We start from the raw sequence: 54,102 nt of genomic DNA on the forward strand, positions 1-54,102 counted from the left end.
CTTTATCAATATGGGGTATTGTGTGTAGATGGGTGAGACAAAAAAATATTTAATCAATATTGAAATCAGGCTGTAACAAGATCAACACAAGCTTTTGATACAGTTAATCATTCTATCTTATTGAGTAAGTTGTCTGTGTTAGGCCTTGGCCTGTTTGTGGTTTCAGATTTATCTTAGTGACAGAACCCAAGCTATTATGATAGAAGGGGTTAAATCCAAATTTATTCAAGTACAGTGGCTTGCAAAAGTATTCTCCTCGCTTGGAATTTTTCCCCTTTTGTTGTCTTACAACCTGGAATTAAAATAGATTTTTTGAGGGGGTTTGTAATCATTTGATTTACACAACACGCCTTCCACTTTGAAGATGCTAAATATGTTTTTTGTGAAACATCCAAGAAATAAGACAAAAAAACAGAAGTTCAGCATGCATAACTATTCAACCCCCAAAGTCAATACATTGTAGAGACAACTTTTGCAGCAATTACAGCTGCAGGTCTCTTGGAGTATGTCTCTATAAGCTTGGTACATCTAACCACTGGGATTTTTGAACATCAAGGCAAACCTGGAAGTTGGATGGATTCTCCTGGTGTACAGCAATCTTTAAATCATACCACAGATTCTCAATTGGATTGAGGCCTGGGCTTTGACTAGGCCATTCCAAAACATTTAAATGTTTCTCCTTAAACCACTCGAGTGTTGCTTTAGCAGTATGCTTGGGGTCATTGTCCTGCTGGAAGGTGAACCTCCATCCCAGTCTCAAATCTCTGGAAGACTGAAACAGGTTGCCCTAAAGAATTTCCCTGTATTTAGCGCCATCCATCATTTTTTCAATTCTGACCAGATTCCCAGTCCCTGCCGATGGAAAACACCACCATGCTTCACTGTGGGGATGGTGTTCTTGGGGTGATGAGAGGTGTTGGGGTTTGCACCATACACTGTGTTTTCCTTAATGGCCAAAAAGCTCAATTTTAGTCTCATCTGACCAGAGTACTTTCTTCCATATGTTTGAAAAGTCTCCCACATACCTTTTGGCGAACACCAAACGTGTTTGCTTATTTATTATTTTTTCCCCCAGCTCCAATACTTCAATCTCCTCTGTGGATCTTTGCAGCTCCTTCAGGGTTATCTATGGTCTCTTTGTCACGCCTTGGTCATTGTATCTTGTGTTTTTGTTATATGTTTGGGTAGGCCAGGGTGTGACATGGGTTTATGTTGTATTTCGTATTGGGGTTTGTATTAATTAGGAGTGTGTATTAGTAGGGGTGTGTCTAGTTAGGCTTGGCTGCCTGAGGCGATTCCTAATTGGAGTCAGCTGATTCTAGTTGTCTTGGATTGGGAACCGTATTTAGGTAGCCTGAGTGCGCGTTGTATTTCGTGGGTGATTGTACCTGTCTTTGTGTTAGTCACCAGATAGGCTGTAATTTGTTTCACTTGTTTGTTGTTTTTGTATTTTCATTATTTTCATGTACCACTTTAGCTTCATTAAAAGGCATGAGTAACCTACACGCTGCATTTCATTCTGTCTCTCTTCTAACAACAGACGAAGATCATTACAGAATCACCCACCACGATTCACAGACCGAGCAGCGTATGGACGGCAGAAGTATGGATTATACTACGAGGGAAGAAATCGACAGGTGGGCGGCAGACCCAGGGCGTGTGCAGGAGCCCGCCTGGGATTCCCTACAGCAATGCGAAGAGGGCTACAGGCGAATCGAATCAACGAAAAAGACACGCCGGAAAAACGGAGAGGCGCTGGTTTAAACAGGCAGCGACAGCTGGAGCAGCAAAGGGTGGATGAATTATTTGGAGAATGGACATGGGAAGACGTATTGGATGGTAAAGGTTGTTACACTTGGGAGGAGATATTGGCCGGAAGAGATCGCCTCCCATGGGAACAGGTGGAGGCACTAAGGAGAGCAGAGGCAGCGGGAGATAGGAGCCGACGATACGAGGTAACACGGTTGGCAAGGAAACCGGAAAAACAGCCCAAAAAAATTATTGGGGGGGAGCTAGAAGGGAGAATAGTTATGCCAGGTAGGAGTCCTGCGCATACTCCCTGTGCTCACAGTTGGGCTAGAGAGACCGGGCAGGCACCGTGTTATGCTATGGAGCGCACGGTGTTTTCAGTGCGGGAGCATAGCCCGGTGAGGCACATACCAGCTCTTCCTATTGGCCGGGCTAGAGTGGGCATCGAGCCAGGGAAGCTTGGGAAGGCTCGGTGCTCTAGAGCTCCAGTGCGCCTGCACGGTCCGGTCTATCCAGAGCCACCTCTACACACCAGTCCTCCGGTAGCAGCTCCCCGCACCAGGCTTCCTGTGCGTGTCCTCGTGCCAGTACCACCAGTTCCAGCACCACGCACCAGGCCTCCAGTGCGCCTCGCCTGTTTAGCGCAGCCAGAGTTTTTCTCCTCTCCTGCGCTGCCGGAGTCTCCTGTCTGTTCAGCGCCACCAGTGCTCCCAGTCGGCCCAGCGCGTCCAGTGCGCATCGCCTGTTCAGCACAGCCAGTGCTTTTCTCCCCTCCTGTGCTATCGGAGTCTCCAGCCTGTTCAGCTCAGCCAGAGCCTTTCTCCTCTCCTGTGCTGCCGGAGTCTCCTGTTGGCCCAGTGTCACCAGTCTGCCAGGATCCACCAGAAGTGCCAGTCTGCCAGGATCCACCAGAAGTGCCAGTCTGCCAGGATCCGCCAGAAGTGCCAGTCTGCCAAGATCTTCTAGATCGGCCAGACAACCTTAATCATCCAGGTCCACCAGCCAGCCAGGATTTACCGGAGCCTACTACCTGCCTGAGCTTCCTCTCAGTACTGAGCTTCCTCTCAGTACTAGGCTCCCTCTCAGTACTAGGCTCCCTCTCTGTACTGAGCTCCCTCTCAGTACCGGGCTTCCCCTCAGTACCGGGCTTCCCCTCAGTACCGGGCTTCCCCTCAGTACCGGGCTTCCCCTCAGTACCGGGCTGCTTCGGTCCCGGGCTGCCCCTCTGTCCCGAGTTGCCCCTCTATCCCGAGTTGCCCCTCTATCCCGAGTTGCCCCTCTGTCCCGAGCTGCCCCTCTGTCCCGAGCTGCCCCTCTGTCCCGAGCTGCCCCTCTGTCCCGAGCTGCCCCTCGGTCCCGAGCTGCCCCTCGGTCCCGAGCTGCCCCTCAGTTATGTGGGGATCAGGACTATTAGGCCATGGTCGGCGGAGAAGGTGGAATATCCTAGGACGCGAAGGGGAGGAACTAGGACATTAATGGAGTGGGGTCCACGTCCCGAGCCTGAACCGCCACCATGGACAGACGCCCACCCGGACCCTCCCTATGCTCTTGAGGTGCGTCCCGGAGTCCGCACCTTAGGGGGGGGGGTTCTGTCACGCCTTGGTCATTGTATCTTGTGTTTTTGTTATATGTTTGGGTAGGCCAGGGTGTGACATGGGTTTATGTTGTATTTCGTATTGGGGTTTGTATTAATTAGGAGTGTGTATTAGTAGGGGTGTGTCTAGTTAGGCTTGGCTGCCTGAGGCGATTCCTAATTGGAGTCAGCTGATTCTAGTTGTCTCGGATTGGGAACCGTATTTAGGTAGCCTGAGTGCTCGTTGTATTTCGTGGGTGATTGTACCTGTCTTTGTGTTAGTCACCAGATAGGCTGTAATTTGTTTCACTTGTTTGTTGTTTTTGTATTTTCATTATTTTCATGTACCACTTTAGCTTCATTAAAAGGCATGAGTAACCTACACGCTGCATTTCGGTCTGTCTCTCTTCTAACAACAGACGAAGATCATTACACTCTTTGATTTAATGCCCTCCTTGCCTGGTCTGTGAGTTTTGGTGGACGGCCCTCTCATGGCAGGTTTGTTGTGGTGCCATATTCTTTCTATTTTTTAATAATGATTTAATGGTGCTCTGTGGGATGTTCAAATTTTAGGATGTTTTTTTATAACCCAACCCTTATCTGTACTTCCTCCACAACTTTGTCCCTGACCTGTTTGGAGAGCTCCTTGTTCTTCATGGTGCCACTTGCTTGATGGTGCCCCTTGCTTAGTGGTGTTGAAGACTCTGGGGCCTTTTAGAACAGGTGTATATATACTGAGATCAGGTGACAGATCACGTGACACTTAGATTGCACACAGGTGGACTTTATTTAACTAATTATGTGACTTCTGAAGTTAATTGGTTGCACCAGATCTTATAAAGGGGGTGAATACATTTGCCCATACCACTTTACCGTTTTTTTTGTCTGTTTTTTTTAAACAAGTAATGTTTTTTATTTCACTTCACAAAGTTGGACTATTTTGTATATGTTCATTACATGAAATCCAAATAAAAATCAATTTAAATTACAGGTTGTAATTGAACAAAATAGGAAAAACACCAAGGGGGATGAATACTTTTGCCAGGCACTCTACTTAAAAGGGTACCCTAGGGTTCGATTTTGAGATCATTGTTGTTCACGTTGTATTTAAATGACATTACAAATACGGTTAACATCTGTAACAATTATATAATACCTCACAATCAAATGCAGACTGTATTATCTCCAAAGAGAATTATCTTCGGTTATTGTCACAGCCATGTATATCTCCCCTCAAACCGATACCAAGACGGCCCTCAAGGAACTTCACTGGGCTTTATGCAAACTGGAAACCATATATTCACACTGCTATGCTATATCTTGGCCAGGTCGCAGTTGTAAATGAGAACTTGTTCTCAACTAGCCTACCTGGTTAAATAAAGGTGAAATAAAAAATAAAAAAATATTATAGTATTCAACTTATATGACTTGTTAAGCACATTTTTTACTCCTAAACTTATGTAGGTGTGCCATACAAAGGTGCTGAATACTTACTGACTCAAGACATTTCAGCTTTTCATTTTAAATTAATTTGTAAAAATGTCAAAAAACATAATTCCACGTTGACATTATGGGTTATTGTAGGTCAGTGACCAAGAATCTCAGTCTGTAACACAAAATATGGAAAAAGTCAAGAGGTGTGAATACTTTCTGGAAGACATTTACTAAATTAAAATTACTTGGAACTGAATTGCAGGTGTTTTAACGGTCCAACAATTAAAAAATATATAAATAATATTAGGTTTTTTTGCTCAGAACTTGGAGAATCAAATAAAATAGGCCTGCAGGCCACCAGTTGGCCCTCTATGTTCTATTTATTTTTCACACCCCGTTTTTCTCCCCAATTTCGTGGTATCCAATTAGTAGTTACAGTCTTGTCTCATCACTGCAACTCCCGTATGGACTCAGGAGAGGTGAAGGTCAAGAGCCGTGCGTCCTCTGAAACACAACCCAACCAAGCCACACTTCTTCTTGACACAATGCCCACTTAACACGGAAGCCAGCCGCACCAATGTGTCGGAGGAAATACTGTGCACCTGGCAACCACCAATTTAGATTACTTACATACAGGTGCATATGCTAATAATTGTGCATTCTGTAGGTTTAGATAGATTAGAAAACTGTTTTTAAATGACACCAAATGGAAAATTGCATTTGGCGCTCTGGCTTACATTAAAGGGATAAAAACAGACATAAAACATACACTTTAAGCACATTGAGCATTCACGTCTTATTTGGGATAAAATACTTTTTTAGGACATTCTTCCAAGCAAGTGGCACTTTTAGTCTCTCACCAGATGGAAGCATTTGGAATGTGTGGGGGGGTTGAGTTGTTGTTGGATACCTGGAGTGCTTTCCTTGTGAGGTGTTGTTTGTACAGTTCATGAAGTGGTGTTGGCCTGATTTACAAAATCGTGTATTTGTAAAATTGTGTCTTAAACTAGGCCTATTTCGTTGTATTGCCTACGAGTTTATGGGATACAACTAATAGACTATACCCACTAGATGTCACTGAATGGAAAGGAAACATTCTGGGTGTATTTTTATGGCGAGCTCTCAGTGTCCAGACAGCGCCAGGGGCCGTTCCCACCTTGTCAGTTAAGCTGCCGCTGCTAGTGGGCAGGGCCGTTCAGCGGCTGGGGTTTCTTTACGCTTTCATTATTTCTAGACCTCATTTTTTATTTCTATACAAGTGAACTATGTTCATATTCAGAACGCTGTTCGGTAAGATTTAATTTGATTTGTGTTAGTGTAAGGGACTTTAAAGATAATTGCGGCTCTGGGTGTTTAAGAGCAAATTCACAAGGGAATATCAGCGCAATGATGGAGGTAGAATTGTCAAGTGCACATCGAAGTCAACAGGTAAGAGAAGGGGCTGAATACCATGCTTCATATGCGGCCTAACAAATGTGTTTCGACCCAAGAGACACGCTTAGACTATAGAAATTGTGTCATAAGCCATTGTTGTTATCCTGTGGTAGGCTACTTAAAATGTTGCAGTATAGGCAACAGTATAGTAGACAGAAGGGGAGGCTAAGAAACTGCATCATAAAGTTGACTAGGCAACCTGGATTAGGCTATTTTGTGTTATATGGAACAAATTAAATGTAGCATAAATAAAGCCTATTGAATAAATGTGGATTGAAATGATTTTAATAGGCATAGAATCTCACTTTTTCCAACATTTGCTTGTTGTGAACCGTTTCTCATAAATCTGTAGAAAAAATCTGCAAAGTCATTGGACAGCCTCATACTTAAGTTCTTTACCACAGCTGTAGCCTATAACACAGTTTCAACCTGTTTCATAAAGATTCAAATCCACGTTTAAGGTTGAATTTCGAAAGCAGGACGTCTTTGAATTGGTCAGAAAAAAACAACATTTTATACATCTGATTCTTCCCCAAAAATGCCATCCAGTTTATTGTTTGTCGAAAGCCCCCTCCGGGACTGTGGTGGTACCCTGTAGCGTGTGATCTCTGTATCGATGGCATATCATCAGTGGCCACCTTCGCTCAGTCCACTAGGTCCACAATTGTAGGCAGTCTCATAGAGGAATGTTTGTTTGTAAAAGCTTATGTTTTGAAGTTCTTTGAATGAAATATATTAAAGGAAGAGATTGGCAGAGATAAATGTATCTTGATACAACTACAATATACTCCAAAGATGTATCAAGCAAAAATATTTTTGCAAAGCATTGTATTCAGATAAACATTCTCAGTAAATGTAACAGACATTTTACTTGCTATAACTGTGATATATGGTTGAATGCACTGACTTTTAAGTTGCTGCTAAAATGGCCACAATTAAATGTGCTAAAGAACCTGCAAAGCACAGTGGGTATTGTTATAATAAGGGGTGGAGCTCATAAGACTAGTGGCCAGTTTGCTTTGCATGTGTTCATTTTGATGTTTACATGTTGGTAGCAGACAATCTTAATACAGCATAGTGCTATTAGATTTCCTATACCAAAGCAGCACATTTGGGGTGATACAGGGCCACAAAATTGTGAACTGCTATAAAAAATACAATTTACAGCTCTTGAATGTATCTTGTTACAAAATACATTGGTTTGTAGTTCAGGCCAGCGAAATACAAATGACAAAATACTCAAAGTAATTGAAATACATGCAACAGAAATACTGCCAATCTCTGATTATAGGCCTACTGCACTTTATCAAGCTGAGTTCTATGATATAGTTGGACCTTGTAGGTGGATGAACAGCTCTCTTGTTATGATGGAATTGGTTGTTGTAAACACATCAATGAAGAGCCACAGTAGTAAATATTACCCTCTTCATTTAAAGGGTGATATAACCTAGGATACTGATGGTGTGAATACAAAGCATATTGTATTATTTTCTATTCTACTTTATTCTATTCTACCAAAGTCTTTGATGACTGCTCATGCCATGGGGTGGGGGTTATTAAAGGGGTATCTGCAGCATTCTCCCAACCACTGTTTAGGTAAAAAGGTTAAGGATGGAGCTGGAGACATCTAACCACTCTCAAATGTATAGACAGGAATGACCATCCATTATAATTTTAACCATGTTGTGAGGCTATACGGTGTTTGTTTACATTTATTTTATTTACAAACATTGGAGTAAAATAAGCTTATATTTTGGATTCTAATTGGGTACGACAGTTGAACAGTTGAACTAAGCTCATGTCATGAGGCATAAATTCTTCAATAATCATTGGGTACAAAAAGTTGATGTAAACCTTTTTAATGTCCTGAGTGTATAGATGGTTTGGGCAATAAGGTCAACAGGTCAACACCATTCTGTTTTTTCAAAGTAAGCCTACTAGTAGACCAGCCAACCTATAAAAAGTGCTTGAAAAAAAGATTAAAGGTTGTCATTCATCCTAGATCAAACAATAATGGATGGGGTTACTATATACATCTGGCGTTACTATACACAAAGTAAGACCAGATGTCACTTTACATTTAGATTAAGGCCATCTTCAAGATATTCAAGTTAAAATTAGGTGAAAATTGTAATACACTGAGCAAAAATATAAATGCAACATGCAACAACTTCAAAGATGTTACTGAATTACAGCTCATTTAAGGGAATCAGTCAATTGGAATGAATGAATTAGGCCCTAATCTATGGATTTCACATGACTGGGAATACGTACACTAATGTTCGAAAGTTTGGACTCACTTAGAAATGTCCTTGTTTTGAAATAGAAATGCAAATTTTTTGTCTATTAAAATAACATCAAATTGATCAGAAATACTGTGTAGACATTGTTAATGTTGTAAATGGCTAGAAAGAGAAAGAGGAGTGGGAAGCAAGGATACTGCTACCATTAAGATGGCACCTAAATAAACCATTTATCGGATCATCAAAAACTTCAAGGAGAGCGGTTCAGGTCGCACAGTACTACATAGAGCAATGCCTAAATGGAACTCTATTCCACATCAAGTAACTGATGCAAGCAGCAAAATAGGATTTTAACAACACAAATATTGGCACAGACACATGCATACACATACACACACACGATAACATACACACTATACATACACATGGATTAAGTCATGTAGATACAATGCCTTGCAAAAGTATGAAACCCCCTTGACGTTTTTCCTATTTTGCTGCATTTGATTTGGATTTCATTTATTGGACATACACAACATAGTCCAAATTGGTGAAGTATGCTTAGGATCATTGTCCTGCTGGAAGGTAAACCTCCATCCCAGTCTCAAATCTCTGGAAGACTGAAACAGGTTGCCCTCAAGAATTTCCCTGTATTTAGCGCCATCCGTCATTCCTTCAATTCTGATGATAAACATCGGTGTTCTCGGTGTGATGAGAGGTGTTGGATTTAAGCCAGATATAGCATTTTCCTTGATGGCCAAAAAGCTCAATTTTAGTCTCATCTGACCAGAGTACCTTCTTCCATATGTTTGAAAAGTCTCCCACATGCCTTTTGGAGAACACCTTGCGTGTTTGCTTATTTTTTCCTTTAAGCAATGGCTTTTTTTCTGGCAACTTTTCCATAAAGCCAAGCTCTTTGGAGTGTATGGCATAAAGTGGTCCTATGAACAGACACTCCAATCTCCACTGTGGAGCTTTGCAGCTCCTTCAGGGTTATCTTTGGTATTTTTGTTGCCTCTCTGATTAATGCCCTCCTTGCCTGGTCTGTGAGTTTTGGTAGGCGGCCCTCTCTTGGCAGGTTTGTTGTGGTGCCATATTCTTTACATTTTTTATTAATGGATTTAATGGTGCTCCGTGGGATGGTCGAAGTTTCTGATATTTTTTAAACCCAACATTGATCTGTACTTCTCCACAACTTTCTCCCTGAACAGTTTGGAGAGCTCATTGGTCTTCACGGTGCAGCTTGCTTGATGGTGCCCCTTGCAGACTCTGGGGCCTTTCAGAACAGGTGTATATTTACTGAGATCATGTGACAGATCATGTGACACTTTGATTTCACACAGGTGGACTTTATTTAACAAATTATGTGACGTCTGGAGGTAATTGGTTGCACCAGATCTTATTTTTGGGCTTCATAGCAAAGGGGGTGAATACATACAGTGGGGCAAAAAAGTATTTAGTCAGCCACCAATTGTGCAAGTTCTCCCACTTAAAAAGATGAGAGAGGCCTGTAATTTTCATCATAGTTACACTTCAACTATGACAGAAAAATGAGAAGAAATAAAATCCAGAAAATCAAATTTTTAATGAATTTATTTGCAAATGATGGTGGAAAATAAGTATTTGGTCACCTACAAACAAGCAAGATTTCTGGCTCTTACAGACCTGTAACTTCTTCTTTAAGAGGCTCCTCTGTCCTCCACTCGTTACCTGTATTAATGGCATCTGTTTGAACTTGTTATCAGTATAAAAGACACCTGTCCACAACCTCAAACAGTCACACTCCAAACTCCACTATGGCCAAGACCAAAGAGCTGTCAAAGGACACCAGAAACAAAATTGTGGATCTGCACCAGGCTGGGAAGACTGAATCTGCATAGGTAAGCATCTTGGTTTGAAGAAATCAACTGTGGGAGCAATTATTAGGAAATGAAAGACATACAAGACCACTGTTAATCTCCCTCGATCTGGGGCTCCACGCAAGATCTCTCCCCGTGGGGTCAAAATGATCACAAGAACGGTGAGCAAAAATCCCAGAACCACATGGGGGGACCTAGTGAATGACCTGTAGAGAGCTGGGACCAAAGTAACAAAGCCTACCATCAGCAAGGGCATTGAAGATGAAACGTGGCTGGGTCTTTCAGCATGACAATGATCCCAAACACACCGCCCGGGCAACGAAGGAGTGGCTTCATAAGAAGCATTTCAAGGTCCTGGAGTAGCCTAGCCAGTCTCCAGATCTCAACCACATAGAAAATCTTTGGAGGGAGTTGAAAGTATGTGTTGCCCAGCAACAGCCCCGTTCTTTGAGCTTGGCCTATAAGAAAGCATGAATTGGAACCTGGCGAAGAATAGAGCCCATCTGGCCTGTCTTGGGTTTAGCCTCTTCGCTGCCCTGATGTACTCCAGGTTGCGGTGGTCCATCCACACCAGGAAATGGTGTTTGGACCCCTCCAACCAGTGCCTTCACACCTTCAGAGTCTTCTTCACTGCCAAGAATTCCCGGTCCCGACATCGTAGTTCCTCTGAGCGGGGCTCAGCTGCTTGGAGTAGAAGGCGCAGGGCCACAGCTTCGGAGGGGTTCCTGTGCACTGGGACAGCACTGCCCACGACTCCCACTTTGAAGGTATCCACCTCAACGATGAAAGGAAGTGAGGGGTCGGGATGTGCCAGCACGGGAGCAGTGATGAAGCGTGCCTTCAGTGTCTCGAACGCCTTTCTCCACCACCCCACGAAACCGTGGGAGACCTCCTGTCAGCAGGGAGGTAATAGGAAGGAATGCATAATACAGTGGTCAGTGCTCTATCTAAAAGATTCCCGGGAGCTCCGGAATCAATCAGAGAAAACAAGAGTGAGGGCTAGCGTATTCAGGGAATGTAATGGGTAAACATATTGGTTGAGTTGACAGAAAAGGAAATAGGAAATATTGCATCCTACCTGGGTTGGTAGGATGCAAGTATGCATGGCTTGTCACCTCCTCACCTTTTTGTGGATAGAGGGCAGGTCGGGGAGAAATGACCCCTTTCCTCACAATAGGAGCAGAGGCCCAGATTCCTCCTTCTCCCACACTCTGCTTCAGGCAAACGTGCAGAGCCCACCTCCATCAGATCTGGCCACAGAGCAGGTGTAGCCATAGGCTCCGGATCACGCAGATGTCTTCTTCGGTACCGCAGGAGGGTGTCCAAACAAATCTCCATGCTGATGATCCGTGCCTCCTCCTGCAGTCCGCTGCAGAACACGGTGACCATAGCCAACTCGTTCCATCTCGTTCCACCCGTTTCTCAGACCGTGGTCCCCCAGTCCAGGGCCAGTCTGGTCAGTGCCGAGAAGACGGTGGCATTCCTGTCTCTCCCGGAGCGAGGTACAGGTCGCATTGCAGAAGGAATCCCTTGCATTCCGCAGGTGCGCCGTCAAAGCCCTCTGGGAGGGACAGGGGTATTCCGCGGGTCGGCTCAGATGGGACAGAGGCAGGTTGTGGTGTGGGGGCCGGTGACGGAAGCAGTGCTGGAGACTGGAGGGACTGGACACTCCCCTCCAAGTGCAGGATGGTTGCCAGCACACTGTCCATGGTGCTGCCAAGTATGGAGAGACAGTTCTCGTGATGCTGGACTGTCCCTACGATGGGTGCCAGCTTGGCCTTTCCCGCATTTTCCATCGGTGGTCGTTTATTCTATTCTGTTGTCTAATGATTGGAGAGAGGTGCAAATACGTAATAGCGGGTTTTATTTTCTCCACCCAAACAAAGAGCAGTGTAAGAGGTGTAAACTAGCGATGCACCGATATAACATTTTTGGCCAATACCGATATCTGCCTTTTGGGGGGGGGGGGGGGTGGCATCCAGCCGTGATTGGAAATCCCATAGGGTGGCACACAATTAGCCCAGCATCGTCCGAGTTTGACAATGGTAGGCTGTCCATATAAATAAAAATTTGTTCTTAACTGACTTGCCAAGATAAATAAAGGTTACACACACACACACACTGACCAAAAAGTATTTTGTTGGCATTTACGTGTGTCCTCATTACCAGTAAAACATAATCTTAACCTATTTCGGCGTTTCATTCCTAACCAGGATTTCTATGGAACGCTGTTTGGGTCTTTGCCTGTCATAATAAGGACATGAATATGACTGCATGTCACAAAATAATTGAAAGCGTTCGTACATTTCTTTTACATAGTTACAGTATTACACATTGATTACACTCAATCGTATTTCATATGTAACAACGATTCATCGATACGTATGCTATGATGCTGGTAAAGTTTCACGCACCTACAGTGCTGGTCATGAAAAAAACTAGCTAGCTCATGGATGCAAACAATGTTCTTCCCCAAAAACATGGCAAAACGACAATCTGTGTCAGTAGCTGAAGTCGGAAGAGTCATTAAAACTCGTTTTTCAACCACTCCACAAATTTCTTGTTAACAAACTATTGTTTTGGCAAGTTGGTTAGGACATCTACTTTGTGCATGACACAAGTAATTTTTCCAACAATTGTTTACAGAGATTATTTCACTTATACTTCACTGTATCACAATTCCAGTGGGTCAGAAGTTAATATACACTAATTTTACTGTGCATTTAAACAGCTTGGAAAATTCCAGAAAATGTGTTGGCTTAGAAGCTTCTGATAGGCTAATTGACATAATTTGAGTCAATTGGAGGGTACCTGTGGATGTATTTCAAGGCCTAACCTACAAACTCAGTGCCTCTTTGCTTGACAACATGGGAAATCAAAAGAAATCAGCCAAGACCTCAGAAAAAACAATTGTAGACCTGCACAAGTCTGGTTCATCCTTGGGAGCAATTTCCAAACGCCTGAAGGTACCACGTTCATCTGCACAAACAATAGTACACAATTATAAACACCATGGGACCACGCAGTCGTCATACCACTCAGGGAGGAGATGCATTCTGTCTCCGAGAGATGAACGTACTTTGGTGCCAAAAGTGCAAATCAATCCCAGAACAACAGCAAAGGACCTTGTGAAAATGCTGGAGGAACAGGTACAAAGGTATCTATATCCACAGTAAAATTAGTCCTATATCGACATAACCTGAAAGTGTTATGCAGGTGAATGAGGACCCAAAAGCGACTTGGCGAAAACAGAGTCTTTAATCCAGTTTAAGGAAATAGCAATACTCCTAGACAAATCGGAGCGGTAAATAAAGCATAAAAACAATTTCACTCGTAATCACGAGAACTGACTGGAGACTCGATAATAAACTGCAGGTTGCCTCGGGAAGGCACTTGACCGTAGCAGACTCAGACACCTGCTCACCACGCAGCATCTGAGGGAAACACGACACGACAGGGCGATACAAAGACACAGCACGGTGAACAATATACAAGGATCCGACAGGACAGGAACGGAAAACAAGGGGAGAAATAGGGACTCTAATCAGGGGAAAAGATAGGGAACAGGTGTGGGAAGACTAAATGATTGATTAGGGGAATAGGAACAGCTGGGAGCAGGAACGGAACGATAGAGAGAAGAGAGAGAGGAAGGGAGAGAGAAAAAGGGGATCGAACCTAAAAAGACCAGCAGGGGGAAAACGAACAGAGGGAAAAGCAAAATGACAAGACAATATAAGACAAAACATGACAGAAAGGCCACTCAGCAAGGAAGAAGCCACTGCTCCAAAACCGCCATAAAAAAGCAGACCACAGTTTGCAACTGCTCATGGGGACAAAGATCGTACTTTTTGGAAAAATGCCCTCTGGGCTGATGAAACAAAAATATAACTGTTTGGCCATAATGACCATCATAATGACCATGCAGTCCCCACTGAACAGTTGATGTTGAGATGTGTCTGATACTTGAACTCTGTGAAGTATTTATTTGGGCTGCAATTTCTGAGGCTGGTAACTATAATGAACTTATCCTATGCAGCAGAGGTAACTCTGGGTCATCCTTTCCTTTGGCAATCCTCATGAAAGGCAGTTTCATCTTTGCGACTACACTTGAAGAAACTTTCAACGTTCTTGAAATATTCCGTATTGACTGACCTTGATGTCTTAAAGTAATGATGGACTGTTGTTTCTCTTTGCCTATTTGAGCTGTTCTTGCCAGAATATGGACTTGGTCTTTTACCTAATAGGGCTATCTTTTGTATACCACCCGAGTTTGTCACAACACAATTGATTGGCTTAAACGCATTAAGAAATTCCACAAATTAACTTTTAAGATGGCACACCTGTTAATTGAAATGCATTCCAGGTGATTACCTCATGAAGATGGTTGAGAGAATACCAAGAGTGTGCAAAGCTCACACAAGGAAAAGCATGGCTACTTTGAAGAATCTCAAATATAAAATATTTATATATATAACACTTTTTTGGTTACTGCATGATTCCATATGTGTTTTTCATTATGTTGATGTTCTCACTATTATTGTAGAAAAATAGTTTCTTTTTAAAACCCTTGAATGAGTAGGTGTGACCAAATATTTACTGGTACTGTATTTATATTGTATCATATTTTTATATATTTTTTTATTTCACCTTTATTTAACCAGGTAGGCTAGTTGAGAACAAGTTCTCATTTGCAACTGCGACCTGGCCAAGATAAAGCATAGCAGTGTGAACAGACAACACAGAGTTACACATGGAGTAAACAAGTCAATAACACAGTAGAAAAAAAGAGTCTATATACATTGTGTGCAAAAGGCATGAGGAGGTAGGCGAATAATTACAATTTTGCAGATTAACACTGGAGTGATAAATGATCAGATGGTCATGTACAGGTAGAGATATTGGTGTGCAAAAGAGCAGAAAAGTAAATAAATAAAAACAGTATAGGGATGAGGTAGGTAAAAATGGGTGGGCTATTTACTGATAGACTATGTACAGCTGCAGCGATCGGTTAGCTGCTCAGATAGCAGATGTTTGAAGTTGGTGAGGAAGATAAAAGTCTCCAACTTCAGCGATTTTTGCAATTCGTTCCAGTCACAGGCAGCAGAGAACTGGAACAAAAGGCGGCCAAATGAGGTGTTGGCTTTAGGGATGATCAGTGAGATACACCTGCTGGAGCGCGTGCTACGGGTGGGTGTTGCCATCGTGACCAGTGAACTGAGATAAGGAGGAGCTTTACCTAGCATGGACTTGTAGATGACCTGGAGCCAGTGGGTCTGGCGACGAATATGTAGCGAGGGCCAGCCGACGAGAGCATACAGGTCGCAGTGGTGGGTGGTATAAGGTGCTTTAGTGACAAAACGGATGGCACTGTGATAAACTGCATCCAGTTTGCTGAGTAGAGTGTTGGAAGCAATTTTGTAGATGACATCGCCGAAGTCGAGGATCGGTAGGATAGTCAGTTTTACTAGGGTAAGTTTGGCGGCGTGGGTGAAGGAGGCTTTGTTGCGGAATAGAAAGCCGACTCTAGATTTGATTTTCGATTGGAGATGTTTGATATGAGTCTGGTAGGAGAGTTTACAGTCTAGCCAGACACCTAGGTACTTATAGATGTCCACATATTCAAGGTCGGAACCATCCAGGGTGGTGATGCTAGTCAGGCGTGCGGGTGCAGGCAGCGAACGGTTGAAAATCATGCATTTGGTTTTACTAGTGTTTAAGAGCAGTTGGAGGCCACGGAAGGAGTGTTGTATGGCATTGAAGCTCGTTTCAAGGTTAGATAACACAGTGTCCAAGGACGGGCCGGAAGTATATAGAATGGTGTCGTCTGCGTAGAGGTGGATCAGGGAATCGCCCACAGCAAGAGCAACATCATTGATATATACAGAGAAAAGAGTCGGCCCAAGAATTGAACCGTGTGGCACCCCCATAGAGATTGCCAGAGGACCGGACAACATGCCCTCCGATTTGACACACTGAACTCTGTCTGCAAAGTAGTTGGTGAACCAGGCAAGGCAGTCATCAGATAAACCGAGGCTACTGTGTCTGCCGATAAGAATATGGTGATTGACAGAGTCGAAAGCCTTGGCAAGGTCAATGAAGACGGCTGCACAGTACTGTCTTTTATCGATGGCGGTTATGATATCGTTTAGTACCTTGAGCGTGGCTGAGGTGCACCCGTGACCGGCTCGGAAACCAGATTGCACAGCGGAGAAGGTACGGTGGGATTCGAGACGGTCAGTGACCTGTTTGTTGACTTGGCTTTCGAAGACCTTAGATAGGCAGGGCAGGATGGATATAGGTCTGTAACAGTTTGGGTCCAGGGTGTCTCCCCCTTTGAAGAGGGGGATGACTGCGGCAGCTTTCCAATCCTTGGGGATCTCAGACGATATGAAAGAGAGGTTGAACAGGCTGGTAATGGGGGTTGCAACAATGGCGGTGGATAGTTTCAGAAATAGAGGGTCCAGATTATCAAGCCCAGCTGATTTGTACGGGTCCAGGTTTTGCAGCTCTTTCAGAACATCTGCTATCTGGATTTGGGTAAAGGAGAACCTGGAGAGGCTTGGGCGAGTAGCTGCGGGGGGGGGGGGGGGGAGCTGTTGGAAGAGGTTGAAGTAGCCAGGCAGAAGGCATGGCCAGCCGTTGAGAAATGCTTGTTGAAGTTTTCGATAGTCATGGATTTATCGGTGGTGACCGTGTTACCTAGCCTCAGTGCAGTGGGCAGCTGGGAGGAGGTGCTCTTGTTCTCCATGGACTTCACAGTGTCCCAAAACTTTTTGGAGTTGGAGCTACAGGATGCAAACTTCTGCCTGAAGAAGCTGGCCTTAGCTTTCCTGACTGACTGCGTGTATTGGTTCCTGACTTCCATGAACAGTTGCATTTCGCGGGGACTATTCGATGCTATTGCAGTCCGCCACAGGATGTTTTTGTGCTGGTCGAGGGCAGTCAGGTCTGGAGTGAACCAAGGGCTATATCTGTTCTTAGTTCTGCATTTTTTGAACGGAGCATGCTTATCTAAAATGGTGAGGAAGTTACTTTTAAAGAATGACCAGTTATCCTCAACTGACGGGATGAGGTCAATGTCCTTCCAGGATACCCGGGCCAGGTCGATTTAGAAAGGCCTGCTTACAGAAGTGTTTTAGAGAGCGTTTGACAGTGATGAGGGGTGGTCGTTTGACTGCGGCTCCATAGCGGATACAGGCAATGAGGCAGTGATCACTGAGATCCTGGTTGAAGACAGCGGAGGTGTATTTGGAGGGCCAGTTGGTCAGGATGACGTCTATGAGGGTGCCCTTGTTTACATATTTAGGGTTGTACCTGGTGGGTTCCTTGATGATTTGTGTGAGATTGAGGGCATCTAGCTTAGATTGTAGGACTGCCGGGGTGTTAAGCATATCCCAGCTTAGCTCACCTAACAGAACAAACTCTGAAGCTAGATGGGGGGCGATCAATTCACAAATGGTGTCCAGGGCACAGCTGGGAGCTGAGGTGGGTCGGTAGCAGGCAGCAACAGTGAGAGACTTATTTCTGGAGAGAGTCATTTTTAAAATTAGTAGTTCGAACTGTTTGGGTATGGACCTGGAAAGTATGACATTACTTTGCAGGCTATCTCTGCAGTAGACTGCAACTCCTCCCCCTTTAGCAGTTCTATCTTGACGGAAAATGTTATAGTTGGGTATGGAAATCTCAGAATTTTTGGTCGCCTTCCTGAGCCAGGATTCAGACACGGCAAGGACATCAGGGTTAGCAGAGTGTGCTAAAGCAGTGAGTAAAACAAACTTAGGGAGGAGGCTTCTGATGTTGACATGCATGAAACCAAGGCTTTTTTGATCACAGAAGTCAACAAATGAGGGTGCCTGGGGACATGCAGGGCCTGGGTTTACCTCCACATCACCCGCGGAACAGAGGAGGAGTAGTATGAGGGTGCGGCAAAAGGCTATCAAAACTGGCCGCCTAGAGCGTTGTGGACAGAGAATAAAAGGAGCAGATTTCTGGGCATGGTAGAATATATTCAGGGCATAATGCGTAGACAGGGGTATGGTGGTGTGCGGGTACAGCGGAGGTAAGCCCAGGCACTGGGTGATGATGAGAGAGGTTGTATCTCTGGACATGCTGGTTGTAATGGGTGAGGTCACCGCATGTGTGGGACGTGGGACAAAGGAGGTATCAGGGGTATGAAGAGTGGAACTAGGGGCTCCATTGTAAACTAAAACAATGATAACTGACCTGAACAACAGTATACAAGGCATATTGACATTTGAGAGAGACATACAGCGAGGCATACAGTAATCACAGGTGTTACATTACATTACATTACATTTAAGTCATTTAGCAGACACTCTTATCCAGAGCGACTTACAAATTGGTGCGTTCACCTTATGACATCCAGTGGAGCAGCCACTTTACAATAGTGCATCTAAATCTTTTAAGGGGGTGAGAAGGATTACTTTATCCTATCCTAGGTATTCCTTAAAGAGGTGGGGTTTCAGGTGTCTCCGGAAGGTGGTGATTGACTCCTCTGTCCTGGCGTCGTGAGGGAGTTTGTTCCACCATTGGGGGGCCAGAGCAGCGAACAGTTTTGACTGGGCTGAGCGGGAACTGTACTTCCTCAGTGGTAGGGAGGCGAGCAGGCCAGAGGTGGATGAACGCAGTGCCCTTGTTTGGGTGTAGGGCGTGATCAGAGCCTGGAGGTACTGAGGTGCCGTTCCCCTCACAGCTCCGTAGGCAAGCACCATGGTCTTGTAGCGGATGCGAGCTTCAACTGGAAGCCAGTGGAGAGAGCGGAGGAGCGGGGTGACGTGAGAGAACTTTGGAAGGTTGAACACCAGACGGGCTGCGGCGTCCTGGATGAGTTGTAGGGGTTTAATGGCACAGGCAGGGAGCCCAGCCAACAGCGAGTTGCAGTAATCCAGACGGGAGATGACAAGTGCCTGGATTAGGACCTGCGCCGCTTCCTGTGTGAGGCAGGGTCGTACTCTGCGGATGTTGTAGAGCATGAACCTACAGGAACGGGCCACCTAAAACAGTAAGTGAGACAACAACAGCTAATCAGCTAGCACAACAACAGCAGGTAAAATGGCATTGACTAGGCAGGGAGGGTCGGATTAACTACACACAGAGCCTGAGTGCGGCTTGGGCCGACAGATAAAACATAAACAAGCAGAATGGAGTACCGTGATTAACGGACAGTCCAGCATGCATCAGCTATGTAGCCAAGTGATCAGTGTCCAGGGGGCAGCGGTGGATGGGCAGGGAAGCTAGAATGGCGAGTATTGTCCAGGTAAAAAAAACTGGCTGGCTGTGTAGAAGGCAAAAGCCTCTAGCAGTGGCTAACAATGACTAAATAGCTTGTAGCTAGTTAGCTGGTTAGCTCCTGGAGGTTCTTGAATGTGTTATAAAAATAAAAAATAATAGCGATTCCGTATCACATTGGGTGAGGCAGGTTACTGGAAGGTATAATCGAATTAAAAATCGAAAAGTGATTGAAAGTAAATATGGGTCCAGTGATTGGTTGGGACGCGGAGATTCAGACAGTTAGCAGGCCTGTTCTAACAAGCTAACAGTCAGTAGGCTGGAGCTAAACAAGGTAGAAGTTAGCGGACCGGGGCTAAAGAAGCTAGCAGTTAGCAGGCCGAATTAGCAAGCAAGGAGATAGCAAGGGCTAGAAAGTTAGCCTTTGGGGGACGTCGCGATGGGGTGAGTCTGTTTATGCCTCTTCATGCGGTGACATCGATAGACCGGTCGTGGGTCCGGATATTTTAGCCCAGGAGTATGCTTCGGTGGTAGCACAGGAGCTCTGGCCGGGCTAGCTTCAAGCTAAGTGGATGGAAACGCTAGCCAGGAGTAATCATCTGGGGTTGCGGTTAGCTAGTTAGCTAGTTGTGAAGATCCAGCTGAAAATGTTCCGTTTGCGGTGGGAATCCGGTGGGAATCCGGGGATAAAAATAATAGGTCCGTTATGCTCTGGTTAGAGTCGCGTTGTTCGAACTGGCGAGAGCTTTCCGAGCTAGAGGTTAGCTGATGACCGGTTAGCTGATGACCGGTTAGCTAATGACCGCTAGCAATGGTTTGCTGACTGATAGCTGGTAGTTAGCTGGCTCGCTTCAGTTGAGGGGTTCCGGATCCAAAGTAAATTTAAATACTTTAGAAAAAAAGCAGATACGCGCTACATTGGGTGAGGCGGGTTGCAGGAGAGTATTTAGAAGTTGAGGTTTAGCAAAATGTTTTAAAAGATATGCGAAGAAAAATATGTTTAAAAAACGATATATACAAGGGACACGACACGACAAGACGTCTGACTGCTACGCCATCTTGGATGCAAGAGGGTGCTTTTGAAAAAGAAACCTAGGTCTCTGTGTTCTCTGTTAAAATACAATTCTAACCAGCTACACGCAGCCTGGTCCAGGCCAATTGATGAAAGCCTCTGAATAAGTAATGAGTGAGCTACAGTGTTGAAGGCTTTAGACAAGTCAATGTTTGCAAAGGTTCATACTGTATCTAGCTACTTCGACTCACAGAATGAATAGCAGGAATTGGTTCTGGGTTCCGAAATTAGTTGAAACTAAGCCTGAAACTAGACTGCACGTGCCATGTCGGTTTTTCTCATTTATATTATCTGCTGCTGAAATGTACCCATAGTAATCAATGAGACTTGCTACACTGGCCACAGAAATCAACACATCAGTGAATTCTTGTTTGTATTATTATTTTTTAACTCTCTGGGATATGTGGGATGGTAGCGTCCCACCTCGCCAACAGCCAGTTTAAGTGGATGGCGCCAAATTCAAAACAAAAAAAATCTCATAATTAAAATTCCTCATGCATACAAGTATTTTACACCATTTTAAAGATAACATTCTCGTTAATCCAGCCACAGTGTCTGATTTAAAAAATGCTTTACAGCGAAAGCACCACAAACGATTATGTTAGGTCACCACCAACTCACAGAAAAACACAGCCATTTTTCCAGCCAAAGAGAGGAGTCACAAAAAGCACAGATAGAGATCAAATTAATCACTAACCTATGATGATCTTCATCAGATGACACTCATAGGACTTCATGTTACACAATACATGTATGTTTTGTTCGATAAAGTGCATATCTATATAAAATAAATTGAATTTTATATTGGCACATTACATTCAGTAGTTCTAAAACATGCGGTGATTGTGCAGAGAGCCACATCAATTCACAGAAATACTCATCATAAAGGTTGATGAAAATACAAGTGTTATACATGGAATTCGAGATATACTTCTTAATGCAACCGATGTGTCAGATTTCAAAATAACTTCACGGAAAAAGCAAACCATGCAATAATCTGAGTATAGTTTTCAGACAACAAAGCAGCCAAAAAGATATCTGCCAATTTGTTATACATATTCACTTAACTTTGATGATCTTCAACAGAATGCACTCCCAGGAATCCCAGTTCCACGATAAATGTTTGATTTGTTCGATCATGTCCATCATTTATGTCCAAATAGCTTATATTGTTAGCACGTTTGGTAAACAAATCCAAACGCGCATTCAGGTCCAGCCGAACGTCGGACGAAAAGTTCAAAAAGTTATATTACAGCCCATAGAAACTTGTCAAACTAAGTATAGAATCAATCTTTAGGATGTTTTTATCATAAATTTTCAATAATGTTCCAACCGGAGAATTCCTATGTCTGTAGAAAAGCAATGGAACGAGAGCTAACTCTCTCGTGACCGCGCCTCAGAGCCTGTGGCACTCTTCCAGACACCTGGCTCAATCAGTTCTCATTCGCCCCCACTTCACAGTAGATGCGTCAAACAAAGTTCTAAAGACTGTTGACATCTAGTGGATGCCATAGCAAGTGCAATATGACCCCATTTACACTGTATATTGGAATGGCAAAGAGTTGAAATCGACCAACCTCAGATTTCCCACTTCCTGTTTGAATTTCTTCTCAGGTTTTCACCTGCCATATGAGTTCTGATATACTCACAGGCATTATTCAAACTGTTTTAGAAACTTCAGAGTGTTTTCTATCCAATACTAATAATAATATGCATATATTAGCAACTTGGACTGAGGAGCAGGCAGTTTACTCTGGGAACCTTTCATCCAAGCAACTCAATACTGCCCCTGCAGTTGATTGCAAAGTCAACTTAGTGTATGTCAACTTCTGACCCACAGGAATTGTGATACAGTGAATTATAAGTGAAGTAATCTGTCTGTAAACAATTGTTGGAAAAATTACTTGTGTCATGCACAAAGTAGATGTCCTAACCGACTTGCCAAAACGTTAACAAGAAATTGTGAACAAGAAATTTGCTGTTTGAAAACAAGTTTTAATGACTCCAACATATGTGCATTTAAACTTTTGACTTCAGCTGTATCTACCTAAATTACCCCATTCCCTTCCACAATGACTCGGTATCTGTACCGATTTTAATATAGCCAAGTCATTGTTACTCATTCTGCATCTATTATTACATGTTTTACTTTTCAATTTTTTCTCAAAAAAATGTTTCTCTGCATTGTTGGGAAGGACCCATAAGTAAGTGTTTCACTGTTAGTCCACACTTGTTGTTTACGAAGCATGTGACAAATACAAATTGATTTTAAAAGAGCATCTGCCAACTGACTAAAATGTGAAATGAATGGCCTCTAGTATAGAAAGAGATGTGGATCTGAGTGTCTGCAATTAACTTGCAAGATATTGCATGCTCAATGTGTAAATTTATGTTTTTAAACTGTAGTACTTTGTGTTTTATGTTGTAAATGTGTTTTTGTGTGACATTTTGTGCTGCTATTTTGGACAAGTCAGAGATTTTTAATCTCAATGAGACTAACCTGGTAAAATAAAGTTAACATTTTAAACATTAAAATAAAGATCAGCCTGAGATTGGCCTCTAATCAGGCTGCTTTATCAGGTTCCAATGCTGGCTGATTGATAGGCCTGCTAATATAACCATGCATGTAGCTGTGTTCACGTCTCACTTTCTTTTGTTAGTTGATAAACGGGTGTGCGTGGGCCTAAAGTGAAAGCTATATTGTATAGTCGACTGAGATAAGATTGACAAATGAGCCTTTACCTTACTTTTGTCATGCTCACAGGGCCAGGTGAGTCTCACCCAACTCTCACATTAGCTTTCCTTTCATACTGTTGACCTAGTCAACTGACACCACAAGACATTGTATTTCAAGGCGTTTAGACACGTGAAAATGCATTCCATTGTGTTGTGGGTTTGTCATGCTGCCATGTTATCTGCACAATCCACACGCTATTCAACACACACAATACTCTAATGTCAAAGTGGGAAAAAATTATATGATTTCCTTTTAATTAATGAAAAATAAAACACAATTATATCTTGATTAGATAAGTATTCACCCCCCTAAGTCAAAGCTCTGTCAATAGCTTGCTAGACAGATTTTTACAAGTCTTGCCATGGATCTTCATGCCGATTTAGGTCAAAACTGTAACTCTGCCACTCAGAAACATTCAATGTCGTCTTGGTAAGCAACTCCAGTGTATATTTGGCCTTGTGTTTTGGGTTATTTTGCTGCAAAAAAAGGTGAATTTGTCTCCCAGTTGAAAGCAGACTGAACCAGATTTACCTCTAGGAGTTTGCCTGTACTTAGCTCAATTGAGTTTATATTCATCTTAAATATCTCTCATGTCCTTGCCGATGACAAGCATACCCATAACATGATGGAGCCAACACCATGCTTGAAAATATGGAGAGTGGTACTCAGTGATGTGTTGTGTTAGATTTGCCCCAAACGTTATGTTTGGGGCAAATCTAACACAACATATATTCCGGACAAAAAAAGTTAATTTCTTTGCCACAGTATTTACCGTATTACTTTAGTGCCTTATTGCAAACAGGTTGCAAGTTTTGGAATATTTTTTATTCTGGACAAGCTTCCTTCTTTGTAATCAATTTGGGTTAGTATTGTGGAGTAACTACAATGTTGTTGATTCATCCTCAGTTTTCTCCTATCACAGCCATTAAACTTGAACTGTTTTAAAATCGCCATTGGCCTCATGGTAAAATTAGGAAGGACGCTTGCATCTTTGTAGTGACTGAGTGTATTGATACACCATCCAAAGCGTAATTGTTAACTTCAGCATGCTCAAAGGGAAACGCTTTCTTTTATTTTTACCCATCTACCAATAGGTGCCCTTCTTTGCAAGGCATGGGAAAACCTCCCTGGTCTTTGTGGTTGAATCTCTGCTTGAAATTGACTTCTCAACTGAGAGACATAACAGACAATTGTGTGTGTGTGTGTGGTGCAGAGATCGGGTAGTCATTCAAAAAGCATGTTAACCCCTATTATTGCACACAGAGTGAGTCCATGCAACTTATTATGACACTTATTAAGCACCTTTTTTTAAACTCCTGAATGTATTTAGGTTTGCCATAACAAAAGGGTTTAAATCTTGACTCAAGACATTACATCTTTTCAAATGTTTATTAATGTGCAAAATAATCAAAAGACAAAAATTCCACTTTGACATTATGGGGTATTGTGTGTAGATCAGTGACACAAAATCGGAATGTAATCCATTTTAAATTCAGGGTGTAACACAACAATATGTGGAAAAAGTAAATTGGTGTGAATACCTTCTGAATGCACTGTAGTATTGTGCCAAAATGTTATTGAAACACTGTCTTCAGTATAATATGTACTCTGTTGCAGTGACGGTCTGGCTCTCTGAAAACTACTTAGATCCACACCACCTTTCACCACCTGGGAAAATCCACACGCTAAACAGGAAAGTGCACATGCAGTTACATAACCCTCTCTGCTGTAATCTTTTCCCAGGTGGTGAAAGGTGGTGTGGTTCTAAGTAGTTTTCAGAGGGCCAGACCGTCACTGCAACAGAGTACATATTAAACTGGAGACAGAGTTTCAATTACATTTTGGCACAATACTTTTTATTTATTTTGATTTCACCTTTATTTAACCAGGTAGGCTAGTTGAGAACAAGTTCTCATTTGCAACTGCGACCTGGCCAAGATAAAGCGTAGCAATTCGACACATACAACACAGAGTTACACATGGAATAAACAAAACATACAGTCAATAAAACAGTAGAACAAAAGAAAACAAAATGTCTATATACAGTGAGTGCATCATACTACAGTGCCTTCAGAAGGTATTCACACCAATTTACTTTTTCCACATTTTGTTGTGTTACACCCTGAATTTAAAATAGATTACATTCAGATTTTGTGTCACTGATCTACACACAATACCCCATAATATCAAAGTGGAATGTTTGTATTTTGATTATTTTGCAAATTAAATAGATTACAAAGAAGGAAGCTTGTCCAGAATAAAAAATATTCCAAAACGTGCAACCTGTTTGCAATTAAGGCACTAAAGTAATACAGAAAATAATGTTGTTATGCAGGTGAATGAGGACCCACAAGCGACTTGGCGAAAACAGAGTCTTTAATCCAGTAAAGTAAATATACAATCATAAAGCACAATTCCACTCGTAATGACGAGAACAGACTGGAGACTCGATCATGAACTGCAGGTTGCCTCGGGAAGGCACTTGAACGTAGCAGACTCAGACACCTGCTCACCACGCAGCATCTGAGGGAAACACGACACGACAGGGCGATACACAGACACAGCACGGTGAACAATAGACAAGGATCCGACAGGGCAGAAACGGAAAACAAGGGGAGAAATAGGGACTCTAATCAGGGGAAAAGATAGGGAACAGGTGTGGGAAGACTAAATGATTGATTAGGGGAATAGGAACAGCTGGGAGCAGGAACGGAGCGATAGAGAGAAGAGAGAGAGGGAGGGAGAGAGAAAGAGGGGAACGAACCTAAAAAGACCAGCAGGGGGAAAACGAACAGAGGGAAAAGCAAAATGACAAGACAATATAAGACAAAACATGACAGTACCCCCCCACTCACCGAGCGCCTCCTGGCGCACTCGAGGAGGAAATCATCAATAAGTGAACGGTCCAGCACGTCCCGAGACGGAACCCAACTCCTCTCCTCAGGACCGTAACCCTCCCAATCCACTAAGTATTGGTGACCCCGTCCCCGAGAACGCATGTCCATGATCCTACGTACCTTGTAAATAGGTGCGCTCTCGACAAGGACGGGAGGGGGGGAGGTAAGACGAACGGGGGTGCGAAGAAAGGGCTTGACACAGGAGACATGGAAGACAGGATGGACGCGACGAAGATGTCGCGGAAGAAGCAGTCGCACAGCGACAGGATTGACGACCAGGGAGACACGGAACGGACCAATGAACCGCGGAGTCAACTTACGAGAAGCTGTCGTAAGAGGAAGGTTGCGAGTGGAAAGCCACACTCTCTGGCCGCAACAATACCTTGGACTCTTAATCCTACGTTTATTGGCGGCTCTCACAGTCTGTGCCCTGTAACGGCAAAGTGCAGACCTCACCCTCCTCCAGGTGAGCTCACAACGTTGGACAAACGCTTGAGCGGAGGGAACGCTGGACTCGGCAAGCTGGGATGAGAACAGAGGAGGCTGGTAACCCAGACTACTCTGAAACGGAGATAACCCGGTAGCAGACGAAGGAAGCGAGTTGTGAGCGTATTCTGCCCAGGGGAGCTGTTCTGCCCAAGACGCAGGGTTTCTGAAAGAAAGGCTGCGTAGTATGCGACCAATCGTCTGATTGGCCCTCTCTGCTTGACCGTTAGACTGGGGATGAAACCCGGAAGAGAGACTGACGGACGCACCAATCAAACGACAGAACTCCCTCCAAAACTGTGACGTGAATTGCGGACCTCTGTCTGAAACGGCGTCTAACGGGAGGCCATGAATTCTGAACACATTCTCGATGATGATTTGTGCCGTCTCCTTAGCGGAAGGAAGTTTAGCGAGGGAATGAAATGTGCCGCCTTAGAGAACCTATCGACAACCGTAAGAATCACAGTCTTCCCCGCAGACAAAGGCAGACCGGTGATGAAGTCTAGGGCGATGTGAGACCATGGTCGAGAAGGAATGGGGAGCGGTCTGAGACGACCGGCAGGAGGAGAGTTACCTGACTTAGTCTGCGCGCAGTCCGAACAAGCAGCCACGAAACGGCGCGTGTCACGCTCCTGAGTCGGCCACCAAAAGCGCTGGTGAATAGACGCAAGAGTGCCTCGAACACCGGGATGACCAGCTAACTTGGCAGAGTGAGCCCACTGAAGAACAGCCAAACGAGTGGAAACAGGAACGAAAAGAAGGTTACTAGGACAAGCGCGCGGCGACGCAGTGTGCGTGAGTGCTTGCTTAACCTGTCTTTCAATTCCCCAGACTGTCAACCCGACAACACGCCCATAAGGAAGAATCCCCTCGGAATCAGTAGAAGCCACAGAAGAACCAAAAAGACGGGATAAGGCATCAGGCTTGGTGTTCTTGCTACCCGGACGGTAAGAAATCACAAACTCGAAACGAGCGAAAAACAACGCCCAATGCGCTTGACGAGCATTAAGTCGTTTGGCAGAACGGATGTACTCAAGGTTCTTATGGTCTGTCCAAACGACAAAAGGAACGGTCGCCCCCTCCAACCACTGTCGCCATTCGCCTAGGGCTAAGCGGATGGCGAGCAGTTCGCGGTTACCCACATCATAGTTGCGTTCAGATGGCGACAGGCGATGAGAAAAATAAGCGCAAGGATGAACCTTATCGTCAGACTGGAAGCGCTGGGATAGAATGGCTCCCACGCCTACCTCTGAAGCGTCAACCTCGACAATGAATTGTCTAGTGACGTCAGGAGTAACGAGGATAGGAGCGGACATAAAACGTTCTTTTAGAAGATCAAAAGCTCCCTGGGCGGAACCGGACCACTTAAAACACGTCTTGACAGAAGTAAGAGCTGTGAGAGGGGCAGCAACTTGACCGAAATTACGAATGAAACGCCGATAGAAATTAGCGAAACCTAGAAAGCGCTGCAACTCGACACGTGACCTTGGAACGGGCCAATCACTGACAGCTTGGACCTTAGCGGAATCCATCTGAATGCCTTCAGCGGAAATAACGGAACCGAGAAAAGTAACGGAGGAGACATGAAAAGAGCACTTCTCAGCCTTCACGTAGAGACAATTCTCTAAAAGGCGCTGTAGAACACGTCGAACGTGCTGAACATGAATCTCGAGTGACGGTGAAAAAATCAGGATATCGTCAAGATAGACAAAAACAAAGATGTTCAGCATGTCTCTCAGAACATCATTAACTAATGCCTGAAAAACAGCTGGCGCATTGGCGAGACCAAACGGCAGAACCCGGTACTCAAAATGCCCTAACGGAGTGTTAAACGCCGTTTTCCACTCGTCCCCCTCTCTGATGCGCACGAGATGGTAAGCGTTACGAAGGTCCAACTTAGTAAAGCACCTGGCTCCCTGCAGAATCTCGAAGGCTGATGACATAAGGGGAAGCGGATAACGATTCTTAACCGTTATGTCATTCAGCCCTCGATAATCCACGCAGGGGCGCAGAGTACCGTCCTTCTTCTTAACAAAAAAAACCCCGCCCCGGCCGGAGAGGAAGAAGGCACTATGGTACCGGCGTCAAGAGACACAGACAAATAATCCTCGAGAGCCTTACGTTCGGGAGCCGACAGAGAGTATAGTCTACCCCGAGGAGGAGTGGTCCCCGGAAGGAGATCAATACTACAATCATACGACCGGTGAGGAGGAAGGGAGTTGGCTCGGGACCGACTGAAGACCGTGCGCAGATCATGATATTCCTCCGGCACTCCTGTCAAATCGCCAGGTTCCTCCTGAGAAGTGGGGACAGAAGAAACGGGAGGGATGGCAGACATTAAACACTTCACATGACAAGAAACGTTCCAGGATAGGATAGAATTACTAGACCAATTAATAGAAGGATTATGACATACTAGCCAGGGATGACCCAAAACAACAGGTGTAAAAGGTGAACGAAAAATCAAAAAAGAAATAGTCTCACTGTGGTTACCAGATACTGTGAGGGTTAAAGGTAGTGTCTCAAATCTGATACTGGGAAGATGACTACCATCTAAGGCGAACATGGGCGTTGGCTTGTCTAACTCTCTGAAAGGAATGTCATGTTTCCGAGCCCATGCTTCGTCCATGAAACAACCCTCAGCCCCAGAGTCTATCAAGGCACTGCATGTAGCACCCGAACCGGTCCAGCGTAGATGGACCGACAAAGTAGTACAGGATCTAGATGGAGAGACCTGAGTAGTAGCGCTCACCAGTAGCCCTCCGCTTACTGATGAGCTCTGGCTTTTACTGGACATGAATGAACAAAATGTCCAGCAAGTCCGCAATAGAGGCACAGGCGGTTGGTGATCCTCCGTTCCCTCTCCTTAGTCGAGATGCGAATACCTCCCAGCTGCATGGGCTCAGTCTCTGAGCCAGAGGAGGGAGATGGTTGCGATGCGGAGCAGGGAAACACCGTTGACGCGAGCTCTCTACCACGAGCCTGGTGACGAAGATCTACCCGTCGTTCTATGCGGATGGCGAGAGCAATCAAAGAGTCCACACTCGAAGGAACCTCCCGGGAGAGAATCTCATCTTTAACCACTGCGTGGAGTCCCTCCAGAAAACGAGCGAGCAGCGCCGGCTCGTTCCACTCACTAGAGGCAGCAAGAGTGCGAAACTCAATAGAGTAATCCGTTATGGATCGATCACCTTGGCATAGGGAAGCCAGGGCCCTAGAAGCCTCCCTACCAAAAACTGAACGGTCAAAAACCCGAATCATCTCCTCTTTAAAGTTCTGGTAATTGTTAGAGCAATCAGCCCTTGCCTCCCAGATAGCTGTGCCCCACTCTCGAGCCCGGCCAGTAAGGAGTGAAATGACGTAAGCAACCCGAGCTCTCTCTCTAGAGTATGTGTTGGGTTGGAGAGAGAACACAATATCACACTGGGTGAGAAAGGAGCGGCACTCCGTGGGCTGCCTGGAGTAGCAAGGTGGGTTATTAACCCTAGGTTCCGGAGGCTCGGCAGGCCAGGAAGTAACAGGTGGCACGAGACGAAGACTCTGGAACTGTCCAGAGAGGTCGGAAACCTGAGCGGCCAGGTTCTCCACGGCATGGCGAGCAGCAGACAATTCCTGCTCGTGTCTGCCGAGCATGGCTCCTTGGATCTCGACGGCAGTGTTACGAGCGTCTGTAGTCGCTGGGTCCATTCTTTGGTCGGATCCTTCTGTTATGCAGGTGAATGAGGACCCACAAGCGACTTGGCGAAAACAGAGTCTTTAATCCAGTAAAGTAAATATACAATCATAAAGCACAATTCCACTCGTAATGACGAGAACAGACTGGAGACTCGATCATGAACTGCAGGTTGCCTCGGGAAGGCACTTGAACGTAGCAGACTCAGACACCTGCTCACCACGCAGCATCTGAGGGAAACACGACACGACAGGGCAATACACAGACACAGCACGGTGAACAATAGACAAGGATCCGACAGGGCAGAAACGGAAAACAAGGGGAGAAATAGGGACTCTAATCAGGGGAAAAGATAGGGAACAGGTGTGGGAAGACTAAATGATTGATTAGGGGAATAGGAACAGCTGGGAGCAGGAACGGAGCGATAGAGAGAAGAGAGAGAGGGAGGGAGAGAGAAAGAGGGGAACAAACCTAAAAAGACCAGCAGGGGGAAAACGAACAGAGGGAAAAGCAAAATGACAAGACAATATAAGACAAAACATGACAAATGTGGCCAAGAAATGAACTTTTTGTTCGGAATACAAAGCCTTATGTTTGGGGCAAATCTAACACAACACGTCACTGAGTACCACTCTCCATATTTTCAAGCATGTTGTTGGCTCCATCATGTTATGGGTATGCTTGTCATTGCCAAGGACGTGGGAGTTTAGGATAAATATCAATTTAATAGAGCTAAGTGCAGGCAAAATCCTAGAGGTAAATCTGGTTCAGTCTGCTTTCAAACAGTCACTGGGAGACAAATTCACATTTTTTTGCAGCAAAATAACCCTAAACACAAGGCCAAATATACACTGGAGTTGCTTACCAAGACGACATTGAATGTTCCTGAGTGGCGGAGTTACAGTATTGACCTAAATCGGCTTGAAGATCTATGGCAAGACTTGTAAAAATCTGTCTAGCAAGCTATTGACAGAGCTTTGACTTAGGGGGGTGAATACTTATCTAATCAAGATATAATGGTGTTTTATTTTTCATTAATTAAAAGGGAATCAAAAAAGAATCCCACTTTGACATTAGAGTATTGTGTGTGTGTGGATCATTTACAAAACATGACCAATTAAATTAATTTGAATCCAACTTTGTAACATAACAAAATGTGTTAAAAGTAAGGAGCTGTGAATACTTTCTGAAGGCACTGTGTATTTCAAGCAATGTGACAGCTTTACACACTCATTGTTATTCTCTCAAACAGCTTCATGAGGAATGCTTTTCCAACAGTCTTGAAGGAGTTCCCACATATCCCGAACACTTGGCTACTTTTTCTTCACTCTGCGGTCCAACTCATCCTAAACCATCACACTTGGGTTGAGGTTGGGTGGTTGTGCAGGCCAGGTCATCTGATACAGCACTCCATCACTTTCCTTCTTGGTCAAATAGCCCTTACACAGCCTTGAGGTGTGTTGGGTCATTGTCCTGTTGAAAAACAAATGATAGTCCCACTAAGCGCAAACCAGATTGAATGGCGTATTGCTGCAGAATGCTGTGGTAGCCATGCTGGTTAAGTATGTTTTGAATTCAAAATGAAACCCTGATTTACCAGCATTAAAATACTCTAGATTAACTGAAGTTCTACATGGTTTGCTCAGAATTTGTTTAGAGTACCGTATACTGCCATCCACTTGGTATAAATCCATAGTAAATCCCATTACCAAATCATTAAAAAATTACCAGAGAGTGCCACTGAACTGGGGAGGCATAAGTTTACTAGGTACAGTCGATAAATTATAGTCATCCATCCTCAACAGTAGGTTAATGCATCTATTATTACGTGTTTTACTTTTCCATTTTTTTCTCAAAAAAAATTCTCTGCATTCTTGGGAAGGACCCATAAATTAGCATTTCACTGTTAGTTCACACCTGTTGTTTACGAAGCATGTGACAAATGCAAATTGATGTGATAAGAGCATCTGCCAACTGACTAAAACGTGAAATGAATGGCCTTTGGTTTAGAGAGAAAAGTGGATCTGAGTGTCTGCAATTAATAACTTGCAAGATTTTGCCTGTTCAATGTGTAAATTTATGTTTTTAATCATTAGTACTTTATGTTTTATGTTGTAAATGTGTTTTTGCATGACATTTTGTGTGTTGCTATTTTGGCCAGGTCAGAGATTTTTAATCTCAATGAGACTAATCTGGTAAAATAAGGTTAAAATTTTAAACATTAAAATAAAGATCAGCCTAAGATTGACCTCTAATCAGGCTGCTTTATCAGGTTCCAATGCTGGCTGATTGATAGGCCTGCTAATATAACCATGCATGTAGCTGTGTTCACCTCTCACTTTCTTTTGTTAGTTGATAAACGGGTGTGCGTGGGCCTAAAGTGAAAGCTATATTGTATAGTCGACTGAGATAAGATTGACAAATGAGCCTTTACCTTACTTTTGTCATACTCACAGGGCCAGGTGAGTCTCACCCAACTCTCACATTAGTTTTCCTTTCATACTGTTGACCGTGTCAACTGACACCACAAGACATTGTATTTCAAGGCGTTTAGACACATGAAAATGCATTCTATTGTGTTGTGGGATGGTCATGCTGCCATGTTATCTGCACAATCCACACGCTAAACAGGAAAGTGCACATGCAGTTACATAACCCTCTCTGCTGTAATCTTTTCCCAGGTGGTGAAAGGTGGTGTGGTTCTAAGTAGTTTTCAGAGGGCCAGACCGTCACTGCAACAGAGTACATATTAAACTGGAGACAGAGTTTCAATTACATTTTGGCACAATACTTTTTATTTATTTTGATTTCACCTTTATTTAACCAGGTAGGCTAGTTGAGAACAAGTTCTCATTTGCAACTGCGACCTGGCCAAGATAAAGTGTAGCAATTCGACACATACAACAACACAGAGTTACACATGGAATAAAAAAAACATACAGTCAACAAAACAGTAGAACAAAAGAAAACAAAAAGTCTATATACAGTGAGTGCATCATACTACAGTGCCTTCAGAAGGTATTCACACCAATTTACTTTTTCCACATTTTGTTGTGTTACACCCTGAATTTAAAATAGATTACATTCAGATTTTGTGTCACTGATCTACACACAATACCCCATAATGTCAAAGTGGAATTTTTGTATTTTGATTATTTTGCAAATTAATACAAATCTGGAAAGATGTAATGTCTTGAGTCAAGTATATAAACCCTTTTGTTATTGCAAACCTAAATACGTTCAGGAGTAGAAAAAAGTGCTTAATAAGTGTCATAATAAGTTGCATGGACTCACTCTGTGTGCAATAATAGCGGTTAACATGCTTTTTGAATGACTACCCGATCTCTGCACCACACACACACAATTATGTTATGTCCCTCAGTCTAGTATTGAATTTCAAGCAGAGATTCAACCACAAAGACCAGGGAGGTTTTCCCATGCCTTGCAAAGAAGGGAACCATTTGGTAGATGGGTAAAAATTTAAGAAAGCGTTTCCCTTTGAGCATGCTGAAGTAATCAATTACGCTTTGGATGGTGTATCAATACACTCAGTCGCTACAAAGACGCAGGCGTCCTTCCTAACTCGTTTGCCGGAGAGGAAGGAAACCGCTCAGGGATTTTACCATGAGGCCAATGGTGATTTTAAACAGTTTCAGTTTAATGACTGATAGGAGAAAACTGAGGATGAATCAACAACATTGTAGTTACTCCACAATACTAACATAAATAGATTACAAAGAAGGAAGCTTGTCCAGACTAAAAAGATTCCAAAACTTGCAACCTGTTTGCAATAAGGCACTAAAGTAATACGGAAAATAATGTGGCCAAGAAATTAACTTTTTTGTCCTGAATACAAAGCCTTATGTTTGGGGCAAATCTAACACAACACATCACTACATCATGTTATGGGTATGCTTGGCATTGGCAAGGACGTGGGAGTTTAGGATAAATATCAATTTAATAGAGCTAAGCGCAGGCAAAATCCTAGAGGTCAATCTGGTTCAGTCTGCTATCAAACAGTCACTGGGAGACAAATTCAACTTCTTTCTTCACTTTTTTTGCAGCAAAATAACACAAAACACAAGGCCAAATATACACTGGAGTTGCTTACCAAGACGACATTGAATGTTCCTGAGTGGCAATTTTGACCTAAATCGGCTTGAAGATCTATGGCAAGACTTGTAAAAATCTGTCTAGCAAGCTATTGACAGAGCTTTGACTCAGGAGGTTGAATACTTATATAATCAATATATAATGGTGTTTTATTTTTCATTAATTAAAAGGAAAAAAAAAATTCTAATCCCACTTTGACATTACAGAGCATTGTGTGTGTAACGATTTCTGTTGGTGAAAGGAGAGGAGTACCAAAGTGCAGCGTGGTACATATCCATAATACTTTTAATTAAGAATGAATACACAAACAAAAACAACAAAATGATAAACAAACAGTTTTGACAGGTGCCACAAACACTAACCAGAAAATAATCGCCCACAACTCAAAATGGGAAAACAGGCTACCTAAATATGGCTCTCAATCAGAGACAACGATAGACAGCTGCCTCTGATTGAGAACCATACCAGGCCAAACACATAGAAAAAGAAAACCTAGAACTACAACATAGAATGCCCACCCACATCACACTTTGACCAAACTAAAAATAGAAACCTACACAACAATCTACGGTCAGGGCGTGACATTTACAAAAAATGACCAATTAATTTAATTATTTATCCAACTATATAACATAACAAATTGTGTAAAATGTAAGAGCTGTGAACACTTTCTGAAGGCACTGTGTATTTCAAGCAATGTGACAGCTTTACACAATCATTGGCATTCTCTCAAACAGCTTCATGAGGAATGCTTTTCCAACAGTCTTGAAGGAATTCCCACATATGCCAAGCACTTGTTGGCTACTTTTTCTTCACTCTGCGGTCCAACTCATCTCAAACCGTCTCACTTGGGTTGAAGTCGGGTGGTTGTGCAGGCCAGGTCATCTGATGTAGCACTCCATCACTCTCCTTCTTTGTCAAATAGCCCTTTCACAGCCTTGAGGTGTGTTGGGTCCTGTTGAAAACAAAACCAGATGGGATGGCGTACCGCTGCAGAATGCTGTGGTAGCCATGCTGGTTAAGTGTGCCTTGAATTCCAAATAAATCACTGATTTACCAGCAAAATCACCCCCAAACTATCACACCTTCTCCTCCATGCTTCATGGTGGGAACCACACAACCGTTCACCTACTCTGCATTACACAAAGACACAGTGATTGGAACCAAAAATCTCAAATTTGGCCTCATCAGACCACAGGACAGATTTCTACCAGTATAATGTCTATTGCTAGTGTTTCTTGGCCCAAGAAAGTCTCTTATTATTATTGGTGTCCTTTAGAAGTGGTTTCTTTGTAGTAATTTGACCATTAAGGCCTGATTCACACAGTCTCTGAACTGTCAATGTTCAGATGTGTCCGTTACTTGAACTTTGTGAAGTGTTTATGTGGACTGCAATCTGAGGTGCAGCCCACATGAACATATCCTCTGCAACAGATGTAACTCTGGGTCTTCCTTTCCTGAGAGACAGTTTCATCATAACACTTGATGGTTTTTGAAACTACACTTTAAGAAACTTTCAAAGTTCTTGAAATTTTCCACATTGACTGACCTTCATGTCTTAAAGTAATGATTTACTGTCGTTGCTCTTTGCATATTTGAGCTGTTCTTGCCATAGTATGGACTTTTAGAAAATAAAGTACTTTTCTGTATACCACTCCTACCTTGTCACAACACATCTGATTGGCTCAAACACATTAGGAAGGAAATAATATTCCACAAATTAACTTTTAACAAGGCACACCTGTTAATTGAAATGCATTCCAGGTGACTACCTCATGGAGCTTATTGAGAGAATGCCGACAGTGTGCAAAGCTGTCATCAAGGCAAAGGGTGACTACTTTGAAGAATCTCAAATATAAAATATATTTTGATTTGTTTAATACATTTTTGGTTACTACATGAAAATTTCATAGTTTTGATGTTTTCACTATTAATCAACAATTTAGAAAATAGTACAAATATAGAAAAATCCTGGAATGAGTAGGTGTGTCCAAAGTTTTGACTGGTACTAAATACAGCGTTGATGTCTTCTTGTTATTTTTGTCAAATAGCTATAATAAAATGTATTTGAACTCCCAGTGTCAGTTATTGCTAATGTCTTCCTTCACATTGTCATACACATGTAGTTTAATTATGTATGTATGGATATTGAAAAATAGTGAGGAATTGAAATGTGACACCTGAAAGATGTGTATTTGTATTTGTATTTATAATGGATCCCCATTAGCTGCTGCCAAAGCAGCAGCTACTCTTCCTGGGGTCCAGCGAATTAAGGCAGTTTATACAATTTTAAAACATTGCAATACATTCACAGATTTCACAACACTCTGTGTGCCCTCAGGCCCCTACTCCACCACTACCACATATCTACAGTACTAAATCCATGTGTTGCAATGCCTGATAGTGTCTGATATTCCATTTATGTCTGTAACCCATTCACTCATGTAACTTTAAAGGGGAAAACAGAAGTTGCTACATCCATTTTAGGTCTTAAAAATGTATAATATGTACCTATAGATATTTGAAGAATATAACTTTTTTATAAATGCCTCGAGCTTAGTTTAACTATCGTACCCCACCAGAACCCAAAATATAAGCTTGTTTTACGCCAATGATTTTAAACAAACCCTGTTTTGCCTCAAAACATAGTTACAACTATAATGATTATATCATATATAGATGGTAAGTCCTTGCATCCAAAGCTCTGTCTGAATTTGAGAGTGATTACATTTCTCCAGCCCCATCCATCAGCTTTTTACCCAAACAGTGGCATGGAGAACGCTTTGTTATTGTTTCAACTGCTGATTGGTCCATTAAAGGAGGCGTGACTCCTGAGAATGGACAGACACATACTCAGTCATTTACTCATGGCCAATTCAAGTTATTACATGCATTTTATTCGGAATTGTCGGTTATTTTATTTGGAAGAGTAGTCCCTGTGACGCTGTATGGGGGAAAAACCTCTAAAGCTGCCCTGATTTTACACATTAGTGGAAAGACTATAGTGTGACTGCCTAGTCATAGAGCAGGGAATAATCATTCAAAACCTGCCCCAATACAGTGGCAATAACGCTATCACAACAGCCGTCCAGCCATAAATATGAAGTTAATGTCTGATTTTATTGTTTAATGGGGGGTAAAACAACTGATACGGGAGGAAAATGTGTACTTTACCAGAATAGTTTTCTTGTTAAATTATCTACTGAGCCAAAGGGTTGATGTTGGTTGAGTCAAGGTCACTGTCTGTCCTTTTGATCCTCGCCTTGCATTCCTTTGAAACTCTTTTGTAATGGATGTTTAGCTTGTTACTGAGTCAACACCACACACTCTTGAAGCTTCATGGCCACATAATGAGCTGTGTTTGTGAAAAGATCCATTGATACCCAGAGATAGTTTTGCCGCTTGGACCCAGAACCGAGATGAAGCTTTTTAAGCCAGACATAATTGTCAATGGAAAAATTCATATTCTAGTCCTATGCTTAAACTGGGTCCAGGAAACAGCCCCACAATGTCTGTGGCTCCTACTGTCATCTTGAAAATAATTGAGTTGGGACAAATCTTCAAAAATGTGTGCCTTGCTAGCAGGTGTATTCATCAAATGCATTTTGCATGATGATTGTAGAGGTAAACAGCCTAGAGAGGTTACTGCAACATTCCAGTGGCAGTCCTATGAATGAAACTTCCTCACAGTCCAAACACATGTTTGGCAGTCTACCAGTCAAATATTAGGTGTTCTGTTCTTTGTCATAATCATCAAAGTTTAATATTCAATGTAAAAATGGTAGACAATAGAATATAATAGAAATCTTATGAAACAACCAATGATATAATAACTGTGAGAGGTTCTTATATGGGTTCAGCTTTATCAAACAGAACAAATTTGTCTTGTTTCCTATTGGTCAGATTATATTTGGTCCAGTGGCAGCATTTTTGCGATTGGACTGAAATTCAAGCCTGCGGAATAATAATTATCAATCATAGAGTATCTCGGCCAATGGCTTATTATTGAGTTGAGCAGCGTCTTTCAGCCACACTGTGTGCTGCTCTCGCATATAGAAACAAAGGCTGATCAAGGACATAAAAAAATGCTGGCTTTGTAAACTGTGCTATATGTATCTGTAACTTACTTCATGCATGTAATACTCATATTTTACTCTGCTCTCTTTAGTGGACCTTGATGGTATTTGGTGGTTTAGCTAGATGCTGGTGTTGAAGGTTGCTGAAATGTACACGTGGGCGTGGAGCCATCCTGCTTTAAGAATGAGGAGAACAGCATGTATTATTCATACATCCTCGTCACACATCTCATCCGATTGAGTTGTTTTATGGCTAAAGGTGGGGGTAAGGGACAGCTGTCCACAGGGAGGGGAACAGGGGATACAATACGTGGCACAGAGAAGCTTTCTGGGTATTGTTGACACACCTTTTTTGATCCCACTTGTCTGCCTTCTGTTTGTTCGTGATGGGTGAGCATACAATATCCATCTTATGCTTTGTCAAATACGCTTTGTCAAATACGATTACGTTTTGTCAAATACTTTTCAGGATCCCTGCATTAAAAGTGGTTCTTTAAAGAACCCTGCCTTCAAATCAAATCGCATTGGTCACATGCGCCGAATTCAACAGGTGTAGACGTTACAGTGAAATGCTTACTTACAAGCCCTTAACCAACAATGCAGTTTTAAGAAAATACCAACAACAAAAAAGTAAGAAATAAGAATAACAAATAATTAAAGAGCAGATAAGAATAGTTGGAGTAGCAGTGGTGTTGGCTGTAGTGTTGTCCTGCTATCCTCCTATCTTAACTCACTATGGTCGTTGTTCTCCTGCCAGGATATGAACTTGATTGACATCCTGTGGAGGCAGGACATTGACCTAGGTGCCGAGCGGGAGGTGTTTGACCTGAGCCTGCGGCAGAAGGAGGATGAGCTGCGCAGGCAGAGGGAACTGGAGGAGAAGAATAGGCTGCACCTGCTGAGGGAGCAGGATAAGGCCTTGCTCGAACAGCTGGAGCTGGACGAGGAGACTGGAGAGTTCATGCCCTGCCTGCTACCCAGTGAACCAGAGCTGCCCAAGACAGAGGGAAACCAGGTATCTGTCTGTCTGTCTGTCTGTCTGTCTGTCTGTCTGTCTGTCTGTCTGTCTGTCTGTCTGTCTGTCTGTCTGTCTGTCTGTCTGTCTGTCTGTCTGTCTGTCTGTCTGTCTGTCTGTCTGTCTGTCTGTCTGTCTGTCTGTCTGTCTGTCTGTCTGTCTGTCTGTCTGTCTGTCTGTCTGTCTGTCTGTCTGTCTGTCTGTCTGTCTGTCTGTCTGTCTGTCTGTCTGTCACACCAGAGAGTGGTCCCCCTCTGGAATAGAATAGAAAAGAGTAACGAGATTAGAATTTATGCTAGGGAAATGTAGGTGTTCTGTGTCTTGTTTTTTAAAATATTTATTTTGAGGGTGGTATACAAAAGTATCTATATCCACAGTAAAACAAGTCCTATATCAACAAAACCTGAAAGGCCGCTCAGCAAGGAAGAAGCCACTGCTCCAAAACCACCAAAAAAAGCAAGACTATGGTTTGCAACTGCTCATGGGGACAAAGATCGTACTTTTTGGAGAAATATCTTCTGATCTGATGAAACAAAAAAATAATTGTTTGGCCGTAATACCATCGTTATGTTTGGAGGAAAAAGGGGAGGCTTGCAAGCCGAAGAACATCCTCTCAACAGTGAAGCACGGGGGTGGAAGCATCATGTTGTGGGGTTGCTTTGCTGCAGGAGGCTTTTGCTCAACCCTATAGAACATTTGTGGGCAGAACTGAAAAAGCGTGTGTGAGCAAGGAGGCCTACAAATCTGACTCAGTTTCACCAGTTCTGTCAGGAGGAATAGGCCGAAATTCACCAAACATATTGTGGGAAGCTTGTGGAAGGCTACCCAAAATGTTTGACCCAAGTTAAACAATTTAAAGGCAATGCTCCCAAATACTAATTGAGTGTATGTAAACTTCTGACCCACTGGGAATGTGATGAAAGAAATAAAATCTTAAATAAATCATTCTCTCTTACTATTACGTATTTTGACATTTCACATTCTTAAAATAAAGTGGTGATCCTAACTGACCTAAAACAGGGAATGTTAAAGGGATTAAATGTCAGGAATTGTGAAAACCCGATTTCAACGGTTAATTATGTTAAAAAATAATTCAAATAACTTTATCGCTCATACAGCCAGTAATTTATATCTGTGTGTCTGTTTTTGTAGAACACCATTTTTTCCAGAGTGGATGGGGATGCACTTTCATTTGATGAGTGCATGCAGCTTCTCGCAGAGACATTCCCTTTCGTAGAACCCATTGAGGTAAGAGAATACACTACCAATACCTACAAACCAGAAAACATCATTCCAATCTGTTTCTCCTCTTATCAATGCATCCCCTCTAATTTCCAGTATGTGTCTGTGTATTATAGCTCCCCCATCCTCCTCCTGCACATATCATGCCCTCCCCTTCCATTGGTAACAGTAGGCCAGATATGTTGATCTCCCAGCAGTCACCTGTGGCCCAGAACCCCATGCTCTCTGCTCTGCTGGCCCCCCATAAGGCTCCCACTGCTGTGCCTGCGTCTCTGGAACCAGCCCCTGTGGATGTGGAGCAGGCCTGGATGGAGCTGCTCTCCCTGCCTGAGCTCCAGGTAGGTATGGCACAACGGAACAATTCATAAGGCCACAACAAGCCCTGTTCAGCTAGGTAATGGACACCTAACAACGAGTGGCTGCTGCAGTAGGGTGTGCGAGGACACAGAACAAGCACGCCTTTGTTAGAACAAATTTGAAAAGTAGACTTCCTGATAATTCTCTTTTATTTATGTCCTTTTCTGTTGGCATGATCTTTCTCAAACAGGTATTATTGTGCATCACACAAAATATACGTATAGGCCTAAATGCAGGAAAATACATTAGCCAACTGAGTTTCTATGTTCTGAAATAGCACGCACATTAGAACTCATTGAACTCAAGTCCAGGAACGTTTACAAGCCAAACAAGCCTTCTTGGAATGATGAGTTAAGGGACCTATGATCTGTACACCGCAAGGCTGAGCACTTATTTCTACAGTGTAAAGATAGGAATACAAGATAACATTTTAGAAAGGATTTTAAGAAAAAACAGCATGTGTTTGATTAAAAACTGAGCCTATTCAAACAGAGATATCAGAGAGGGCAGGTATTACACCTTGAGGAGAAACAGACAATAAATTCTCAACAGTTCTGGAACCAAATAAGTTAGGACCAAAACGACATAAGAAAATTCCAATGGAAGTCAGTGAAGAGCAGTGGGGCTGAAGTTCGATATTACACAGGTACTTAATGAGTGGGAGAAGGGGTTTGCAAGTTTGTTCTCAGGTAATGAAAATGTGGCATATTTTGAGGAAGAATTTTATAAAGACCCATGTTCCCTGAAAACTAAACTGGGAAATGGCAGGTAGCGGCAGCAGGTAGCCTAGTGGTTAGAGCATTGGACTAGTAACCCGAAAGGTTTTAATATCGAATCCCCGAGCTGGCAAGGTAAAAATCTGTCGTTCTGCCCCTGAACAAGGCAGCTAACCCACTGTTCTTAGGCCGTAATTGAAAATAGGAATTTGTTCTTAACTGACTTGCCTAGTTAAATAAAGGAAGAAAAACACAACAACAAAAAAACACAACGTCAAACTCAGAACCCTCTTATATACTGTATTGAAATGTCAGAATGATAGTAGAGAGAATAATTTACTTCAGCTTTCATTTCTTTCATCACATTCCCAGTGGGTCAGAAGTTTACAAACACTATATTAGTATTTGGTATCATTGCCTTTGAATTGTTTAACTTGGGCCAAATGTTCCAGGTAGCCTTCCAGAAGCTTCCCACAATTAGTTGGGTATAACTGGTGTAATGTGAGTCAGGTTTCTGGGCCTCCTTGCTCGCACATGCTTTTTCAGTTCTGCCCACACATGTTCTATAGAATTGAGGTCAGGGCTTTGTGATGGCCACTCCAATACCTTGACTTTGTTGTCCTTAAGCCATTTTGCCACAACTTTGAAAGTATGCTTGAGGTCATTGTTCATTTGGAAGACCCATTTGCAACCAAGCTTTAACTTCCTGACTGAATTCTTGAGATGTTGTTCAATATATCCACATAATTTTCCGTCCTCTTGATGATCTATTTTGTGAAGTGCACCAGTCCCTCCTGCAGCAAAGCACCCCCAGAACATGATGCTGCCATCCCCGGTGCTTCACGGTTGGGATGGTGTTCCTCAGCTTGCAAGCCTCACTCTTTTTCCTCCAAACATGACAATGGTCATTATGGCCAAACATTTCTATTTTTGTTTCATCAGACCAGAGGAAATTTCTCCAAAAAGTACAATCTTTGTCCCCATGTGCAGTTGCAAACTGTAATCTGGCTTTTTTATGGCGGTTTTGGAGCAGTGGCTTCATTGAGTGACCTTTCAGGTTATGTCGATATAGGACTCGTTTTACTGTGGATATAGATACTTTTGTACCTGTTTCCTCAAGCATCTTCACAGGGTCCTTTGCTGTTGTTCTGGGATTGATTTGCACTTTTTGCACCAAAGTATGTCCATCTCTTGGAGACAGAATGCGTCTCCTCCCTGAGCGGTATGGCGGCTGCGTGGTCCTATGGTGTTTATATTTGCGTACTATTGTTTGTGTAGATGAACGTGGTACATTCAGGTGTTTGGAAATTGCTCCCAAGGATGAACCAGACTTGTGGAGGACTACAATTTTTTTCTGAGGTCTTGGCTGATTCCTTTTGATTTCCCATGATGTCAAGCAGAGGCATTTTAACATTAACATTTAAGTAATTTAGCAGACGCTCTTATCCAGAGCGACTTACAAATTGGTGCATTCACCTTATGACATCCAGTGGAACAGCCACTTTACAATAGTGCAACTAAATCTTTTAAGGGAGGGGGGGTGAGAAGGATACTTGATCCTATCCTAGGTATTCCTTAAAGAGGTGGGGTTTCAGGTGTCTCTGGAAGGTGGTGATTGACTCCGCTGTCCTGGCGTCGTGAGGGAGTTTGTTCCACCATTGGGGGGCCAGAGCAGCGAACAGTTTTGACTGGGCTGAGCGGGAACTGTACTTCCTCAGTGGTAGGGAGGCGAGCAGGCCTGAGGTGGATGAACGCAGTGCCCTTGTTATGAAGGTAGTCCTTGAAATACATCCACAGCTACACCTCCAATTGACTGAAATGATGTCGCTTCTAAAGCATGACATCATTTTCTGGAATTTCCCAAGCTGTTTAAAGGCACATTCAACTTATTGTACGTAAACTTCTGACCCACTTGAATTGTGATACAGTGAATTATAAGTGAAATAATCTGTTTGTTGGAAAAATTACTTGTGTCATGCACAAATTAGATGTTCAAACCGACTTGCCAAAACGACAGTTTGTTGACAAGAAATTTGTGGAGTGGTTGAAAAACAAGTTTTAATGACTCCAACCTAAGTGCATGTAAACTTCCGACTTCAACTGTAACCCGTACCTAAATGAGGAGTTGTCCGTGGCAGAAGTTAAGAAGGCGATTGACACAGCAAAAAATGGGAAAGCATTTGGCATTGATGAACTTCTTAATGAAGTCTTAAAATCCTCTAAATTAACTTAAGTTCTACATGGTTTGCTTTGAATTTGTTTCGAGTACAGTGTACCTCCATCCACTTGGAATAAGTCCATAGTAAATCCCATTACCAAATCATAAAAAAACGTGTTTTCCTTTTCTATTTTTTCTCCAAAAACAAATCTCTGCATTGTTGGGAAGGACCCATAAGTTAGCTGTTAGTCCACACCTGTTGTTTACGAAGCATGTGACAAATACAAATTGATTTGATAAAAGCATCTGCCAACTGACTAAAATGTGAAATAAATGGCCTCTAGTTCAGAGAGAGAAGTTAATCTGAGTGTCTGCAATTAACTTGCAAGATCTTGCATGCTCAATGATGTTCAGTGCCACTGAACTGGAGAGGTATAAGTTTACTAGGTACGATCTATAAATTATATTAATCCATCCTCAACAGTAGGTTAATGACCTTTTTGGAAGATCAAAACATTATGGTGGAAAAACAAAATAGTTTTCGTAAATCCAGAGACTGTATCGATCATATCTACTCAGTGTGTACAATAGCCAGTATACAAACATGAAGAACACCTTCCTAATTGTGAGTTGCACCCGCCCTTTTGCCCTCAGCACAGCCTCAATGCATCGGGGCATGGACTCTACAAGATGTTGAAAGCGTTCCACAGGGATGCTGGCCCATGTTGTGTCAAGTTGGCTGAATGTCAACTGGCGATTTGACAAATAGAAAATGTCATTCATTCATTAATTGTATTAATTCACTCTGTGATCAAGTTTCACTGAATAGTGTTTTCATACTTGCTATGGAGCTGTATATAGTTCCACCACGGGATAGCATGTATCCAAATATAAAGCTTTTTCAGCCATGACTGTACATAGTCTTGAACTACAATGGCAATGCTATCCAATTTTAGATAGTCATTTTACCCATTGTTTATAAGGGTTGCCCACTAGAGATTACAAGTCTTTTGTTTTTCACTATGATAATGAAGACATGAAATTAACAGTCTCACCTTTCAATAAAATATTTTACAATGTATATAGATGTACAATGTATACAATGTACAATGTATATAATGTATCAGTATACACTGACTGTTTTCTAATTCTTTGTTTTCCTCTTATTGTCAACAGCAGAACTTAAAAATGCAAGTGTCAGATATCCTGGATCAGAATGGCTATACCAGCACAAGCATGCCCCTAGAGGTGCAGGACCCTAACTACAGCTTCTACTTGCCTGAGCTCCCAGGCTTGGTCACAAACATTGATACGACACCACCTGTCCTACTCATCAACAACTTCAAAGGGATGGTTCCCCCTGACAACCTCAACGAAATGACTCTGAAACCCCCAGAGCTCAACACAACCTACACCTACACCACAGACAGCCTCTGTAAGCTGTTCTACACTGACCACTCAAACACAAAACCAAGCTCCCCCATGTTATCCTTTACTTCCAATGAGGCGGAGAAGGAGGTGAGACACAAACCACTGGAACCGTCAGAAATACATGTCCCCCAATTTTCCCTGACAGATGGACACAGGACTGCTACAGAGTTCCCTGACTCTGACTCCGGTCTGTCAATGGACAATGTCAGCTCGCCTATGAAATCCCATCAGGACGATAGTTCTATGGAATACAGCGACTCAGACCTGGAGGAGATGGACAGCAACCGGTCTGAGTACAGAGAGATGTTCTCACTGTCTCTCCATGGAGAGGAACAACAGTCCTCCCCTTTCAACACTGGTCCAGTATCCCGTTTTCCGGCAGAAAGCCTACCCTACCCAAAGAGTGAGCTCATAGAGGGCAACGGCCATAACCAGCGCCCATTCACCAAAGACAAGTCGAGAAGACACTCTGCGGGCTGCCAGTCCCGTCTGTCCAGAGACGAACAGCGGGCCAAGGCCCTGGGGATCCCCTTTGCTGTGGAGCTCATTATCAACCTGCCCGTGGACGACTTCAATGAGCTCATGTCCAAGCACCAGCTTAACGAGGTCCAGCTGGTCCTGATCCGAGACATCCGCCGACGGGGAAAGAACAAGGTGGCAGCCCAGAACTGCCGCAAGCGCAAGATGGAGAGCATCTCAGGCCTGGAGGGGGAGCTTGAAGCACTGTGCGAGAAGAAGGTGCACTTACTCAGGGTGAGTGCCCAGAGGAAAGGCAGTCTGAAGGAGCTAAAGGAGCAGCTGGGGAGTCTGTACCTGGAGGTGTTCAGTCGTCTGAGAGATGAGGAGGGGAAGCCCTACTCTCCCAGTGATTACTCTCTCCAGCAGACCTCCGATGGCAGCATGTTCCTTGTGCCTCGTGTTAAAAAGACACTCAAGGGTGAAGACGAATAGTCTCTTCCATTGAACTGTTTTCATTACTTTTGTTCATACCTACTCTAAAAGACTACCATGCTCAAAGTTATATGCTAGACTATCAAAATGATATATATTGCTTAAGGAGTAGTGAAACAGGAGTGTTATTTTACTTAATTCCACTTGGTTAATGCAATAATATTGTCAATGTTGAAATCTCTCCTTATTTTGTACCGCAATGCTTTTTTTTGTTCCTGTAATCATAGCTATGCAAATAGATTTCTACCCTATTTGCAATTGAGACATGATGACATGTGTGTATGTACAGTTGAAGTCGGAAGTTTACATACACTTAGGTTGGAGTCATTAAAACTCATTTTTCAACCACTCCACGAATTTCTTGTGAACAAACTATCGTTTTGGGAAGTCAGTTAGGACATCTACTTTGTGAATGATGCAGGTAATTTTTCCTAAAATTGTTTACAGACAGATGATTTAAATTATAATTCACTGTATCACTATTCCAGTGGGCCAGAAGTTTACATACTCTAAATTGACTGTGCCTTTAAACAACTTGGAAAATTCCAGAAAATTATGTCATGGCTTTAGAAGCTTCTGATAGGATAATTTACATCATTTGAATCAATTTGAGGTGTACATGTGGATGTATTTCAAGGCCTACCTTCAAACTCGCTGCCTATTTCCTTGACATCAGGGGAAAATCAAAAGAAATCAGCCAAGTCTGGTTTATCCTTGGGAGCAATTTCCAAACACCTGAAGGTACCACGTTCATCTGCACAAACAATAGTATGCAAGTATAAACACCATGGGACCACGCAGCCGTCATACCACTCAGGAAGGAGACGCATATTGTCTCCTAGAGATGAACGTATTTTGGTGTGAAAAGTACAAATCAATCCCAGGACAACAGCAAAGGACCTTTTGAAGATGCTTGAGGAAACAGGTGCTAAAGTATCTATATCCACAGTAAAATGAGTCCTATATTGACATAACCTGAAAGGCCACTCAGCAAGGAAGAAGCCACTGCTCCAAATACGCCATTACAAATACAGACTAAAGTTTGCAACTGCACATGGGGACAAAGACTGTACTTTTTGGAGAAATGTCCTCTGGTCTGAAACAAAAATAGAACTGTTTGGCCATAATTAACCATCGTCATGTTTGGAGGAAAAAGGGTGAGGCTTGCAAGCCGAGGAACACCATCCCAACCATGAAGCATGGGGGTGGCAGCATGATGTTGTGGGGGTACTTTGCTGCAGGAGGGACTAGTGCACTTCAGAAAATAGATGGAACCGTGAGGATGGAAAATTAGATGGATATATTGAAGCTACATCTCAAGACATCAATCAGGAAGTTAAAGCTTGGTCGCAAATGCGCCTTCCAAATTAACAATGACCCTAAGCATACTTCCAAAGTTGTGGCAAAATGGCTTAAGGACAACAAAGTCAAGGTATTGGAGTGGCCATCACAAAGCCCTGACCACAATCCCATGGAAAATGTGTGGACAGAACTGAAAAAGCATGTGCGAGCAAGGAGGCCTACACAACCTGACTCAGTTACACCAGCTACTATTTAATGAATCTGCCAGTTGAGGACTTGTGAGGCATCTGTTTCTCAAACTAGAGACTCTAATGTACTTGTCCTTTTGCTCAGTTGTGCACCGGGGCCTCTCATTACTCTTTCTATTCTGGTTAGAGTCAGTTTGCGCTGTTCTGATGAAGGGGATTAGTACACCGCTTTGTAGTTGATCTTCAGTTTCTTGGCAATTTCTCGCATGGAATAGCCTTCATTTCATAGAACAAGAATAGACTGACGAGTTTCAGAAGAAAGTCTTTGTTTCTGGCAAATTTTGAGCCTGTAATCAAACCCACAAATGCTGATGCTCCAGATACTCAACTAGTCTAAAGAAGGCCAGTTATATTGCTTCTTTAATCAGGACGACAGTTTTCATAATTGAAAAAGGGTTTTCTAATGATGAGTTAGCCTTTTAAAATTTAAACTTGGATTAGCTAACACCGCGTGCACAGGAGTGATGGTTGCTGATAATGGGCCTCTGTACGCCTTTGTAGATATTCCATTAAAAAATCAGCCGTATCTAGCTACAATAGTCATTTACAACATTAACAATGTCTACACTGTATTTCTGATCAATTTTATGTTATTTTAATAGACAAAAAATAGCTTTTCTTTCAAAAACAATCACATTTCTAAGTGACCCCAACATTTTGAATAGTAGTGTACATAGTATTGGTAACCATCTATACGCAATATTAAAATAAACATTTGAAGTGTAGACTAAATTGCACATTTTAATTAAATCCAAATTCTGCTTCCTGTAAGGCATGTTCAATTCAAATTTGATTCAAATTCAAGAGTGTAATTGAAATTCAAGAGTAATTCGTAACTAAATTCTGAATCGACCCCAACCTTGCTAACTAGGTAACTACCCCATGTTCTTGAAGTATACAACAGATAAAAATGACAGGGGTGTTTTCATGTAAGGCGTTGTTGATATTTGTGCAAATAAAGGTTGAAAGATCATCTCCACACCATTTCTATTGTTCTCCTCCTTTCATGTCTAAGTGGAGGTTCATTACCCTTACAGAAAAACAGGTTCTGGCAAACAGTTGTGGCAAACCTTTGGCCAATTCACCATAAATGTGTGACAAGCTCATATTTTCACATGCAAATTCGTTTTGTCGCAAACTGTTGTGGTGAATTTGCAGAACTTTCTGTTTGCTGCAAAGTATGAATATGCACATTTAGACCAGGTGTGTGGTTACTGTGTGTTAAACATTGAAATGTTTGTACATAAACCAAATCACACAACTTTAAATGAACTTACTACACAGAGAAATAAATGAAACATCTAAATATAGTAAATATACTAAACAAAATGTATTCAATGTCTTTAACAGATAACAAATGTATCCAATACAACTTGAAATCATCAGCATGGTAATGAAAAAAAGAGCAAAGACTGGATATTTCATAAATAAATTGTTTAATATTTTTATCGAGCTACAACATTTTCATGAGAAAAATGGGAACACTATGAGGATGTTGACCTTAGGATATTTAAAGGGACAACTACAGAAATATTTACATGAGCCAAATGATAACTGAGCAATAGATTAACCAATGGAAGTTTAAATATATTAACAAACATTTCATAATCAACAAAAACTAAATCAAACCCAGTTCTGAAATATTGCCTTTTTGAGTGAACTTTTGTAGATGGGGCCCGGATCCGGGAGAATTGTCATCAACTACACTGATTAGCATAGCGCAACGGTCAAAAAATATTACTAGAAAATATTAATATTCATGAATCACAAGTGAAATATAGTGAAACACAGCTTAGCCTTTTTGTTAATCACCCTGTCAACTCAGATTTTGAAATCATGCTTTACAGCCAAAGCAAGACAAGCGTTTGTGTAAGTTTATCGATAGCCTAGCATAGCATTATGTCCAGCTGGCAGCAGGAAGCTTAGTCACGAAAATCAGAAAAGCGATCAAATTATTAGTTTACCTTTGATGAGCTTCGGATGTTTTCACTCACGAGACTCCCAGTTAGACAGCATATGTTCCTTTTGTTCCATAAAGCTTATTTTTATAACCAAAATACCTCCGTTTGTTGGTCACGTTATGTTGAGAAATCCACCGGAAATAGCGGTCACGACAACGCCGAAAAATATTCCAAATTAGCTCCATAATATCGACAGAAACATGGCAAACGTTTTTTATAATCAATCCTCAAGGTGTTTTTCAAATATCTATTCGATAATATATCCACCGGGACAATTGGCTTTTCAGTAGGACCGATTGGAAAAATGGCTACCTCTGTATTTTACGCAAGAATCACTCTGAGAGCCATCAGGTGACCACTTACACAATGTAGCCGCTTACGGGTATTCTTCAACATAAAGGCGTAAATCTATGTCACAATGCTGTAGACACCTTGGGGAATACGTAGAAAAAGTAATCTGGTTGATAGCCCATTCACTGCTCAATAGGGACGCATTGGAACGCAGAGCTTTCAAAACATGAGTCACTTCCGGATTGGATTTTTCTCAGGCTTTCGCTGCGATATCAGTTCTGTTCTACTCACAGACAATATTATGACCGTTTTGGAAACTTTAGAGTGTTTCTATCCTAAGCTGTGAATTATATGCATATTCCAGCATCTTGTCCTGACAAAATATCCCATTTACTTTGGGAACGTTATTTTTCCAAAAATGAAAGAGGTTAATAGAAAATGACTGAAGTAAAAGTCATCAAGTAAAATACTACTTGAGTAAAAGTTTAAAAGTATTTGGTGAGAACAATACTTAAGTATCAAAGGTAAATGGAATTGCTAAAATGTACTTAAGTATCAAAAGTAAAAGTACAAATAGTTTCAAATTCCTTAAACCATTAGGTCCATTTAAAAAAAATGTATTGACAGATAGGCAGGCGCACACTCCAACACTCAGACATAATTTACAAACAAAGTGTTTGTGTTTTGTGAGTCTGTGTGGTATGTCACAAACTCATGTTACGACCACACATACGCTCAGGCTCTCGAGCAGCGCAGTGGTTTAAGACACTGTATCTCAGTGCAAGACACGTCACTGGAGTACCTGGTTCAAATCCAGACTGCATCACTCTGTGATTAGGAGTCCCATATGGCAGCACAAAATTAGCCCAGTGTCGTCCGGGGTAGGCCGTCATTGTAAATAAAAATTTATTCTTAACTGACTTGCCTAGTTAAATAAAGGTTACATCAAATATATATATATATATATATATATATATATATATATATATATATATATATACTTTAAAACATATCAAAATTCATTTTATATATCAATATTCTGCTAAGTCTTGCTAAGTGGATTGAAGGTTTAAACGGTACAGACAAATGGCTATTTGCATAGTAGCAAGAAATAGATAGTGTCAATATACACTACCAGTCCAACGTTATTGAACACCTATTCATTCAAGGGTTTTTCTTTATTTTTACTATTTTACTATTCTATTGTAGAATAATAGTGAAGACATCAAAACTAAGAAATAACACATATGGAATCATGTAGTAACCAGAAAAGTGTTAACTTCTTACGGATCACTGGGACGCTAGCGTCCCACCTCAACAACATCCGGTGAAATTGCAGAGCGCCAAATTCAAATGACATAAATCGTAATATTAAACATGAAAATGAAAATAAAGTGTCATACATAATTTAAAAGCTTAACTTCTTGTAATCCAGCCGCTTTGTCAGATTTCAAAAAGGCTTTACAGTGAAAGCACACCATGTGAATATCTGAGGACAGCGTCCCGCACACAAAAGCATTACATACATTTTCCAAACATTTACATTACATTACATTTAAGTCATTTAGCAGACGCTCTTATCCAGAGCGACTTACAAATTGGTGCATTCACCTTATGACATCCAGTGGAACAGCCACTTTACAATAGTGCATCTACATATTTTAAGGGGGGTGAGAAGGATTACTTTATCCTATCCTAGGTATTCCTTAAAGAGGTGGGGTTTCAGGTGTCTCCGGAAGGTGGTGATTGACTCCGCTGTCCTGGCGTCGTGAGGGAGTTTGTTCCACCATTGGGGAGCCAGAGCAGCGAACAGTTTTGACTGGGCTGAGCGGGAACTGTACTTCCTCAGTGGTAGGGAGGCGAGCAGGCCAGAGGTGGATGAACGCAGTGCCCTTATTTGGGTGTAGGGCCTGATCAGAGCCTGGAGGTACTGAGGTGCCGTTCCCCTCACAGCTCCGTAGGCAAGCACCATGGTCTTGTAGCGGATGCGAGCTTCAACTGGAAGCCAGTGGAGAGAGCGGAGGAGCGGGGTGACGTGAGAGAACTTGGGAAGGTTGAACACCAGACGGGCTGCGGCGTTCTGGATGAGTTGTAGGGGTTTAATGGCACAGGCAGGGAGCCCAGCCAACAGCGAGTTGCAGTAATCCAGACGGGAGATGACAAGTGCCTGGATTAGGACCTGTGCCGCTTCCTGTGTGAGGCAGGGTCGTACTCTGCGGATGTTGTAGAGCATGAACCTACAGGAACGGGCCACCGCCTTGATGTTAGTTGAGAACGACAGGGTGTTGTCCAGGATCACGCCAAGGTTCTTAGCGCTCTGGGAGGAGGACACAATGGAGTTGTCAACCGTGATGGCGAGATCATGGAACGGGCAGTCCTTCCCCGGGAGGAAGAGCAGCTCCGTCTTGCCGAAGTTCAGCTTGAGGTGGTGATCCGTCATCCACACTGATATGTCTGCCAGACATGCAGAGATGCGATTCGCCACCTGGTCATCAGAAGGGGGAAAGGAGAAGATTAATTGTGTGTTGTCTGCATAGCAATGATAGGAGAGACCATGTGAGGTTATGACAGAGCCAAGTGACTTGGTGTATAGCGAGAATAGGAGAGGGCCTAGAACAGAGCCCTGGGGGACACCAGTGGTGAGAGCGCATGGTGAGGAGACAGATTCTCGCCACGCCACCTGGTAGGAGCGACCTGTCAGGTAGGACGCAATCCAAGCGTGGGCCACGCCAAACAAGCAGAGGAATCATGAAAGTCAGAAATAGCGATAAAATAAATCACTTACCTCTGAAGATCTTCATCTGGTTGCATTCACAAGGGTCCCAGCTACATAAAAAGTGTCCATTTGTTCGATTAAGTCCTTCTTTATATCCCAAAAATGTCAGTTTCATTGGAGCACTTGACTCAGTAAACCACTCGCGTTAAAAATGCATACAAATGAATCCCGTAAGTTACCAATAAACTCCTTCCAAACATATCAAACAACGTTCCGAATCAATCCACAGGTACCCTAATATGTAAATAAACAATACAATTTAAGACGGAGAATACCAGAGACCATTACCGGAGATAAATAACGAAGTGCACACCTTCATCGGAACTTAGAAAAATCACAAATTCAAAAAACAAGCCTGAAACTCGTTCTAAAGACTGATGACATCTAGTGGAAACCATAGGAACTGCAATCTGGGAGCACTTCCCTTTAGATTCCCATTCCCAGCCATTGTAATCATTGGTGAGCTGAAGACAAATAATCTGGATGGATTGTCCTCGGATTTTAGCCTGCGAAACTTTTGTGTTTTCTTTTTTAAAATGTTTTATTTTTTATTTCACCTTTATTTAACCAGGTAGGCTAGTTGAGAACAAGTTGTCATTTGCAACTGCGACCTGGCCAAGATAAAGCATAGCAGTGTGAACAGACAACACAGAGTTACACATGGAGTAAACAATTAACAAGTCAATAACACAGTAGAAAAAAGGGGAGTCTATATACAATGTGTGCAAAAGGCATGAGGAGGTAGGTGAATAATTACAATTTTGCAGATTAACACTGGTGATAAATGATCAGATGGTCCAATTATATGCATATCCTAGCATCTGTGCCTGAGTAACAAGCAGTTTACTTTGGGTCTCATTCATCCAAACTTCCGAATACTGCCACCTAGCCCGAAGAAGTTAAAACAAATCAAAATATATTTTATATTTGAGATTCTTCAAATAGCCTGCCTTGATGACAGCTTTGCACACTCTTGGCATTGTCTCGGCATTCTCTCACCCAGCTTTATGAGGTAGTCACCTTCCTAAATGTTAATGTGCAGAATTTCTTTCCTTCTTAGTA

General features: G+C 42.6%; 1 protein-coding gene across 6 annotated transcripts; it reads left to right on the top strand.

Moving 5' to 3' along the window:
* Positions 1-5,910: 5,910 nt before the first annotated feature.
* Positions 5,911-46,810, top strand: LOC124008776 (nuclear factor erythroid 2-related factor 2-like). Of its 6 annotated transcripts, none has more exons than XM_046320313.1 (5): positions 5,911-6,184; positions 39,350-39,607; positions 40,760-40,855; positions 40,966-41,187; positions 45,260-46,810. In XM_046320313.1, the coding sequence occupies exons 1-5, from the start codon at positions 6,143-6,145 to the stop codon at positions 46,460-46,462; spliced, it is 1,821 nt and encodes a 606-aa protein (XP_046176269.1). In that variant the 5' UTR covers positions 5,911-6,142; the 3' UTR covers positions 46,463-46,810. The 6 variants fall into 6 exon arrangements, with proteins under 6 accessions (XP_046176269.1, XP_046176270.1, XP_046176271.1 ...); XM_046320314.1 differs by having other exon boundaries at positions 41,044-41,187; positions 45,257-46,810; XM_046320315.1 differs by having other exon boundaries at positions 41,047-41,187; positions 45,257-46,810.
* Positions 46,811-54,102: the final 7,292 nt, after the last annotated feature.

Source organism: Oncorhynchus gorbuscha, linkage group LG21 (assembly GCF_021184085.1).
Source record: "Oncorhynchus gorbuscha isolate QuinsamMale2020 ecotype Even-year linkage group LG21, OgorEven_v1.0, whole genome shotgun sequence".
Taxonomy (NCBI): Eukaryota; Metazoa; Chordata; class Actinopteri; order Salmoniformes; family Salmonidae; genus Oncorhynchus; species Oncorhynchus gorbuscha.

Coding starts and splice junctions, on each gene's coding strand:
- LOC124008776 (XM_046320312.1), top strand. CDS start 6,143: ATGATGGAGGTAGAATTGTCAAGTGCACATCGAAGTCAACAG. Junction 6,185..39,349: donor GTGCACATCGAAGTCAACAG/GTAAGAGAAGGG, acceptor TTCTCCTGCCAG/GATATGAACTTGATTGACAT. Junction 39,608..40,759: donor CCAAGACAGAGGGAAACCAG/GTATCTGTCTGT, acceptor CTGTTTTTGTAG/AACACCATTTTTTCCAGAGT.